General features: G+C 44.1%; 1 protein-coding gene, 1 long non-coding RNA gene and 1 other non-coding gene across 4 annotated transcripts; 2 read left to right on the top strand and 1 right to left on the bottom strand.

Moving 5' to 3' along the window:
• Nucleotides 1–7: 7 nt before the first annotated feature.
• On the top strand, nucleotides 8–3,151 carry LOC123167935 (uncharacterized). The gene is made up of 3 exons (XR_006484146.1): nucleotides 8–2,028; nucleotides 2,606–2,666; nucleotides 2,939–3,151. It is a non-coding gene; the product is annotated as an uncharacterized lncRNA (long non-coding RNA).
• Nucleotides 3,152–45,273: 42,122 nt separating this feature from the next.
• Nucleotides 45,274–53,486, top strand: LOC123170495 (probable transcriptional regulator SLK2). Of its 2 annotated transcripts, none has more exons than XM_044588356.1 (10): nucleotides 45,274–45,429; nucleotides 46,983–47,799; nucleotides 47,880–48,005; nucleotides 48,473–48,626; nucleotides 49,328–49,542; nucleotides 49,688–49,756; nucleotides 51,324–51,424; nucleotides 51,567–51,660; nucleotides 51,811–51,880; nucleotides 52,152–53,486. In XM_044588356.1, exons 2-10 carry the CDS (start codon nucleotides 47,086–47,088, stop codon nucleotides 53,216–53,218), a joined length of 2,610 nt encoding a protein of 869 aa, XP_044444291.1. In that variant the 5' UTR covers nucleotides 45,274–45,429; nucleotides 46,983–47,085; the 3' UTR covers nucleotides 53,219–53,486. The 2 variants fall into 2 exon arrangements, with proteins under 2 accessions (XP_044444291.1, XP_044444292.1); XM_044588357.1 differs by having other exon boundaries at nucleotides 45,275–45,429; nucleotides 48,473–48,521.
• A 466-nt stretch (nucleotides 53,487–53,952) lies between these two features.
• LOC123171611 (U1 spliceosomal RNA) lies at nucleotides 53,953–54,113 on the bottom strand. Its single transcript, XR_006485320.1, has one exon. It is a non-coding gene; the product is annotated as a U1 spliceosomal RNA (small nuclear RNA).
• Nucleotides 54,114–66,067: the final 11,954 nt, after the last annotated feature.

Genomic DNA, 66,067 nt, shown 5'->3' with positions numbered 1-66,067 from the left:
ACCCTCGCGCCGCCAGCAATGCCCGCCGATTCCGGCGATGTCCACCACCGCGCAGCACGCTCACAAGCTCTTCTCCGACCCATCCGGCCTCCAGTATGGCTGGATCCGCCGTTCCCGGCCTCTGGCGCATGCCCATGACCCCTAGCCCATGGCTAGGGTTTTGGCTGCGGCGTCGCGTCCGTCACCGGCGCGGCTCCAGCGGCTCCTCTCCGTCGTACATCGCGCCCCCTCGCGCCCTCTCCTCCTCCTAGATGGCGCCCCTTCGCTCGGTATGCTTGCACGCGTTTGTCTGGATGGTGGCGACCCTGACCCCATCTGCCGCGTGCGCCGAGGAAGGAGGAGGTCGTCATGAGGGAGTACACCGTCAACCTCCACAAGCGCCTCCATGGCTGGTATGCGACCTCCCAGCACTGTTACTTCTGCCCACTCCCGTTCCAGCTGCAAGATCCGACTTGGTTCACCACGCCGTCCTGCTGTATTCTCTCCAGCGGCTCCTCTCCGTTGTTTCTTTCTTCTAAAAAACTCATGCTATAATATTTCTCAATATTAATCCGTCCGGTATAACATTTATAGTCTAGTAGCAAATTAGGTTTATAGCCAGTAAACTGTCTAATGCTTTCTTGGTTTGATTAAAATTACAGTGACAATCAGGTAGCCCTAGTTTTAGTTGACGGTAGTTGGTATTGATGAATCTCAAGTGGCAACTATTCTGAGTTATTTTTAAAACTTATAACATGATCTTGGACCCATAATGGATGATCGATGCATAATTCTTCTATGCTGCATGATGTGTGTGTTTCTATTTTCTTGTATTATTAACTGATTCTCGTAATCACTACATATGTATCTCCATCTTTTATGTTCAGCAATAATCTGTGCGAAAAGGTTGATCTTCAAACTGGAAAAGTATCGTACTTATCTTAGCATGTCTCATGTTCGCAACATCTATGACCTCAGTTATTCATTCTGTACTGAATTTCATGCCTTGTTGCTTAACACTGTCATTTCTCTGGTTTTAGTTCTGCAGCTCATGGACGGGAAAATGTATAGTGAAGGCCTAACACTTCTGGGTGGTAGATTGCTATATTAACCTCAAATTTGTTTTTGAAGTCTTTGCATAACAATTGCTATGTTTAATATAATAGACCTATTTTCCTATGTGTTTTGATTCGACCATCTCCTGGTGTTCATGTGTCTTGATTCAGCTTGTACCTTAATAAGTATTTTCCTATGTGTTTTGATTCAACCATCTCCTGGTGTTCATGTATCTTGATTCAGCTTGTACCTTAATAACTATTTTCCCATTTGTTTTGATTCGACCATCTCCTGGTGTCATGTGTATTGACTCGGCTTGCACCTTAATAACTATTTAGCAATCACATAAGCCATGCAATATATTAATTTGTAGTTCTCTGCATCGTGTATATTGTTTGTTATTGATGCCATTGTTTTTGGCGTATATACTTGTTATTCTCGTTTGTAGGTAGATTTCAGAACTTACGACAAAATCGTATCTGCTATTCTGCTGTGCATTTTTGTATCTTTCCAGAACCAAAAGAGAAAAGTGATGCCTAATAAAAGGGAATGTTGAACTGGTTCAATCACTTCCAGAAGGCTGTTTGATATATCGGGAAAAGGGAGTTATCAACTTTATGTATTACAGGATGTCGCTTTAAGTTCTAGCATTTTTGTCTTTCTGTATTGTGGAAACATATTAACTTGTGTGGCATATTTCTCTAGTGATGTGAAGTGTATATACTAATGCAGTATTATTAGGTTTGTTCTGATTTCTTAAACGGTGTCTCAAAGTTCTCGATGTTTGCTATTTATAGTACTCATGCTGTATTTGGGGAATATTTCCTAGCTCAGGTGTCCACTGATCAGTGAGCAAGGTTGATGATGACAACTTCACGACTGAATCAGCCCCACTGGCATAATTAAAGAGAGCTGGAGACAAATGAACTTGGTGTATTAATTCTTCAGGACCTTCATCAACAGCAGCAGCCACTACTACATGCTCACACCACAGTATGTATTCAGTCATAACTACTTTATGGATACACTTGCCTGAACTGTTATGCGGACCATCGTTGGCTGCATAGCTCTCATGTTCATCTTTACTTCTAGCCTGGATGCATAGCTTTTATGTTCATCATAGCTCTTATGCTCTTGCATTACTGGTAGAGATCAAATTGTCATAGCCCATTATATAAGTTCTCTAGGTTTGATTGATTTGCTCTATCCAAATCAAAATATAATAATTAAAAAAATTAACTGCAATGTAACTTTGAAAATGTCTTCACCTTGAACATTTCTTTTAATTCTTGTTTTCTCTACCACTGAATGCTATTATTTGTAATATGCTTCCTCAATTCCAAATTAATTGAATCTGACCAAATCTATAGGAAGCTATATCAACATCTCCACCACAGAATTAGTTTCATTAGATTCATTGTAAAATATATTTTTGTAATAGAGTCCACTTGGCTGTTCTTGATAATATAGTATACCTATTAGGTTTATTCTCACAGGTAGATAGATGTATATATTTACATAAGAAAAATGACACATAATTAGTTTGTAACCATGGCAGTTTTCTTTCCAGTAATTTTGTAAAGGTACATGCAGCTGCATAACAAGGTTAAGCACTCAGCCCTCTGGCATGGGTAAGCTCCTATGCCCTCCAGAATGATTTGAATTATTTGGCACTAGGTTGCTCGTGATTAGCCATCGATGTTGTGTTGCTGCAACGAAACACTATTGTTGATTATTGAAAGAAAAGCATTCCTAGCATAACTCTTAGGTATATAGGTTTACCTATACTTCATGAGTGACGTCCAAATCATGTGATTTTTTTTAATGTTTCAGATCATAATAATACTATTGCTGTTGTTGTAATTAACCTGCCATTTTGTAACAGAAGCATTTTGTTGTACAGGTTTCCTTGGTAGTGAGAGCTGCAAAGGAAGTTTGAGCTGTAGAGGTGAAGCTGATGATAAAGCGTGTGTGTACAATTTGTATATTTGTTGATGTAATCTGGTTATTGAGAGCATTCGAACTAATGTTGGATGTGTTCTTTGGCAAATTTTTGAAGGCCTGTACTCGGTGAAGTAATTGAATAGAAATTTATGAAATGGTCCAAATTATGGGTCTGTTCAATGGAAGTCAGTTGTGTTGTGAATGTTTGATTAATTATCTGTTATTGGTCGTGATGCGGCTGGTTGGATGAATGGGTCTTATTAAAATAAATGCACTAAACCGCCACACTAAAAAAATGGGCTAATGGGCATGGCAGTATGCCACGTCAGATCTACAGTGGTGCCATGTAGATGCCATATGAGGTCCATATATTGGTACAGTCATGTAAATCCATGACGGACTAGTATGTCATGGAGTATCGGGCCTGTGGCGGGCCTGGGACTGATCGGTGACGGCCGGGAACTATCATGGTGGTGCAGTTGTCAAATTATGACGCGATATACATGATGTCATGGATCTCCCTCCTTGACGGTTTTGAACTGTTCCATGACAGACTGAATCCGTCATGGATTAACAAGATTCTTGTAGTGTTTGTTTGGTCCCGCTTCAATTAATTTCATGTACGCTATTTGGTTTCGTTACTTGTTAACTGTTTTGGCCCAACGGAGGAAGCCCACCTGGCGGCGCACTGTGGCCCAGGTCCGGAGAGGTAGCAAAAATTAAAATTGCAGATGGAAAGGTTCGATCTCATAACATGCCAACCGGCCACGCACAGTTTGTCCAAATGACTCAGCTAGCGATATGAGAGGATTTTTTTTCTCCCGTTGCAATGCACTGGCCTTTTGCTAGTCATAATTAATTGCTAGAAGATCCGGTCTTGCCTTTTCCTTGTATATAGTTTTGAGATGAACTATTTTATTTTTTTGGATGATTTTCACTTTATTTGTTTTTTTTGAAATCTTTCAAGATGTATTCTTCTTGTTTTTTTGCGGGGTAAAAAGGGAGTTCATGAATTATAGAGTTACACTCGAGAGGCAAAAGTTGCTCTATACAAGGGGGACTATGGTCTAGCTACACCAAATTAGTACACTCCGTGCGACTATAAGTTGCGGCTCATGAATGATTTAATCTCTACCGCAGATGCCCATACGCCGAACGATCTAGCCCATGGCATGATAAGGTCAATAAGACCTCTGAGAAATCCGACTGAACAATGATCGGAAGGGTTGTATGTCGGATGGCAAGAGCCATACCCTGCATTCCGTGGCGGAGGATAGAAAAAATTGAGACAAGGGGTCCGTAAAGCATAAAAAAATTGATGCAAAATCAAAGTAATCCGTACACACTAAAATGCACATAAGTCCTACTTTTACATAATCCTAAACATAAGAACCATATAAGAAACACACCTGAGCAACAAAGATGCGTGGTGGAGTATACTATGCACACTCATTACAGATTCATAAAGTAACCGGTACAAATGAGAAACCTGACGCACATGGCATCACACATGATAATATCTTTTGCTGCGTGTGATGGCGATTTGCAACTGAAGCAATGGAAAATAAATAGTGATACTTTCTGCAGGATCATGATCCAGGATTAAGATCATGTAAAATGCAGGAAATAACATAGTAGAGAGGTGGAACCCAACCACATCAAACTCATCAGCTAAGAGCAAACTGCAGCCCAGATCATCGTACCGTGTAGGGATTGCTGGATGTCGAGTCCCTTCAGCTTGACAACCGACTCCATGTGTCCCTTGAGAGCATCAAGTTCCCTCAGCCTATAGCAAACATGACTTCAAAATTAGGTTTTTTTCTTTAATTAGGCTCTCATGCAATATTCATTCAAACAACCAACTCATGTCTCTTGAATGGGCATAACACAAAATGATAGCACTCCAATATTTAATACTAATCAACACAAACACATAGCCATGCTGCAGGAACATGGAATCATGATTCCATCATGAACCCAAAATAAGCTAGACCAAGATAACACATAATAGATCAGTATCAATAATGTGACTATATATAACAATGAGCAAAGATAGATAGTATCATGCCAAAGGGACTATGCAATGGACAGATTATGAGAAAGAACAAGGCATACAAACAAGTACTTGCATTTTCGTATGGGTTGAAAAAGATAAAACATAGTAATTGTTCTTACAAGTAGGAAGCAACCAGGAAATAAGGGCCAATAAATCCTCTATGGTCATGCAACTAAAGTAACAAATATGTTATCACGTTATACACCCAGGGCAGTTTCATGACAAGACCCTAAATGTTTACCAAATCTCAATGAATATCATATACATATAGCACAAGGGAGTAAGCTATAGGAAAATGCAACAATGATTCCATCATGAACCCAGATAAGCTAGAAGAAGACCACACATAACAAAACTGTTACAGAAAAATATCACTAGAGATAGATAGTATCATGTGAAAAGGAATATAAGAACACTAAATACTATCAGAATCAGAGTAGCATGAATTTTGGTAGCACACGGAAATAATTTGCAGCACACGATGGTTCACCGCGACTTGCAAGCATATAGTTGCAAATCATGCTAAATGGGTAGCTGGGTACCAAAAAGGAAGTCTGTTATATATTTTATCAGCAAATGGATCATATTCCAATCATGAACAATATAAGTCAAACCTAGGATGCCTAATAGTAAGAGGTCTCACTCCTGGAGAACCACCACTAGAACAAGTTGAACATCAAACAACTAACAAAAATCTAAATAATTTTTAGACGCAAACAAATACATCCTCCGTCCCGAATTAGTTGTCTCATATTTGGCTAGATACGGATGTATCTATTTTCTAGATACATACGTAGTCAAATCTAAGTCAATTAATTTGGGATGGAGGGAGTAGCATATATAAGAAGCACAAAGGCCTAACCAGAAAATGGACCAATTTCAACAATGCCATCATCACAATCACATGATTGTGGTGGCCGATGAACCACAAGTATAGGGGATCAATTGTAGCTCTTTTCGACAAGTAAGAGTGTCGAACCCAATGAGGAGCAGAAGGAAATGACAAGTGGTTTTCAACAAGGTAATGTCTGCAAGTGCTGAAATTGTAAGTAGCAGAGTAGTTTGATAGCAAAATAATTTGTAACGAGCAAGTAACGATAATAGTAGCAAAAGTGCAGCAAGGTAGCCCAATCCTTTTGAGGCAAAGGACTGGCCAAAACGGTCTCTTATAATAGGCAAAGCGTTCTTGAGGGTACACGGGAATTTCATCTAGTCACTTTCATCATGTTGGTTCGATTCATGTTCGCTACTTTGATAATTTGATATGTGGGTGGACCGATGCTTAGGTGCTGTTCTTACTTGAACAAACCTCCTACGTATGATTAACCCACCCGCAAGCATCTGAAACTACGAGAAAAGTATTAAGAATAAATTCTAACCATAGCATTAAACTTTTGGATCCAATCGGTCCCTTATAAAATAGTGCACAAACTAGGGTTTAAGCTTATGTCACTCTCGCAACCCATCATCTAATTACTACTCCACAATGCATTCCCTTAGACCCAAATATGGTGAAGTGTCATGTATTCGACGTTCACATGACACCACTAAGGGAATCACAACATACATACTATCAAAATATCGAACACATATCAATTTCACATGATTTCTTGCAACATGATTTCTCCCGTGACCTCAAGAACAAAAGTAACTACTCACAAATGATAATCATGCTCAAGATCAGAGGGGTATTAAATAGCATATTGGATCTGAACATATAATCTTCCACCAAATAAACCATATAGTAATCAACTAGAAGATGTAATCAACACTACTAGTCACCCACAAGCACCAATCTATAGTTCCGGTAACAAGATTAAACACAAGAGATGAACTAGGGTTTGAGATGAGATGGTGCTGTTGAAGATGTTGATGGAGATTGCCCTCCCCAAGATGGGAGAGTTGTTGGTGATGATGATGACGATGATTTCCCCCTCCGGGAGGGAAGTTCCTCCGGCGGAATCTCTCCGCCGGAGGGCAAAAGTGCTCCTGCCCAAGTTCCATCTCGAGACGGCGGCGTTCCATCCCGAAAGTCATCTCCTTATTTTTTCTAGGTCAAAGTGACCTATATACCAGAAGATGGGCACCGGAGGTGGGCCTGGGTGAGCACAACCCACCAGGGCGTGCCTGGGCTCCCTGGCGTGCCCAGGTGGGTTGTGCCCACCTGGTGGGCCCCCTCTGGTACTTATTTGCTCCAATATTCTTCTTATATTCCATAAAAGTTTTCCGTGAAGTTTCAGCTTGTTTGGAGTTGTGCAGAATAGGTAGCCTGACGTAGCTTTTCCACGTGCAGATTTTCAGCCGCCGGAATTCCCCCTCTTTGGGTGTACCTTGCAAATTATGAGAGAAAAGGCATTAGAATTACTCCAAAAAGCATTATTATGCATAAAAACATCATAAATAATAATAGAAAAACATGATGCAAAATGAACGTATCAGTGGCCAGAAGACCACCATCACAATCAAAATGACAGAAAAACTAAACACTAAATAATTGGCTCGATGGCCGGCCCAATGGCCATCATCACGCTGCAGGGGATGTCGAGGTAGCAGCCACGGAGGACGTAGTCCAACGAAGTGTACTAGCCGAACATGAAGGTTATGACGCGGCCATAACCATCCCAATGGTGTCTGCACCAAAGCTGAAGGGGATACGTGGTGCCCATTCGGTGACCACCCTGAAACAGCAAAATATATTGGTTCTTTCTTATTACATCCACCCAAACCACTAGCAGCAAAAATAGAGACATGCTACTGTGTTGAAGAAGTAATCGTGTGCCAGAACAAGCTTGTGACTCAGCTATTGAGAACTAGATTAGAGCAGGGAGTGAGGTTGAGGATTTATAAACTGAAGAAGCAACATTTACGTCTGTCAGATAGTAATAATAATCCAGGGCAGAGCAATGAACATTTTTACAGAGTAAGTTGGCCAATTGTATTTATTCATTATTTATTAGAAAAATACATGATCAAAATGTTTAGAGCTAGTACAATTAAAAGTCTGAATAATTTATTTGCAAGGGCAAAAGTTAGTATAATTGATATGTTTCCAGTGAGATTATTAAATCGAGTTAAGGGGGGAATCAATTATTTATCATGACAGGAACATAGCAACACATATCTCACAATTTAATGGAGGAACATAATATTTCTTGGCCAGTTGACCAATATTACATGAAATACAAATGCTTCTGACATATAAGTATAATAACAACATTTTTAACTAGTGAATCAGATTGCAGTTATCTATCAAATTTACAGTTTAAGATTAGAAATTCGCAAGTTACAAATTGCAAGTTCTGCAATCCATATCTGAACTACAATCTACCAAGTGGATTCATGAAGGTAATACACACACCTAATCTGCATTCAAATTTATACATTAGGAACTGATGTGCATCAGTGGTCCTTCCAAATAAATATGTTTCAGTTTTCAAACGCCAAACAAATAGTGATGCATATGCATATGTCTGCATGTACAACTGCAAATGCTATACAACATGCCGTCATCGTCCTCCGAGCCATGGTAGCCAGACATCGAGGTTTACATGCCTGTATAAAAAAAAGAAATATCATTTTATACGATAACATGCTGTGCAACAGGCTAATAAAGGCAGAACATCTTTGTAAGTTGGAGACAAATTTCAAATTTGAATTGAAAATGATCATGATGGGCAGAACACATATCACATAAAAGTGTAAAGCGTAACCCTTTCATTGCAAAAGTAAACACCACAACAAATTGATGTGCTTCGAGTGATAGATACATGAACACCAGACGATTCACTCTGTAAAATTGATTTTGATGAGCAAACTATGATCCCCTAGAAGTATCACAGGATAAGTAACAGTAGCATGAACTTTGGTAGCGCACAGAAATGATTTGCAACACACGATGGGTCAATACGTTAGGGGTGACACCGAATCGGATTCAGATGGATAACCCTTATACCGTATCGTATTACACATATTTAGTTTTGGATCTGATAGTGGAACAAATGCGGATACAAATACGGGATTATGTGGATTCGGGCATGGTACGTACCGATACGATGTCGGATCGGAAACGGTTACTTACCTTTTTTGACGGAAAGACTATAAGGAAAGCCCCTACAGCATAATTGGTGCAACAAACCCAAAATGCAAGTACCATGCCTTGAACCTTGGTGGGTGGGAAGGTGTCAACCCCTTTCCACCACTAGGCTATGCCTTAGTCTATGTTATTTACCATATTCATATATGATAAATATATAAATGCCTTAAACTAAAAGATACATAAACAATGAGCAAATATTAATACCTATATACTTTACTAACACATAAATCACTAGATGATAACAAAATTAGACAAATAAATCACTAACAAGCGAATGTTTTGTCTCCTAAGCAAAGATAGCATTCACGCATTGCTAGTTGATACTTATAACTTCACCCATAAATCAGAATCAGAAATAAAAAGGTCAGATTATCTGGCTAGATAAACGGATTATCCTACTACGCCGTATATTAGTAATACCATATCCTATGGGAAACAATTAGAATCTGCCGATGGATCACGCGTAGACTTACGCCGCCGACGTGTTCGTCAGATCCGAATTTCATCAGATGGCGCACAACGTACATCTTAGATTCTTAGTGCAACACATTAGATGTTGCAAAACTCCCGATTGCAAAAGACTAGATGTTGCAAAATCCTAGAGTCTTCCGTCCAAATCAGTCCGGGAGCCGCGGCACCACCTCGCCCGATTCAATCCAGCCGTCGCCGCATCGTTCAACCAGTCGCTGGAGCTCCGCCGACGTCGAGCCCCGCGTTCACCACCGCACCCCATTCCCTTCCTCCCCCACCTTTCTTTATCCTCGTGTTCGCGGCCAACCATGAACGCCAGTCCCCCGCCATGGTCAGCTCCTCTTCTAATTGCTCCGCGTCGAGCCCGGACGCCCGCTGTTGTTGGTGACCCCTCGACCACCTCCTGCCTTCCTTCCTCCCTCTCTTGGTCTCCTCTCCTCCTTTTCTTGCCGGCCGCCAGTGGACGCGTGCGTTGCCACTGTGGCAATTTTTCTGCAACATCATCCGTGTTGTAGAAGTCCTTCCGCAACAACATCCATGTTGCAAAAATGTTAAGACGAAAAAAAAAATCTGCAGCATCATCTGTGTTGCAGAAGTCCTTTCGCAACAACACTCATATTGTAAAAAAGTTAAGACGAAAAAGTCATAATTCTGCAATAGACTGTTGCAAATGTTACCACAACATGAGGTCTATTGCAAAGGGTTCTGCAACACTGCCCTTGTTGCAATTCTGAGGAAAGGGTCGTGTAGCTGGATGACTTCGGATCAAAAAGTTGTCGAGGTGACGGATATTGTAAAAAGATCCGCCGGCCGACGCGTAGCGTCACCCATATCCTATCAACCGGACTCGGATTCGGATCAGATTATTGTCGCATGTAAAAAATCTGTTACCGTATCCTAAAATAATGGATTCGGAAACGGTTTCATACATAAATTATCCTAACCACTTTCACCCTTGCGGGGCGTGTTGTCATCCATGGGCTGCTAGTGCATATAGGTGCATGGTCAAACTTGGTAATTGTCAAATTTGCATAACCTGAAACTAGACACCAACAACTTGTGTCTAATTAGGTTTCGGTGGAACTTAAAAGTCTCATTTCATCAAGCTAGCAAGCCATAGGTGTAGTGTCGGAAGATGAAATGTAGTAGCATTCCACAAAAGGGTGTGCCTTGAAGAAGTCATGAACTTTTGCGTCACTTGGGGCGACCTTGTGTGACTGCTTCAGGGTCATCCTTTTAAGCATGGGGGCACATTTAAGTAGATGTTTCAGGACATCAAACTCGTGGTCGTCTCCTTCGTAGCCGTCGATTTCCACTTCTGTGAGCTCTGTCAAGGTGACAACTTCGCTTCTCCAGTTATTGGTAGGCGCGCAGTTGCAACACTCTCCGCATTCCTCTTCCTCCTATATAAGAATAATAACAATTAGCTAGTGTACAAACAAGAATGAATATATCTACAATAAGAAAATAATGAACAAGTACATATGTTCTAATAGTATGTATACATTCTTTTTTTGGCAGTGTGCTAATGCATTAACGTTGTAGTACATCACCCGGAATAAGAATAGCAAGCGCTAGCCCCCTCCATCAAAAAACCGAAAAAGAAAAGAATAACAAGCAAGAGAGAGAGAGAGAGAGAGAGAGAGAGAGAGAGACGCCTTAGGACTAATCACATTAAGCCGCGTTTTTGTTGTGTCAGCATGGAGGTCACCGTCGGCAACACAAATGTGATGCCATGTTAAAATAAAGAACATGAACCTATTAGGGTCTTGAGTCATGGTTATTGGGCTAAGAGCGTATGTTATTTTCTCTCACGTTGCAAGGAACGGGCTCTTTTGCTAGTAAGAATAACAAGCGCTAGCCCCCTTAAAAAAATAACAAGTACGGGAGGAGAATATGTACCGTGGGTATCGTCTCCGGGTCGAGTTTTGCAACCCTGAGCTTAAGCCTATGTACGGCAGTAGCAATCCGATGTATCTTAAGGAGAAAGAAGACTACTGCTCCATAGACATGGCCCAAAGTTGTGAGATGCAGCTCCAAGTCCAAGACAGATAAGTCCGCGGCAACCTCCATCCACAGATGTTGCTCTACTTGCCGCACATCTTGCGTCCATGAAGCCGAGGCACGAAAGTTGTTCTGCAAGCTCGAGCAAACAATTCCATCATATAAATTACACATGTTTTGCGTAGGTACGTCGTCTCTCTGCCGACATATAAATTCCATCAAACAAGCTCAGCATGTGAGACTGACATAGGAGGCCCTATGCAGAGCAGGGGAGGAGGAGTTGCCCTAACCTTGACAGCATCTAGGCGCAACACAGGAGGTCGTCGTCTCTCTGCCGCTGCCGGTGGAGCCGACAGCAAGCTCACCATGTCGAGTGTCCAGTAAGCACTTCTAGTTCTATCATCGTCGTCCTGTAACCAAATGTCCTTGTAGTAACGGCAGCGCCACGTTACACTTGCGGCCATGGGCGCCAGGACGGAGACTCTCAGGCGGAAGTCGGCAAGGGCGGACACGGTCAGGTGCTCGAGCATGGGTGTGGCGACGTCGATGCGGTTGACATATGCTTGGGTCTCCTCGATGACGAGCTCCCGCAGCGATGAGGAGCGGACCGTGATGTCGAGCGGGATGCGTGCGTTGCATGAGGAGCCTGGGCGGGAGAACCTGAGCGTGCGCAGGCGCAGGCAGCGGGCAACCAAGGCGGCGAGGCCGTCGGCGGTGCAGCCCGAGAGCACGAGCGTTGTGAGGGCGGGCAAAGATTCACCGGCGGACGGCGCGCGGAGGTTGATAGGGGACCAGGAGGTGAGCGAGATTGAGGTGGCGCGTTGGAAGCTCGGCAGCTCGACCTCCTCGAACATCGCGGCTGCGCCCCACGGGAGGCAGAGGACGAGCTTCTCCGGCGAGAGCCGCGCGGCTGCGCGCAGCAGCGAAGCGACGCTGACGCAGGGCGCCGACGCGCGGAGCGCCCATTCTCGCTTGGGGAGCTGGATGTCGACGAGGAACACCCCGTCGGTGGAGGCGGAGGAGACCGCATGGGCAAGCGCCGGTTCGACGGAGCGGAAGGCGACGTCACGGAACAGGAGCGCCGGGAGGCGTGTCCAGAGGCCGCGCCACCGGCGGGAGAGGACGCTGGCGCGCGCGGCCGTGCGCACGCAGCGCAGTCGGGCGAGGACCAGGAGGAGCAGATCGTCGGGAAGGGAGTACGGTCCGCTCCGCTGCCTGCACCAAAGACAGATCGCGCTCGTCGGCGGCGCCCCGATCGCGGCTTCATCGATTTCAGCTCTCTTTTGTACGTATCGATCTGGGGCAAGTATATATACTAGTACGGTATATCTTTTGGCAAGAAGCGGAGATAGACCTAACTTTTTCTTTTAGGGAAAGAGATATACCTAACCTTTTCTTTTCGAAAAGTTTAACGCCCACTGACAACTCACCCACACGCATGGATCCTCGTTCAACCAATTCTGCACGAATCTGACGCGTTCTAGCAGTTTTTGTGTCACGTAGGACTAAGCTGGGGTGTGGGCATTCATCCGGTCGCCCACAAGTCTTTTTTTCACCACACGGGGGGCTGGTGTGTGGGCGTTTAGCAATTCGCCCACACACCAGTTTCACGCACGCAGAGGGGGCTGGTGTGTGGGCGTTTGTCACTTCGCCCACACGCCCGTCTCCTAGCCCACACCCAAAGCTGGCAGTTGCCATGTGTTTCTGCAGGTACATGGCAACTGCCTCTAGCTTTGTTTGTAAGTAGATGGCAACTCTTTTTACCCGAGTTGCCATGTGTTTTTGCATGGTACATGGCAACTGCCCTAGCGTGCACGTAAGAAGATGACAACTCTTTCTTTTTACATGGCAACTGCCCTAGCATGCTTGTGAGCACATGGCAACTCTCTCTTTTACCCGAACATGTTTTTTTGCCATGCCTTTTTTAGTGCTACATGGCAACTGCCTAGTGTTTAGTGGGTGGCAACTCCTAAAGTTTTGAAATCATGGCAGCTGCAGTAGACCAGACCATACATGGCAACTGCAGTTGAGCAACCATGGCAACTGTAGTTGTCCGACATGGCAACCGAAGTTCAGCGACATGGCAACTGCAGTTAAGCAAACATGAACGAGGGTCTGAACCATGGCAACTGCGGGACGCGCGCTGACTGTACGCGGGGCGTGCGGGACCACAAGGTACGAGGCCTGACGTACGGGGCGTGTGGGCGTTATCTATTTCGCCCACACGCACGCATGTGAGAGGGATCGGGAGGAAAAAAAAGAGGTGTGTGCATTACTTTTTTTGCCCACACGTGGGTGTGTGGGCTGTTCCTCTTATATACCACACAAAATGTATGGGCAAACCCCCTAACGCCCACACATGTGGCACTTATCGGCGTCCTTTCTTTTTTGAGCACACCTAACTTTACCATGTTGGTCCAATAGTAACCTTGTATTGTTGGGAAAGAAGTCTCGTAAAGCTCTCTTTTTTCCTCCGAAACTTTCGATATATTCATCTCCAATCATAGATGTACATCGAACATAAGAAACAATAAAAATTACATCTAGATTCATAGACCACCTAGCGACGACTATAAGCACTGAAGCGAACCGAAGAAGCCCGCCGTCATCGCCCTCCCTCACCGGAGCCGGGCACAACTAGTTGTAATAAACAGTCGGGAAGTCGTCGTGCTAAGGCCCCATAGCACCAAGCACCAGAACAGCAACCACCGCCGATAAAGAGAATCTTATGTCAGAAGGACGCAACCTGAAGGCACATGAACAAAGACGAACAAAGACCGGGTCCGAGCGGATCCACCAAAGACAACCACCAACCAAACCCTGCGAGATCCGCACGAGACACACCTCCACTCATCATATAGTAATCTTTGCGTGTAGATGGTATCCGTATGTTTTTTCAAGATAATAGACACACGCACGCACTCACACAAACGCCCACGTTGCTAATCCACATAAGTGAGATGGAAAAGTGAGTTTGATCCCTGGTGGGGCCGAATTATTACGGTGTAGATCTACTGATAAAATCCTGGACGTTTTTTTTTCCCTCGGTTGTAATAAAATCTTAAAAGAAAATAACTCCCGTGTCAATCTATCACGGTTGTACCTTGCAAAAGAAAAAACTCTATCTCGCTTAAAAACAGAAGAAAAGAACAACTCCCGCGCCAACCTATCTAGAACTTGGTTAACAGAAAATATGAACGCTAACAAACCACGTTCTCCTGATTTTCTGCAGCTATACGCAGCGACATCCCAGAAAGCCCCCGATGCCGCCGCCGCCGTGATCAACTCATTCGTGACGCTGAGGGTGATCAGATAGGACTGCGCTTGGCCGCCAGTGTTGTCCATCGTCGTGTCTCGGTGCCTTCAGGTGCGCCCGGACATGCCGGCTGCTGCCGTTCAAGCAGGAGTAGCCCCATCGCCGCATCATAGGATGAGTGTGACGAGCAATTCCCATCGCAGATGGCGAGCTCAGGTTTATGTCAATATAATAATTATCATGCACGTAATGGATGCACATGCATATGTGTATAGTCTATAGCGGTGTTTGTTGGATGCGGGCGTCCGTACTTTGTACACGTACATGTCCCAGTAGTACTAAAGCCTGTAATCAATCCAATGATTCAGCGTGCGTGCGTTGTGTGTTGTCTCTCCAGAATTGATCTATCTATGGTTAATTAGCTAGCTAGCTATTGTGTATTTTTTGTATTTTTTTGCGGTTGGGCTTGCTATTGTGTATTGACGTATTGCTGATCGATTAATACAGATGGCGTTTGCTTGATAGTTGCGCAAGAGAAAGTTGTGTAGGAGATGTATTTGTGCCAACGTATTGAAAAGTACAACGTGCACATGGTAAATTCTCCTGGAAACTTGGTATGATTTTCAATCTTCCCACTTTCTGCGGTTATGTGTCTTTCAAGGGGAAAGGTAGATGTTTCACGAAACATATCGAATTGCAAAGTTACCAAAGCTGCACGATTTAATCAGAATGAGCAACAAGAGGAAGTAGCAAGTATGTAAATCCGCCTACTCTATATTGCATTTGTTCTGTTCAGATTGCACAAATCCATACATTTTGTATATATTTTTTATTCGTTTCTGCCGTGCAAACATTATTTACTACTATTGTTGTGTCATTACATTGATTGGTACAAAAAAATTGGGCTTTCCTGAAAAACATTGCTCCATTCTTGGGCAAGATGAAGAAGGGTAAATAAGAGCTGTCTATTTTGTTACGAAGGATCGGGAGCTGCTAAACATATTTCCAATATGGGATCAAAGACATCCAATGAACAAGGTAATGTTCTCATGTTGTCCTTCTATATATCTAAGCTCATTTTTAAGTTCAAATTAGGAAATAAAAAATAATCAAATTCAAAACTTATAACTTTATCTTAGGCTGTCTTTGCATTATAATATTCAGCAAGTGTATACATTATCTTAAATTCACCTACAGCCAATATTGTGAACAATAATGTATCAAAAAAGTGTATATGCATGGCTATATAACATCTTGAATTTGATAGGTAAACAACTGCAATATCGCTAGCCCGTGCAGATGCACGGGTTGACGACTAGTCCTCTTAATCATTCAACAATATAAATGTAAGCAAATAGTAATAGCCAAAACAAATCGTATTACATTAGATATTGAATATATACAAATAAATTTCTTCAGGATGTTTAGCTACATGTTACAACCTCGTGTCTCTGCTCACTGGTGCCTCGCCATTATTATCTATGACACGAGCCGATCCTTCCAACCCCTCGAGGATGTTGTACATGTTCTTTGGCATGTCTTTCTTTCTCATGTTGCCATCACACTCTTCATTAACGGTGTTTGGCTCACCAGTTACTCTGTCCTTTTGATCGTCCTTTGACATGGGGGGTGGGGGACTGAATGGCGAACACAAGCGAGGGAGGGGGTAGCAATGGACAGAGACCATGAGAGCAAGGACCACTTTGGCATGGAGAGCACACCACACCAACCACGCCGCCAAAAGCCATGACTACCCAAGTGTAGCAAGAACACCAACGGGAGCAACCGCATAGGAGGGGCGATAGGAATATCACAATGAAATCTCAAGTTGTCGAGGATCCATCGATCCATTCCCACAGACCACATATGAAAAATGACCGGTTGCCCTGTGACATCCACTGTCGCTACTACCGGGAAGGCGGGAAGGGGACCATAATCCCGTACCACTGGCTCAAAGGTGCCGCACCGCTAGAACAAGGCCGTGCACGCCGTCGCCGTGGAACAACATCCAACATGAATGAGGAGACACACCGAGCGCAACCCAACATGCCGACACCGGTGTCGCTCAAGACCCGACAACATCTAGAGCCCCTCCCCACATGACACCCAAAACCGAACCCCAAATTACCCGCAAATGAAGACTCCAAGGAGGGCACAATGCACAGTGTGCCACCACCGCCTAGTCTGATCAGATTTTGGGCTTTCACACGGGAGAGGGGACGGTCTAGAGAGAAGGGACCACGAACATGCCTCCACGGAGGAAAGACGACGGGGTATAGCTGCCATTGGGTCTTCTACATTACCAAGCACCCCAACTACACCAGATCCGATAGAAGAAGGGGCATGTATCTCCAAATTTGACGAGGAATAGAGACCTCCACGTCGCAGCCGCCTACCGCCTCCTACTACCCAACTAGCCGCTTTCTCGTGTACGCAAACTGCCACAAATATGATGTTCCTAACCAACCGGGGCCGCCACCCCATGATCTAAATCTTCCATGGGAGCCGAAGCAACGACAGACTCACCGCCACCGTCACCGGGGCCTGCACGAGCTTGCCTAGCGACCTCCTTGGATGGCGGTGAGGGGAAAGAACACTAGTAGAAAACAGGGCTTTGGTTCGGGCCTGGCCAGCCCATTAGTCCCGGTTCAGTCACGAAGCGGGACCCATGGGGGGCATACGTCCTGGTTCGTGAGCCCAGGGGGCCGGCCGGGGCCTCGTGGGCATTGGTCCCGGTTCGTCTGGACCCATTTGTCCCGGTTCCTAGCACGAACCGGGACCAATGGGCCTCGCTCCTGGCCCACATACATTTGTCCCGGTTCGTGGCTCGAACCGGGACAGAAGGGGTGGCTTTAGTCCCGGTTCCAGCCACGAACCGGGACAAATGAGTTGCCTATATATACCCCATCACCGCAGCAGAGCACTCCACAGTGCTCTATTTTTTCTGGCCGGCGAGGGGAGGGCATTTGGGTGCTCTAGCTCACCTCCTATGCACATGAGGTGTTCGATGAAATGCCCGAGCCACACTAGTTAAGCTTTCTCCTCTCAAAGCTCGACCTCCAAGCTCAATTTTCCCCGAGATTTGCATAGGTTTAGTGGTCCGTCACGTCCTGTCCCCGTCTTCACCGCCGTCGATCGCCCGCGCCGATCTCGTCGCCGGCACCACTGTGGTGAGCCTCTTGTTCTTATCTTCTTTCTGAAAGAAAAGAATTCTTACTTTAGATAGATCCTTGTCTAATTTTCTTACTTTTATTATTGCTTATCAATGAGAACTATGTATGTACTTTGGTTTTAATGTGATGACGTACTTCTATTAATTTGGTCACTTATCTATCCATGATATTCTGTAATGGTTTTTGACACACTTAATTATATATAATGCACGCAGATGAACCGCAATGGATGTATGGTGACAGACACACCTCCGAGTACGTTAAGGGCGTGCATAATTTTCTCGAAGTGGCCGAGTCAAACAAGCAGAATGGTTTTTTGTGTTGTCCATGCCCTATATGTGGGAATACGAAGTCTTACTCTGACCAAAAAATCCTTCACATCCACCTGCTTTATAAGGGTTTCATGCCACACTATAATGTTTGGACCAGGCACGGAGAAATAGGGGTTATGATGGAAGACAGCGAAGAAGAAGAGGACGATAACAACTATGTGCCCCCAGAATACGGTGATGCTGCAATGGGGGGAGCTGCTGAAGATCACGAGGAACCAGACGATATTGCGCCCGATGATGATCTCCGCCGGGTCATTTTTGATGCAAGGAGACAGTGCGAAAGTCAAAAGGAGAAGCTGAAGTTCGATCGCATGTTAGAGGATCACAAAAAAGGGTTGTACCCCAATTGCGAAGATGGCAACACAAAGCTCGGTACCGTACTGGAATTGCTGCCGTGAAAGGCAGAGAATGCTGTCTCTGACAAAGGATTTGAGAAGCTACTGAAAATATTGAAGAAGAAGCTTCCAAAGGATAACGAATTGCCCGACAGTACGTACGCAACAAAGAAGGTCGTATGCCCTCTAGGATTGGAGGTGCAGAAGATACATGCATGCCCTAATGACTGCATACGAGGATTTGAACGCATGCCCGGTATGCGGTGCATTACGGTATAAGATCAGACGAGATGACCCTGGTGGTGTTGTCGGCGAGCCCCCCAGGAAGAGGCTTCCTGCGAAGGTGATGTGGTATGCTCCTATAATACCACGGTTGAAATGTCTGTTCAGAAACTAAGAGCATGCCAAGTTGATGTGATGGCATAGAGAGGACCGTAAGAAAGACGGGAAGTTGAGAGCACCCGCTGACGGGTCGCAGTGGAGAAAAATCGAGAGAAAGTACTGGGCTGAGTTTGCAGGTGACCCAAGGAACGTATAGTTTGGTTTAAGCGCGGATGGCATTAATCCTTTCGGGGAGCAGAGCAGCAATCACAGCACCTGGCCCGTGACTCTATGTATGTATAACCATCCCCCTTGGATGTGCATGAAGCGGAAGTTCATTATGATGCCAGTTCTCATCCAAGGCCCTAAGCAACCCGGCAACGACATTGATGTGTACCTAAGGCCATTAGTTGAAGAACTTTTATAGCTGTGGAATGGAAACGGTGTACATGTGTGGAATGAGCACAAACAGGAGGAATATAACCTGCACGCGTTGCTGTTTGTAACCATCAACGATTGGCTCGCTCTCAGTAACCTTTCAGGACAGACAAACAAGGGATACCACGCATGCACGCACTGCTTAGCTGACACCGAAAGTATATACCTGGACAAATGCAAGAAGAATGTGTACCTGGGCCATCGTCGATTTCTTTTGACCAACCATCAATGTCGAAAGAAAGGCAAGCATTTCAAAGGCGAGGCAGATCACCGGAAGAAGCCCGCCATGCGTACCAGTGATCACGTACTTGCTATGGTCAATGATTTACACGTAATCTTTGGAAAGGGTCCTGGCGGACTATCTGTTCCGGATGACGCTGAGGGATGTGCACCCATGTGGAAGAAGAAATCTATATTTTGGGACCTACCCTAATGGAAAGACCTAGAGGTCCGCTCTTGAATCGACATGATGCACGTGACGAAGAACCTTTGCGTGAACCTGCTAGGCTTCTTGGGCGTGTATGGGAAGACAAAAGATACACCGGAGGCACGGGAGGACCTGCAACGTTTGCACGAAAAAGACGGCATGCCTTCAAAGCAGTATGAAGGTCCTGCCAGCTACGCTCTTACCAAAGCAGAGAAGGAAATCTTCTTTGAATGCCTGCTCAGTATGAAGGTCCCGACTGGCTTCTCGTCGAATATAAAGGGAATAATAAATATGCCAGAGAAAAAGTTTCAGAACCTAAAGTCTCATGACTGCCATGTGATTATGACGCAACTACTTCCAGTTGCATTGAGGGGGCTTCTACCGGAAAACGTCCAATTAGCCATTGTGAAGCTATGTGCATTCCTCAATGTAATCTCTCAGAAGGTGATCGATCCAGAAATCATACCAAGGCTAAGGAGTGATGTGGCGCAATGTCTTGTCAGTTTTGAGCTAGTGTTCCCACCATCCTTCTTCAATATCACGACGCACATCCTAGTTCATCTAGTCGACGAGATTGTCATTCTGGACCCTGTATTTCTACACAATATGTTCCCCTTTGAGAGAGGTTCATGGGAGTCCTAAAGAAATATGTCTGTAACCGCGCTAGGCCAGAAGGAAGCATCTCCATGGGCCATCAAACAGAGGATGTCATTGGATTTTGTGTTGACTTCATTCCTGGCCTTAATAAGATTGGTCTCCCTAAATCGCGGTATGAGGGGAGACTGACTGGAAAAGGCACGCTTGGAGGGGACTCAATAATATGCAGGGACGGGCATTCTTGGTCTGAAGCACACTACACAGTTCTACAGAACTCTACCTTGGTGACCCCGTATGTCGATGAACACAAGAACAGTCTGCGCTCCAAACACCCGGAGCAGTGTGACGACTGGATTACATGTGACACATCAGGACTTTCGGTAGTTGGTTGGAAACACGTCTCAGAGGTGACACCACTATTTGTGATGAGCTGTACTCGTTGTCCAGGGGACCATCTTCGAATGTATTGACTTACAAAGGATACGAGATAAATGGGAATACATTTTACACGATCGCCCAAGATGAAAAGAGCACCAACCAAAACAGCGGTGTCCGCTTTGATGCAGTAACCAATAGGGGAAAGGACACATATTATGGTTACATAGTGGATATATGGGAACTTGACTACGGACATGATTTTAAGGTCCCTTTGTTTAAGTGCAAATGGGTCAATCTGTCAGGAGGCGGGGTACAGGTAGACCCACAGTACGGAATGACAACAGTGGATCTGAACAATCTTGGGTACATAGACGAACCGTTCGTCCTAGCCAATGATGTGGCGCAGGTTTTCTATGTGAATGACATGTCTACCAAAACGAGAAAAAGATAAGATAAGGAAGCGAACACATCATACAATGAGCCAAAGCGCCACATAGTTCTTTCAGGAAAAAGAGACATCGCGGGAGTGGAGGGCAAGACAGACATGTCCGAAGATTATGAAAAGTTTCATGAAATTCCTCCCTTCAAAGTCAAGGCTGACCCAAGCACCCTGTTAAACGATGAAGATTATCCATGGTTACGGCGCAATAAGCAAAGGACAGAAGCAAAGAAAAAGTGAAGACTTTCTCTCCACGACTATTATGATGATGCCTTTGATCTAGAATATCCATGTAACAGACGAGTTTCCGTATGAAACCCTGATACTTCGAAAAAGATTGTCCGTTTTGTACACGAAGTGCATCCAGTTTTTGCCGTAACCCTCTCAACTTTTTAGCACATGCTATTTGGGAGAAATGATGATACCACGCCAACTTGCAACCTTTTCAGAGTTCATCTGTAGTGTTTTTCAATTTCAGAGTCATTTAGCTCAAAAAAATCAGTAAATGCATGAAAAATAACAAATGACGTCAGAAAGGGTTGAAAATTGATGATGTGGCTTTGAATGGTGCATTTTGAACACCCAAAGAGTCTGGAGTTCAAATAAGTTAAAAAAATGAAATCCCTTTGTAACAGATGAGTTTTCGTCTGAAACCCTGATACTTCGAAAGAGATTGTCCATTTTGTACACGAAGTGCATATAGTTTTTCCCGTAACCCTCTCAACCTTTATGAAACTCTAATAGCAAAAATAATAAAGTAAAATTTATGCAACTAAAATTATCAAAGTATTTTCTGTTCAAAACATTAAAAGCAAAAAGAACTTTCATAAAGAACTTTTTTTCTTAGAAACTTTAATAGCAAAAAGAATTATCATAAAGATTTCTTTTGTTAGAAACTAAAATAACAAAAAAAATTGAATATAATGATAAACCACAGTAATATTAAATAGCAGGAAAAGGAATCACTCCAAAATCTATTTTTATAGTAAAGTTAATCACAAACTAGTGATTCACACAAATTTCAAATAATTCAAATTTAAACTATTCAAATTGGAAAATTAATGGCACTAACAGAAAGTTTATAATTTTTGTAACCTAAAACCAAAAAGAATAACTGAAAAACTAGTAAGTATTTTGCTGTAAGTAGAAACAAAATAAAATAAATAAAACAAAAAAGAAAGCAAAAAACTGGAAAAAAAATAAAAAAAAAGTGCCACCTACTGGGCCACCACGGCCTGCGTACGACTACAAACCCGCTAGTGGGGCCAGGATATAGGCCCGCAGTAGGCCCAGTAGGCCCACGGGCACAAAGAGTGGATTTAGGCCCGTAAGCCTGTAGTAGAGAGGAGCTCGAAGTGGTCGGCTCGGCAGGGCTTATAAACCACTCCGAGCCCCTCTCGGCTAGCGTGGTGGAACTAAACATCGCACCGCAGCGCGCCAATTCCAGCACACGACCTTTGGTCCCGGTTGGCACCAACCGGGACTAATGGGTGGCATTGGTACCGGTTCTTAGAACCAACCGGGACCAATGCCCCCCCTTTGGTCCCGGTTGGTGGCACCAACCGGGACCAAAGGTCTCTGTTTACCAACCAGGACTAAAGGTTGCATTGGTCCCGGTTGGTGCCACGAACCGGGACCAATGCTTCATGTATATATAGAAAACACTTAGAAAATTTCACTTTTCATCTAGCAGTTGCCCCCGACGACGCGCACGCGGACCTCCTCGACGCCGAAAGGCTGCCGGACGCCGTCGCCGTCGCCCCCGCCCAGGAGCCCACGCCGACGCCGTCCGCCGCCCGCGCTGTTGCCGTCCGCCGCCCACGCCGTCGCCGTCGCCCGTGCCCCTGCCCCCGCACGCCGTACGTCGCCGTCGCCGGTGCCCCTATCCCCGCGCGCCCCCTCACGCCGTCGCCCGTGTCGCCGTCTCCCGCCCCCGCCGACGCCCTAGCCGCCCCCGCCGTCGCCCCTGCCGGCCAGCCCCGCTGTGAGCCGCCGCCGCCCCGGCTCTTTTTATTTTTATTTTTTTCATATATGTATTTTTTTCTTGTATATATCTAGTATTTTTTTCTATTTGAACATTTCTTTTAAAAAAACAAGCAATACTACTTTATTTGAACATTCTCTGATTTAGGTTAGTGCATTAGATGTTAGGTTACTGTGCATTTTAGATTAGTTGAATTAGATGTTTTTTAGTAAGTGTTTAATAGATTTAGTTAGAAAAATAATAGAACTAGCTAGTTAAACTAGTTTATTTTTAGTAAGTACTACTTTATTTTGTTTATAGTAGGTGCTTAGTACGTACCTGAACTAGTTGATTTAATAAAACTACTTTATTTTACTATAGGAGTAGTTTATTTTTAGTAAGTACTACTTTATTTTATTTATAGTAAGTGCTTAGTAGTTGAACTAGTTGATTTAATACAACTACTTTATTTTACTATAGAAGTAGTTTATTTTTAGTAATAAAATTAATAGAACTAGTTTATTTTTTTTAGTTAAAGCAATTATTCCCGCATCAGAAGACGAAGAGAACGCAAAAACAGAGAGAGACAGAGAGATAGATCCAATCTCGGAGGGGCTCTCGCCCCTCCCACGCCATGGAGGCCAAGGACCAGAGGGGAAACCCTTCTCCCATCTAGGGAGGAGGTCAAGGAAGAAGAAGACGAAGGGGCCCGTCTCCCCTTCTCTTCCGGTGGCGCCGGAGCGCCGCCGTGGCCATCATCATCACCGCAATCTTCACCAACAACTTCACCGCCATCATCACCAACTCTCCCCCCCCCTCTATGCAGCGGTGTAACCTCTCTCTTACCCGCTGTAATCTCTACTTAAACATGGTGCTCAACGCTATATATTATTTCCCAATGATGTATGGCTATCCTATGATGTTTGAGTAGATCCGTTTTGTCCTATGGGTTCATTGATGATCGTGATTGGTTTGAGTTGCATGTTTTATTATTGGTGCTGTCCTATGGTGCTCTCCGTGTCACGCAAGCGTGAGGGATTCCCGCTGTAGGGTGTTGCAATACGTTCATGATTCGCTTATAGTGGGTTGCGTGAGTGACTGAAACACAAACCCGAGTAAGGGGGTTGTTGCGTATGGGATAAAGAGGACTTGATGCTTTAATGCTATGGTTGGGTTTTACCTTAATGATATTTAGTAGTTGCGGATGCTTGCTAGAGTTCCAATCATAAGTGCATATGATCCAAGTAGAGAAAGTATGTTAGCTTATGCCTCTCCCTCAAATAAAATTGCAATAATGATTACCGGTCTAGTTATCGATTGCCTAGGGACAAATAACTTTCTCGTGACAACAAGCTCTTTACTAAAACTAATTTAGTTATGTCTTCATTTAAACAGCCCCTAGCTTTTATTTACGTGCTCTTTACTTTCTTGCAAACCTATCCGAAAACACCTACAAAGTACTTCTAGTTTCATACGTTTCCGGTAAAGCGAACGTCAACCATGCGTAGAGTTGTATCGGTGGTCGATAGAACTTGAGGGAATATTTGTTCTACCTTTAGCTCCTCGTTGGGTTCGACACTCTTGCTTATCAAAAGAGGCTATTGATCCCCTATACTTGTGGGTTATCAAGACCTTTTTCTGGCGCCGTTGCCGGGGAGCAATAGCGTGGGGTGAATATTCTCGTGTGTGCTTGTTTGCTTTATCACTAAGTAATTTTTATTTGTTGTTCTTAGTTGTTCTCTATCTTTAGTTATGGATATGGAACACGAGATACCAAAAAAATTAGGTGTACGTCCTACTCATGGAGATGGGGAACCTCCTAAAACCCTCGATGCTCGTTATGTGACAGAAATTATGTACTACTTTGATAATCCAGAGAAAACCCTATTCAATTTGGTAATGGGAGTAACGTTGGATCAACGTGAATACTTTAGGGATTATCGCTTGACACAAAAAGGGAAACTATTATGGGATCAAATTTATATATTGAAGTGGTATGCTCGGCAAGTATGCTTGAGTTATGATTATACTTGTTGCTCTAGGATGAAGGCTCCACACCTTCCCTTTTCATGCAAATTTAATGATAATGAAACCTTGGCTTCTTATGCTAGAGGTATATATGATTACTATGATGTGGAACAAATATAAGAATTTGTTGCTTTTAAGGGTGCTTATGAAATTGAATCTTTGTTTGAAAAGTATGAAGCTTTTGATGATGATGTTTATAGGCCTGAAAATTTAGCTATCCTAAAATATTGCTATGATAATTATGAATATAATTACTATATTAATGCACTTATTGAGAAAGTCTCCGCTGCCCAAGAAGAGACTAATATTTTGCAGGAATCTATGGAAGAAGAAGTTGATGAAACTGTGAGCTCATTGGATGAAAAAGATGAGGAGGAGAGCGAAGAACAAAAGGAGGAAGAGCGGATTGATCACCCATGCCCACCTTCTAATGAGAGTAACTCTTCAACCCATACATTGTTTAATTCCCCTTCGTGCTTACCGAAGGATGATTGCTATGATGACTATTATGATCCCGTTGATTCTCTTGAAATATCCCTTTTTGATGATGCTTGCTATGCTTGTGGCCAAGATGCCAATATGAATTATGCTTATGAAGATGAACTTGCTATATTTCCTTATGTTAAACATGAAATTGTTGCTATTGCACCCACACATGATAGTCCTATTATCTTTTTGAATTCTCCCAACTACACTATATCGGAGAAGTTTACCCTTATTAAGGATTATATTGATGGGTTGCCTTTTACTACTACACATGATGATTTCGATGAATATAATATGCATGTGCTTGCTGCTCCTACTTGCAATTATTATGAGAGAGGAACTATATCTCCACCTCTCTATGTTTCCCACATGATAAAATTGCAAGAAACTGTTTATACTATGCATTGGCCTTTACTATGTGTGCATGAATTGTTCTTTTATGACATGCCGATGCATAGGAAGAGAGTTAGACTCCGTCATTACATGATGCATGTTGCTTTGTGCTCACTACTAAATTACAAATCATTGTTAATTAAAATTGGCTTTGATATACCTTGGGATCCGGGCGGATCCATTACTTGAGCACTATATGCCTAGCTTAAAGGCTTTAAAGAAAGCGCTGCCAGGGAGACAACCCGGAAGTTTTAGAGAGTCATTTATTTCTGTTGAGTGCTTTCTTATAGTTTAAAAACATCAAAAATAAAGAGGGGAACCCAAAACTTTTCAAAAAGGAAAGTGAAAGTGAGAAAGACGAGCATTGTTGAAGTGGGAGAGCTCCTTGAACTTTGTTCATGCTCACGGCAACTTTGTGAATCTTGATTACAGAAACTTTTCAACAAAAATAATTATCCCCTCGTACAATTCCATTGTATTATAAAAATAATGTGCCAAGGTTTGCCTTTAGGATGTTTACAATGCTTGTTGGTTTGTACGGTGCAGGACAGAAACTTTGGCTATAGTGCACGAATTTTAATTTTTTTACTGGAACGTCAAATGATTCTGATTCTTTTTGCACTGTCTTGCTGTACAATTTTTTTATTTTTCCTAATTTTGGTAGAATTTTTCAAGTATCAGAAGTATGGTTAATGTTCAGATTGTTACAGACTGTTCTGTTTTAGACAGATTCTGTTTTTGATGCATACTCCCTCCATTCCTAAATACTTGTCTTTCTAGGCATTTCAAATGACTATCACATACGGATGTATGTAGACATATTTTAAAGTGTAGATCCACTCATTTTACTCCGTATGCAGTCACTTGTTGAAATGCCTAGAAAGACAAGTATTTAGGAACGGAGGGAGTAGTTTGCTTGTTTGGATGAAACTATCAATTTATATCAGTGGATTAAGCCATGAAAAAGCTATATTACAGTAGACACAATGCAAAAACAAAATATGAATTGGTTTGCAACAGTACTTAGAGTAGTGATTTGCTTTATTATACTAACGGATCTTACCGAGTTTTCTGTTGAAGTTTTGTGTGGATGAAGTGTTCGATGATCGAGGAGGTCTCGATGTGAGGAGAAGGAAGAGAGGCAAGAGCTCAAGCTTGGGGATGCCCAAGGCACCCCAAGTAAATATTCAAGGAGACTCAAGCATCTAAGCTTGGGGATTCCCCGGAAGGCATCCCCTCTTTCTTCAACAAGTATCGGTATGTTTTCGGATTCGTTTCATTCATGTGATATGTGCGATCTTGGAGCGTCTTCTGCCTTTAGTTTTCATTTTTATTTTATGCACCATTCTGGTATGAGATAGTCCTTGGTTGATTTATAGAATGCTCATTGCACTTCACTTATATCTTTTGAGTATGGCTTTATAGAATGCTTCATGTGCTTCACTTATATCATTTGAAGTTTGGATTGCCTGTTTCTCTTTACATAGACAACCGCCAGTTGTAGAATGCTCTTTTGCTTCACTTATATTTGTTAGAGCGTGAGCATATGTTTTGTAGAAAGATTTAAACTCTCTTGCTTCACTTATATCTATTTAGAGAGGTGACAGGAACTGGTCATTCACATGGTTAGTCATAAAATCCTACATAAAACTTTTAGATCGCTGAATATGATATGTTTGATTCCTTGCAATAGTTTTGCGATATAAAGATGGTGATATTAGAGTCATGCTAGTGGGTAGTTGTGGATTAGTAGAAATACTTGTGTTGAGGTTTGTGATTACCGTAGCATGCACGTATGGTGAACCGTTATGTGATGAAGTCGGAGCATGATTTATTTATTGATTGTCTTCCTTATGAGTGGCGGTCGGGGACGAGCGATGGTCTTTTCCTACCATTTATCCAAGGAGCATGCGCGTAGTACTTTGTTTCGATAACTAATAGGATTTTGCAATAAGTATGTGAGTTCTTTATGACTAATGTTGAGTCCATGGATTATACGCACTCTCACCCTTCCACCATTGCTAGCCTCTCTAGTACCGCGCAACTTTCGCCGGTACCATAAACCCACCATATACCTTCCTCAAAACAGCCACCATACCTATCTATCATGGCATTTCTATAGCCATTCTGAGATATATTGCCATGCAACTTCCATCATCATTATATACATGACTTGAGCATGTATTGTCATATTGCTTTGCATGATCGTAAGATAGCTAGCATGATGTTTTCATGGCTTGTCCGTTTTTTGATGTCATTGCTACGCTAGATCATTGCGCATCCCGGTACACCGCCGGAGGCATTCATATAGAGTCATATCTTTGTTCTAGTATCGAGTTGTAATATTGAGTTGTAAGTAAATAAAAGTGTGATGATCTCATTATTAGAGCATTGCCCTAGTGAGGAAAGGATGATGGAGACTATGATTCCCCCATAAGTCGGGATGAGACTCCGGACTTTACAAAAAATTAAAAGAGGCCAAAGAAGCCCAAATAAAAAAGCCAAAGAAGCCCACCAAAAAAAATAAAAAAATAAAAAAAATGAGAGAAAAAGAGAGAAGGGGCAATGTTACTATCATTTTACCACACTTGTGCTTCAGAGTAGCACCATGTTCTTCATATAGAGAGTCTCTTGAGTTATCACTTTCATATACTAGTGGGAATTTTCATTATAGAACTTGGCTTGCATATTCCAATGATGGGCTTCCTCAAATGCCCTAGGTCTTCATGAGCAAGCAAGTTGGATGCACACCCACTTAGTTTTCAGTCTGAGCTTTCATACACTTATAGCTCTTAGTGCATCCGTTGCATGGCAATCCCTACTCACTCAAATTGATATCTATTGATGGGCATCTCCATAGCCCGTTGATACGCCTAGTTGATGTGAGACTATCTTCTCCTTTTTGTATTCTCCACACAACCTCCACCATCATATTCTATTCCACCTATAGTGCTATGTCCATGGCTCACGCTCATGTATTGCGTGAAAGTTGAAAAGGTTTGAGAACGTCAAAAGTATGAAACAATTGCTTGGCTTGTCATCGGGGTTGTGCATGATTTGAATATTTTGTGTGGTGAAGACGGAGCATAGCCAGACTATATGATTTTGTAGGGATAACTTTCTTTGGCCATGTTATTTTGAAAAGACATGATTGCTTTATTAGTAGGCTTGAAGTATTATTGTTTTTATGTCAAATGATAGACTATTGCTTTGAATCACTCATGTCTTAATATTCATGCCATGATTAGACATATGATCAAGATTATGCTAGGTAGCATTCCACATCAAAAATTATCTTTTTTATCATTTACCTACTCGAGGACGAGCAGGAATTAAGCTTGGGGATGCTGATACGTCTCCGTCGTATCTATAATTTTTGATTGTTCCATGCCAATATTCTACAACTTCCATATACTTTTTGGCAACTTTTTATACTATTTTTGGGACTAACATATTGATCCAGTGCCCAGTGCCAGTTCCTGTCTGTTGCATGTTTTTGGTTTCGCAGAATATCCATATCAAACGGAATCCAAACGGGATAAAAACGGACGGAGAATTATTTTGGAATATTTGTGATTTTTGGGAAGAAAATCAACGCGAGACGGTGCCCGAGGTGGCCACGAGGGTGGGGCCCACGGCCACTACAGGCAGGCACGCCCCCCACCCTCATGGGCCACCCGTAAGGCGGTTGATGCTCTACTTTTACCGCAAGAAAGCTAATTTTTGGAAAAAGATCTGGGCGAAGGTTTCAACCCAATCGGAGTTACGGATCTTCATATATATACGAAACGGTGAAAGGGCAGCAGAAGAGAACGCAGAAACAGAGAGAGACAGAGAGATAGATCCAATCTCGGAGGGGCTCTCGCCCCTCCCACGCCATGGAGGCCAAGGACCAGAGGGGAAACCCTTCTCCCATCTAGGGAGGAGGTCAAGGAAGAACGAAGGGGCCTCCTCTCCCCTTCTCTTCCGGTGGCGCCGGAGCGCCGCGGTGGCCATCATCATCACCGCAATCTTCACCAACAACTTCACCGCCATCATCACCAACTCTCCCCCCCCCCTCTATGGAGCGGTGTAACCTCTCTCTTACCCGCTGTAATCTCTACTTAAACATGGTGCTCAACGCTATATATTATTTCCCAATGATGTATGGCTATCCTATGATGTTTGAGTAGATCTGTTTTGTCCTATGGGTTCATTGATGATCGTGATTGGTTTGAGTTGCATGTTTTATTATTGGTGCTGTCCTATGGTGCTCTCCGTGTCACGCAAGCGTGAGGGATTCCCGCTGTAGGGTGTTGCAATACGTTCATGATTCGCTTATAGTGGGTTGCGTGAGTGACTGAAACACAAACCCGAGTAAGGGGGTTGTTGCGCATGGGATAAAGAGGACTTGATGCTTTAATGCTATGGTTGGGTTTATGCCTCTCCCTCAAATAAAATTGCAATAATGATTACCGGTCTAGTTATCGATTGCCTAGGGACAAATAACTTTCTCATGACAACAAGCTCTTTACTAAAACTAATTTAGTTGTGTCTTCATTTAAACAACCCCTAGCTTTTATTTACGTGCTCTTTACTTTCTTGCAAACCTATCCGAAAACACCTACAAAGTACTTCTAATTTCATATTTGTTTTCGGTAAAGCGAACGTCAAGCGTGCGTAGAGTTGTATCGGTGATCGATAGAACTTGAGGGAATATTTGTTCTACCTTTAGCTCCTCGTTGGGTTCGACACTCTTACTTATCGAAAGAGGCTACAATTGATCCCCTATACTTGTGGGTTATCAATACCCGTCGGGCACTACGGTTCTAGCTGTATTAGCGATGCTATATGTATGATACTATTCGAGGTGTATTAGTGATAATATTCGACGATGTACGGACGCAAGAGATGATGTAGTTTTGCTTATTGAATGCATGCTAATTTGAATACTAATTTATTTTACGATTTGGTTTGGCTTATTGAATGCTCAAATTGGAAAACTACACCTGCTTTGAATGCTAAAATTGGAGAGCACTATGCAAGGCGTATGCATTTGATTAGTTGATAGCTTATATGGTTTTTGTTTTTGCAGAAATCTAGAAGCCCCCTCCATCATCCCCGCCGTCGTCCCCGTCACTGACCCCCCCTCCGACCTCGAGGTGGGACCAGCCAAATCTCCATGTCAATATGAGTCCTATAAGATATTTTGAAATGTGTTTGCTCATATTTTCAACCATTGAAATGTAATGGCCATAAAGTTTGAATGCTCATATGATGTAGATAAAAACATGTATATTTCCGTTCCGGCAAATTTCAGGCGCTCGATGTCCTTTTTTAGAAAGATAATTAAACAATATTTCGGGTTGAATTTAAGTCTGTCGAGTCTCCACCATATATGAGAGGACGAAGAATCCCGACTGTTGTCGTGGGGGTAGCTTCTCCTTCGTTCCCATGTGCTAGACAATTTGGTGTAATGCACTCGGGAACGAAAGGAGGAGCTACCATCACCGACGGTCGCAAATGTCAGAGAGGAATCAGTGAGGGAGAGTCTCCACCATATATATATGAGAGGACGAAGAATCCCGACTGTTGTCGTGGGGGTAGCTTCTCCTTCATTCCCGTGTGCTAGACAATTTGGTGTAATGCACTCGAGAACGAAAGGAGGAGCTACCATCACCGACGGTCGAATATATACACCACGTGAGCTGAGAGTTTTCAAGAAAACACTCGACAGACCGATAGTCAACCCGTGATGAATAATAATGATCTAATTTAGGTTTTTTAGTAAATGTATTTAATTGTACAAGTTTAATATTTGAATTATGAACATAGGAAATGTCGTACTCGGACGACGAAAGTCTCCCGGGGGAGTGCGACTGGTGCCACGACGACCGAGGTCTGTGCGACAGGCCTCACCTGGACGAAGATCGGCACTTCAGCATTAAGGTCGAGGAGACCTTCGATGTTGAAACGGTACGCAACAACGACAAGTGTTTTTTTTCGTAATTAAGCACGACTTCAACTATTTCAACGTGTAATTTTCATCTTTTACAATTCAACTAGCTTATTCCATGCCATGCAAGACGCTATATCTTGGAGAGGATGGATTTTGAAGACCATGAAAGTTTCGAAACAAAGAAAATTCACCTAAGGACTCATCATGGTATGGACTTTGAAGTAAATATGTATAATTCTGAGAGCGTAACCCATTTTGGTTGCCCAAATTGGGAAGCACTTTGCAAGATGTATGGTTTTTATGAGGATATGCCTGTCACCATGGATCTTGGTGAACCTGACATTGAGCAAAACAATATGGACATTTGGGTCCTTGTTGATACGCTTCCAATTCTACCGCTATGTGAGTTTCTCAAACATAGTTATTAGCTAATTTATATTGTTTATTTCAAAATAGTTGACAGCTTATTTTCATTGTTCAAACAATGTGCGGAAGATGGTAGACAAAACCCACTACAGCGATGGCTCTGAGTTAACTTATCAAGAGAAAAATCATCTGGTCGCATTTTGTACTGATCTTGAGAATTACAATATCTATTATAAAACTCCTCCACATTATGGTGAATACGTGACACTAGTGCACGTGTTGAACTACGGTAACATCCATGGAGATGTCATGGTAAGATTTTTTACTATTACGACATCTGTGCATCTTTTGCATAAATTATTTTGAAACTTAAGTACATTGCTAACTACGAAGTTATTACTATGTTTTTCAACAAAAAATCCCGAATGATTGTGTGCCTCATCTGATGTATCAGAATGGTCGCCTGGATGTTTTCAACATACGGCCAGGTCATCCTACGAATCTCACATGTTCATATCGGATTTCTAAAAGAAGTGGAGACATGAAAATCAAAGAATGGAAAAAATTTATGGACAGTCATAAGGAGGTTCTTGGAAGCAAAAGGAAGCGAAGCGCAAGAATTGGAGACAGGATGATCTCCATTCTCCATAATGGAGAGTCAGGGCCTATATTGTTTTATGCTATTTTACCTTAAAGAGGGTACTTAGGTCCTACCTAATTAATATTGATGATCATGTGCTAAGAACAATTATGTTGGGTTGGTTCGATGACTATGAGGATGATGATCGTATGACTTATTATTAATAACGAGTAGAAGTTGTATGATGATGATTAGTAGGACTTGTTATTATGATGATGCATGATGCGAGCATGAAGAGTTATTATATATCAGTGGGTGAAATGAACATGAATTGGATTGAAGTGAAGGCAACATGTGCTGCATGTCGAAAGTAGTACTAATCCAAACTTGATCAAGTTAGGATTAGTATTACTTTCGACGTGCACCACACATGTTGCCTTCACTTCAATGTAAGCCATGTTTAGGCATAGCAGTAGCGTTGGTAAAACAAGCACGGAGACAAGAGAGGGCACTTCTCTCTATTAGCTAGCTAACGCCCTAAATTAACCCCCCAAAACCCCCTAAACCACCCCTTTCAAAAAAAACCTCAGCTCCTGCCAGCTGCTGACGCGTGGATGACTTTTGGTCCCGGTTGGTGCTACCAACCGGGACCAAAGACCCTCCTGCCTGGGCTCGCCGCAGCGGCCACGTGGAGGCCCATCTGTCCCGGTTGGTGTAAGAACCAGGACTAAAGGTTTAGGGCTTTAGTACCGACCCTTTAGTCCCGGTTCCCCAACCGGGACAAATGGGCCTTACAAACCGGGACAAATGACCCTTTTTCTACTAGTGGAAGGGGAGAGAAGCCAGAGGTGCTCGGGAACCCTAGTCGCCACCTGAGTAGCTCTAGCAGATGACGCAAGGGGCTTTATTTTAGTTCAGTCACCACTCATGTCAACAGAGCTTCGTCGATGGCCTCCACTCCAACGGTTCTAAACTCCTGATGGAAAATTATATTCATGTGTCATTTGCAGGCAGACAGTTTTGAATTCAACCATGATCTGTTCAGAACATAGTGGAAAGAGCAACAACTCATACAAAATTAGTTAAAATTATAGATTTGCCAATACAATGAGTAGATGTTGTGCTAATCAATTATAAACACTCACATGAATATGGGACAAAGAGAGAGAGCATCAACACATCACTCCCAAAACAGCTAAACACCGGTAACGAGATGTAAGCAGATCATGGAAATCGGCTAAAACCACTCTCATACGAACATATAGCTAACACATGGTCACAAAACTCTCTAAATATATTCAGAAATCACAGCTAAACAACAGCAATGTCATGTGAACAGGCCGTGCAGATCAATTGCGGACATGCAATAGACTCAAGTGCAGAACAAAGCACAAGTGCACAACCAAAACATGTGATATGCTTCCCTCTAAAACTAGTATATTATTACAAAATGTGTGGTAACCAACCAATGATATGGCATTGCGTGCCTCTATCACATTACATGGTCGAATTAGGTCCCATTGACTCCTTGCCATCTCTGCACACTTCTTTGCCCTTCGAAAGGGAGGACGCAGGAGGCGAGAAGTGGCAGACACAACGAGGAGGTGATCGCCAACGATCGAGATGCGTCGAGTCAGATCTCTTCTTTCCCCCACGCGCCTCTTGATTCCCTTGTGTCTATGCCGTGGATGATCAAAGTTGCTGCCGTTTGCGAAAACCTAACTCTAGACACACATACAAGTGGGTGCAGAGTGTTCGGAGTGGTGTGTAGTCTTACAGTTTAGTCGAGTGGCTCTTTGAGAGGGTGTTATATATCTTTGCTCAATTGTGTGGCTATATCTTGTGGTGATGGAGGTAGATTGCTTAGAGGTGGTCAACCTCTAGGCGTCATGTCAGAAATCGCATTCAATTGCAGCACTTATTCTGCAAGAATTAGGGGGAAGATCCCTTAACTTGGCTTCGTTCTTGATACAACATGTAACGAGGTATTTTCTTTTTTTTTTCTTCTTCTCATCTTTGTGGTAAACTTGCTTGAAAGCCGGGAGTGACAGAGTGCTGGCTGTCTGAGATCCCACACTATAGTTGAAGTGCTTGCGAGCTGATTGTAATAGAACTATGATTCATCAATAAAATACATGATTAGATGCAAAATAAAAAAAGGTGTCACATGGAGCCGAACTAGGCAGGTGGGAGACAAGATAAACTAGTACTCCCTCCATTCAATAATGTAAGACCTTTTCACGTAGTATAAAACAGTGTCAAAAAAAACGGAAGGAGTACTTATTAGACAATTTTGCTAAATGATGTAACATCTGGGATGAAATATGAGGGAAAAACTGAAAATTACTTCTAGGATTCGAGCCATGAATGATTAAGGACGCCGATATCCACCACACGTGTGGTATATTTGACATGCGCCCACACACGGTGTGTGGTGTGAGCAGGAGGCAGCCCACACGGGCTGTGTAGGCGGACATTAGAATTGCCCACACGTGTGGGCGCGGCTACTTCGTGCCACACGCCCAACAAGTACTACTCATCTCCATCCCGCGCGTGTGGCACGAAGCAAAAATGCCCACACGTCCTGGCGCACCTACGTTAGGTACCCCGCGGGATGACGATTTAGTTGCCATCCTGGTTGGCAGATGTAGTTATCCGGGATGGCAAGTGTAGTTGTAAAAGCATGGCACTCTATCTGTTTTGGTTAACTATAGTTGCCATGTCTAATTTATGATAGTTGTCGTGTATAATCAAACCATAGTTGCCGTGTGTGATTAACTACTTGCCACATAGGGTCAAACAGTAATTGTCATGTGAGTTTATCTAGTTGTCACGTGTGGTCCAACCATAGTTGCCATGTATTGTTAATCACAGTTGTCATGTGTGTTTATCTAGTTGCCACGTACGTGCAACTGCAGTTGCCGTCTAGCAAAGAAGCACAGTTGCCATGTGTGTTTACCTAGTTGCCATGTTCGCCCACACGCGCATGAACTAGGTGGTGGCTGTGTGGGCAGAAACTTGTTCGCCCACACAGCGTAGCTGGCAAACAGCGTGGTGCGGGCGTGTGGGCAAACTCTCCAACGCCCACACACCAGCCCCGTCCTACGTGGCACACCAAATTCACCTTTTCGTGTCAAGATTCATGCAAAAGACAGTGAACGACGATCCAGGCATGTGGGCGAGTTGAGAAACGTCCATACGTGTGGGCGTTAGTATATCCGATGATTAAAGACATGTAAGACAGAGACGGTTCTGTTATTGTTCAGGGCGCGGATCGGTCAGAATGACGGTCAAGCGCTTCCGTTGCACGGCCGGAATCTGCTCCACCTGATCGGGCCCCATCTTGATCCTTTTTCCCACAGCACCGACCTCAACGTCTGTGCGTCTCTTAAGCGTTCCGACGGCTGGACCCCGTCGGCGTTCTTGATCCTGGCCTTGAGGCTCGCCACCGTGTCTCCGGCCGAGACCTCCAGCGCGATGCGGTTGGGGTGCTTGGGCTGGTTGGGTTTCGGGAGGACCACCAAGATCTGCATCTTCTTCAGCTCGTACAGCTTCCAATCCAGCCGTCGTGTATGAGATGTATTGTTCACCCAGATTCGGATATATATATATATATATATATATATATATATATATATATATAGAAGTCTTATAGAATCCTAACCTCTCACGGTTGTATACGTACGCGGCTATATATGGAGTACAATCCATGGCTAAACCGCTAAATAAACGCTGCTAAAAACACTTTCCCTTTTATTATGGGCGACGCTACGCGTCCGCCGGCCGATGTTTAGATTTTATCCGTCGCCTCGACTGCCATTGGATGGTTGAACTGATAGCCGCCAGATCTAGTGTCCGTACCCCGCATACCCACTCATTATTTCCCGCAACAAACGCTTTGTTGCGGAAACAATACTATTGCCCCCGACCCCGATAGAGTTGCGCCTCGCGCGGCGCCACCGGCAATCCGCCGCAAAATCAGCCCGCCGCCGGCGTGCAGGAACTAAATTGAAGTTTCTGCAACACAATGGTGCATCATGGTTGGATCTGACGCAAATCGAGCTCACCGAGGGGGGGGGGGCTGCTTCGAGAACAGCCGCAGCCTCTACTCCAGCATGACGGTGATGAGCTCCCACGATGGGCACTCCTTTAACGATTTCTGCAACTGAAGCTATGTTTCTGAAACATGCGTCGTGTTGCAATGCTTGGCCTCGTACGCTCTAACATCGTGTGCCCCTCCAATGCTTTCTGCAACCGGGGCTATGTTTCTGAAGCAAGACGCATGTTGCAGAAAAAAATTCGCTGTCGAATCATTTTTTTTCTGAAACAAGACCTGTGTTGCAGAAACTTTCTAAAATAAGACCCTGTTGCTGACAAAAAACTTCACCACTGAATCTTTTTTTTATTTCTGAAACAAGATCTTTGTTGCAGAAACCGCCGATCTCTTAATGGTACCTGCTTGAGTTGATGCCGGCGACCGCCCATCTCGAGCAAGTCGTCGTCGCCACCGTGGTGGATAAGGCCTGGTGGCCCAATGCCTTGCGCCACCGCGCCCGTCCGCCGGCTCCCAAATCCAGCCGCTCGCCCTCTAATCCAGAGGGGCCCCGAAACCCCCGTACTATTACCTAGTTGCAGGAATGATTGTCTTGAAACAACATGTGAGTTGCAGGAAAACAGATGTGACTTACAGATGAGCCCCCCTACTGTTACCCAGTTGCAGGAATGACTGTCTTGAAACAACAGGTGAGTTGCAGGAAAACAGACGCGGCTTCGACGGACGCGAGAACGTTGTCGACCGTCTGATGAACACACGATCAAACGGCCACGGAGCCAGCGGACGGTGCGCGTGATCGGCCGGTAGAAGGTAAGCTTTTTCCTTTTATTATCCTACTAGATTTGTTTTTGAGCAATCAACCACTTTATTAAGCACTAATAATGTCTCTAATACACATAATATCTAGAGTGGTAATAAGCCAAACATGGCGGCCCCTAGCTAGAGTAGTTGCCGCCTTCGCAAGATCATGAGCTTCGTGGTTTGCCCCCTTCCTTCATGGATGATTCAGTATAGTTTCTCCGCTTGGAATGAATCTCCTTGATGACCGCCAACATTCCCCTGAACTCACCCTTTAAATGATTCATCGTAGCAGCACAATTAGTAACAATGTACATACTCGAAATGTTCAGGTCTTCAGCTAGATAAAAGGCTTCACAGCAAGCATACGCTTCCAGAATCTCTAGATCGATGACCCCTTAGGATGTCACGGATGCACCAATATATCTACCTTGACCGTCTCCAAAAATAGCAGCGCAAGCGCCTCCATTCTCATGTCTGGATATGGCTGCGTCCACATTAATCTTGGGTAATCCATACGGGGCCATCAATCACTTTCTCCGCACTGAAACCTTTGGCGTTCCTCCATATCGATTCTTGCTCGGGATCATATCAAGATCCTCCATATATTTATTAATAAAATTCATTGTGGACAGAGGACTCTGGAATATTTGTTCATGCCTCGCCCACCATATAGCCCACATGGTTACCAGAACCTTAGCGAATTTCTTTTACTCCATAGAATCTTTACTAGATAGAGTAGACTAGACTGCCGATATTCATTAAAAAAACGAGAATGGGCCAAGAATTGATATGGAGGAACGTTTCTGTTGTTGGCCATCAGCTGGCTACACAAGTGCCACGGTGAGCCACTCCAGCTCCTCTCCTTCCCCTGCTCTACAATGCTCTGTTTCATGGGTTTCTCTACTGTTTGTGCTTAATTATATTAGCTCACTAGATAATTACCCGCGCGTTGCAGCGGGACATTTGCTCCAAAATACTTGTTGAAGAGGTGTGCACAAAACTGAAAAATAATATATAGCGACAAATAGTAATAAACAATTGTGTGAGCTATTCACCACAAATTTTCACACCTTGATTTCTAAAATGTTTATCCTAAAATTAAAGGTTAAATGAGATTTGACACTAATTAGTGCGTACATAGTAATAAGATTGTCCGAAGAAATACTTGAATTTTTGAAAAACATTATGAAAACTTGCCTAGCTAGCCTTTCTGAAAAACGAAACAAATCTGTGCAATCTGAAATCATTGCTCATCATCGGTCATGTTTCTTCATGTGTAATTATACTCAGCCACGGTGAGAAATACAATTTTCCTGCCTGCAAAAAGTTGTTATTGAGCAATATTGAAGATGAAGATGACTGAAAAGCTAAAAGCACTTAAGTGTAGCAATAGAAATATAGAATATGCAGGAACCAAGAATAAAAAAATAGACTCGCTGAACTTGAAAGTGCTATAACTGCTAGTGCTAGCGCTTGTGCCATCGTGGGATCAACTTGCGGGTCGCGCACATAGTTGAGGCTCTATGCAACCATTCTGGTGACGTTGAAGATGCTCCACCGAAGCAGTCCATGTCAACCGCCATGACATGCTGAGGCCAAGGCGGACTTCTGCACCTGCTCCTTCTTCCCCGCCCAAAAAGGATGCGAGCGAGACTAATCCACACCCGGTCCGATCACTCTGGTTACAACTGGAACCGATCTCCACAATTTCCCCAACAGCGGCCGAGCTAGTTTTGCCGGAACGTTGAGAGAGGAGGAGCAAAAAGGCAAAGCGGCACCACATCCGCCATCTCGGTCTCGACGGCCACCGGCAACGGAACCGCAACTCAAAAGAGCCCGGAGAGGCGTCAAAAGCGACGTGGACGGGCGGTGGTGCTCAGACCACACACGTGGAGATCGCCTCCTCGCCGCTGCACTCGCTCTATGGTATTGGTAGCGAAGGGAAAAGATTGATCCTTTTTATGGAGAGAGAGCTGGAAACGGAAAGCACGACATCTAACACCGCCATTCCTTTGAGCTTTGATAACAAAGAGTGTCCCTGCACTGTGACCTCTATGATTGCGAATAAGCTCTTATTCTCCCTCAGAGAGGTGACTTGTTTGGCGCAGTCGACTCCATACCTTTGGCTCAACTACGACCTATGTCTGATTCCTTGCTGAATAAGTTACGAGACTTAGTAGATAGGATGAATTGATGACTGTGCAATGCTTGGAATCGAGAAAATGTGGATTGATTATATCATGTTGTACTGTGATGTTTTTGATGACTTAAATCTTATATAATCTTGCTTCTTTTTATTGTCAATTATTGCCTATGGTTAAGGCAATGCATTGCCACTTCTGTCATAGTTATACATTCCTTGTTTTTTTAGTGTCCGGCTTCTGTGGCGTCTTCCGATGGTCCTGTCGCCGTGCAACGGTGGTGGCGATGTTTGGCATCGGCTACAAAATAGCCAAGGTGAGCTCCTCTCCTTTCAGCTCAGGATATGCTATGAGTTTGTGCCCGTCGAGCCAATGATCTAGTGCTTACCCACATGGACACATATCTCAATAGATTTTAGAATGCTCTGGAATCTAGAAATCGGCGTTACATTCAGACCTCTAACACCGCCATTCCTTTGAGCTTTGATAACAGAGAGTGTCGCTGCACTATGACTGCGAATAAGCTCTTATTCTCCCTTGGAGAGATGACTTGTTGTTTCGCTTGGTCGAGTTCATACCTTTGGCTCAACTACAACCTATGTCTGATTCCTTGCCGCGATTGAGCTTTCGAGAAGTTCTTGGCAATGGAGCAGAGAAGGAGAGCCTGGGTAAAATCGATTTACCACTTCCTTGTTATAGGTTAGTAAAAGGCCAAGGGTCTCCACGCCGCGCTGTAAAAATCGCCAGTTCCCAACATACCGTGTCATATATGCGAGCGAGGATTAAGGGATTGCGTTGATGATATCACTGGAACCTCGGAGCACGATCTCTTTATTGACAAGTCGTGCCAATAGAAACGTTCTCGAGTCGTGACATGCTCAGTAATAACTATTGACAAGACGACTCTGCTCCACCACAAGTGGTGGCGGTTCGGTTCTCGGCCATAAAGTTGTGAGGGCTCAGCCCACTCACCTGCCTACCCACGTGGCAGGCCTTCGCAGTTAAGCGAAAGAAGTCTTTGGACCAAGTAAAAATAAAACTACCTAAAGGAGGGCTTTGTTAAAGCAGGGACATCACACGCCGACCAGAGAAGATATGGCGGCTCCGAAACCTTGGATCTAGATGCTGACGGGTTGTAGGCACCAAGGTGAGGCAACACACGTCCCCGCCGCCACCGTCCGCCTTAAGGCCTCCTCCGAAGACGCCAAGGGAGGGAGTAGCAGAGACGAAGGCTAGGAGCGAGGACGCCTGCAACCTCCGGAGTGGTTATGTGTTTATAACCATGGGTGAACTGATTATGGGTATCTTTTGGTATTTATCTAAGTTAACTTGAATTGCACATTACCAACTGTTAGCTCGTTTAACCACCATCTTATTTTCTTCTCTAAAAAAGCAACGTAGCCACGCACATGGGCTTCCCAACGGGCGCGGCGCCGCACCTCCGCCTGCTAGTCTCCCTTTAATTGCCGGCACGTCCGCGTTTGGCTACTCGTATTAGGTATATGCGAAAGTGGTCATAATCGTTTTCACTTCCCGTAACGGCTCAGAGCTACCATGGAACATAAGCGGGTCCAGGGTTTTCCTCATGTAGCCAGAAACCTAGCCGCCGCCACAGGAGAGCCGCTCCTTCCCGCGCCGTCTTCCAGCGGCTCTCCTCCGTCGGCGACCTTTTGGTCGTCAGTGGTGAGGGGGGTCGCCGGATCCCGCGCGTGTGGATCGTTTATAGCTTTAGGTCTTAGGGCCCAAGAAGCTTAGGGTTTTGGATCGTTCGACGTCTTGGCTTCGGCGGCGATGCTGAATAAAGAAGCCCCGTATTCTTCTCCAGCGAGGCGATCGTCTCTATGGTCGGTGAAGGATCTGGGAACCAGTCTGTTCAAGCGGGGATGTCATGGCGGCGGCGGCATCCTTGTAGTGGACATGTGTCCTCGGGCTCCGCCGTTGCGACGGCGTCTGCTCCAACGTCGGCGCGAAGCTTGGGAGGTAGTCGAGGAGCGGATGCAGATTGTGGTCTGCATCAACGACATCTGGATTGGTTTCCTCCTACGACGTCTTAGTCATGTGGGGGTGCCAGATATGGAGTTCGATGGCGTGTCCGGGGTGTTGCCCCGGTCTGATTCGTTCAACGGCAATGGTTTCGCCTTTGGCGAGCCACCTTGGAGGTCCGCAAAGCTGCATATCAGCGATGTAGCCGCGTTGAGCTCGGGTGAGAAAGTGATTCGTCATTTTTATCTTTCAGTGGCTGCTATGGTGGTGCCGGAGGCAGGTGATGGGCGTTGGTGCCAAGCTCAGAGACGTTCTGCTATCTTTTCAGTTTTGTCATGTCGGTCTTTATGTGACTTGTACTTTAATCTTTATGATATGAATGAGACACATATTGCCATGCAAAAAAAATCGTTTTCACTTGAGAAAAAACTAGTTTTCCTTTGTGTGAGTAATAAAAAATAAAATGGACCGACGAGTCAACGACAACTGTCGTTATTGATTGAGGAAATAACCGCTGTACGTGTACGGGGACCAAGCTACTACAATAAACTTCCTGAAATCTTAAACGCGCAGCTGCGCTCGTTCGTCGTGGCTGGCGCACGCGCTACACGACAAGAAATTATATGCTCCTGTCTCCCGCCTTTCTCTCGCACGTGGTCCCAATACACAGCCCACAGAAAGGAATTAACGCACAGAAAAAGGAGCTGGTCCATCGTGTCTCAGTGCGCCCATCCATGTCGTGATTTCCCAACAAGATCCCATGTTGCATGCATTTAATTTGTGTTTTCAAAATTTCAAAAACCTATAACTTTTGAACCAATCATCGAAACTCAAATTTGTTTTCACGGCTAGGTTCCACGCGACGAGCTCTTCAAAACTAGATCCCATATGAGTATGTTTTGACTAACTTTTTTTATGAGTAACTTTGAGTGAAACGGAAGCAACTTTAGTACTATAGGAAAGCAACTTACTGCCAGTCTGCATAGGATGACTGTGTATCATCGAAAATCCCTTTGAAGTTAGCTAGCTTCACCTCTAAGTTTCCTACCATAACTAGTTTAGTTTTGCCTCTAGGCAACTTAGTTTTCGAGCTAGGCTAACATTTATCCTAGTTTGCGAATAGCTTAACATCATCCTTAGTTGCATAAAATACTTTTCGGTATGTTAAGCAACTTAGTTTCATAGATATGCAACATAGTAACACTTATGGGTAACTTTTCAATTTTATTGTAGGCAACTGAAAAAGTAATGCCAGGCAACTAAGCATCACTGTTAGGCAACTTCAGAGTGTTTGTAGGCAATTTAGGAAAACAATAATAAGCAAGGGCACAATTTTTGCATGCCATGACTAACGAGTAGCTTAACATCATCCTAAGTTGCCCATATATGGAAAGATTCATCTACTATAGTATGTTGATGTTTCATGAACTCGTCTGACAACCATATGAACCCAACGATGACATAACATGCATTAATTTCAGTACAAGGAAATTCCAAAAGGCTATAACTTTCAAACTGCGTGTTGAAATTATGATCCGTTTTCATCATTGGGTTCCTCGTGATGAACTCTTCAAAACTAGATCCCATATGAATATGTTTTGATGCTTTTTTAAAGCAACTTTGATGCTAGATGAGGCAACTCTAGTGCTAAACTGGAGCAACTTTAATGCTAGATGAAGTGCATTGTGTGTGTTAGTGATTCACTACTAGCCTACTAATAGTTGTGTGCAATAGTCTAATGGATGGTTATCATGGTTGTTAAGTTGCATACATCAAAACTAAGTTGTCGATAGTTTAGTTGCCTACGATACTATGAAAGTTGCTTACCGCAGAGTGGAAAGTTGTCTAACATGGCTTCTAAGTTGCCTGCCTCGGAAACCAGGTTGCCTGTATTGCTACGAAGTTGCCTACACACCCCAATTGCCTAAAATAGTATGAAAGTTGTCCATCAAGGGACCTAAGTTGCCTACAATGTTGAAAAGTTTTTCTGGGATATATGTTGTCTATCATGATTTCAAATTTCGAAACTATGTGGAGATGGATGGTGTGATAGCATTATTCTTTCCTTTTCTGGGGGAGTCTGTCGGCCAACGCTATCGAGCACGTGGGTGTTGACTGGTTGCATAAGTAGGGACATATGATAAGTTGCATAGGGGGTGATGAGAAGTTTCATAGGGGCGGATCAGACAGTTGCCCACAAGCCTACACAAGTTGTTCATAATTTTTGCATGAGTTGCCCATGAAAATTATTGAAATCTCCAGATATAATGATGAAAAACACGCATGAGTTGCTTGTTGAATGCATTGGAGTTGCACAAAAACACCCCAAAAGTTGCTAACATTTTTGTGTGATACTCGGGTTTCATAATGATCTTAAAATGCCAGTCATCTGAGCATCACCGATGGGTAACTTCATAGTGTTTTAGGCAACTTAGGAAAAACACAATGATAAGCAGCCTCATAATTGTAGGCAACTAATTTGCAAAGTTAGACAACTAAGCAGTAATGATAGGTAACTAATTATCAATAGCAGGTAACTGGACATCAATGGTAGGTCAATTTCATAGTATTGTAGGTAAGCGGGCATCACTGATAGGCAGCTGAATATCCATGGTAGGCAACTGAGCAACCATGGTATGCCAGTTGTGATAATTTTAGCATTTTTACACAAACCAACCTAATAGACAGTCCTTCCAGGCAAAAAAAAGAAGTTACTTTCCTGTAGCACTAAAGTTGTCTCTATCGTACCCAAAGTTGCCTCGAAGAAAAGATCGATGAAAGCTATCTATATGAGATCTAGTTTTGAAGAACTCGTCGCGAGAAATCCAGCTGTGAAAGCGAAATTAGATTTCAATACTTAAATCAAATGTTATAGGTTTTTAAATTTTTTGAACCTCCAAATAAATGCACATGGGACAAGATTCCTTTTTGATGAGCTACATCGGGCGCACCAGCAGGTCTTTCCATATTTGAAAGAGCGCTCGATCCCACCAACGGGCGCTCGCGCGCCTGCTAGCCACGCGCACGGGGACTTTAAAGGAGAAAAACTTACACCGCTCCTCTGACCCGCGCGCACGCCACCGCTCACCGGAAGGCGGGGCCCCGTCGGGGGAGCCCGCGTGTCGGCGCCACGCTCCACGTGCACGCGGCCCCCTCCGCCACGGCCGACACCTGGGCCGGGAGCCCAATCCTGCCGCGCCGCGCACGCGGCCCCGAGCCGAACCCCCACGCGCGAGCGATCCCGATCCGACGGCCGGGGCCGCTTCAAGGGCGGTCAAAGCGGGCCGGGTCCCGGTCGGTCGCCCACCCGTCCCGCAGACCCAGGCAAGGCGAGGAACGAACTGAAGCAGAGGAGGAGCGACTGGAGCAGCCCGGCCGTCGGCCGCCGGCGAAGGTGAGGTCCTTTCCCCGCTCTCCGGCCACCGCTCCAACGCCGCGAAATCTCTCCGCCCGCGCTCCTCCTCCCGCGGTGGTTCGTCCGCGCTCGGGCGTCCCGGGGGAGCTTCTTTTTTTTCCGTTTCTTGGGCCCGGGGAGAGGGGTCCCGGCTCCCCCCAATGCAGCTTCCGCCCGGCCACCGGGCGGATTTTGTTCGGGAGTCTACCGCCCTCTCTTTTTCCCTCTGTGGGGGCGGATTGCGTCCGCGCAGGGCGAGTAAGGCTAGGGTTTTACCCGCGGCGGCTCGGGGACGAAAGATTTGGGGATTTTTGTGCTCTGCTGGCCCCCTTAGCGCGGATGGTAGAGTTGGTAGAGGGGTCGAGGCTGTTTCTCGTTCATTATCTGTGGCTTATGCTGTGTGGCAGGAGAATCTTGTTCCAGCACTTTAGCCTGTTGGAGGGATCTGCCAATTGTGTGCTTCTAGTTCCATCTACTTCTTGTTCTCATATCCCCTCTTGTTTTTTTTAATAAATAGTAGTTTTTTATGTGCATTCCATCACGGTGTTAATTTTAGTTCCTAAGCTTGATGCCAATAAGCAAGGTTCTTCAAGGTGTTGGTGGTAGATTCTTATTCTAGCACTTTAGCTGTAGGAGGGATCTGTCTTTTGTGTGTGCATCTAGTTTCAGCTCCTGCTTGTTCTCATATCCCCTCTTTTTAAAAGAAATACTAGTTTTTTATGCGCATTATGCCAGAGTGTTGTCAGTTAGTGGTAGGTTGTAGTGTGAATGTTTGTGTTAAAATTTGTTTCCTTAGCTTGATTCGGAAGATAATAGTCTTGACAGTCGGTCACTAGTGCTTGGTGAAAGCTGATATAGACCAAAAAAGCAGAAGGATCACCTCCTGTGTTTGAAATGTCTAGCCTTGGAGGAGTTCACTAGTTGCAGAAGCTAAAAAAGCAGTAACTTTCCGTCGATGTCCACACAGATATTGCAGAATATTTTTGACACCTTTCATGGTTCCTTGTTAGTGATTTAAATTCCTAGTGATTCTCTTAATCAACATTTAAAAGAAATACATAATAAATTCTCCTTTCTATGCTGCGCAATAAAAATATGTCCTTCGAATTTCACATGATTCTCTGGCTAGGTAAATTTCTGTTCATTAGACTGACCCTGTGATGAACTTGATCCTCCTGTAGATGCTATTTACCAAATCGAATCTATTTGTTGTTCTTTTGTTTTGTGCGTTGCTGAGTTTCATTGTATCCGTGGGTTGGTTTGTAACTCAAATTTAAGAAGTTCATATTCTTCATCTTTGTTCTGCCTTGTTTTCTGTCTACTATTGTTCTTCTGAATTTTGACATTGGTTACATTATTACAGAATTCCTTTTGTAAGTTCAAATTAATGTATCTCACCTGTTAGCTCTGAGCAGCACTAGCATTTTTACGTCAGCTAGTTCGATATCTAATGGACGGAGAACACAAAGGCTGCTCTAGTGTTGAGATTTAGAATTTAGAATCAGGACATTGTTCCAAGTATTTACTGATAATCACACTTTTTAATTTTCCAGCTAGAATATCTGAATAACCTCAGTAGCATCCATCGAGTGGTGTTCTTTGCCAATAAGCAAGATTCTTCAAGGTGATGGTTGAATCGCAACACTGCTGATCTCCATGTCTGTGGCTCCACACTTCAATCTTGGACTTGTTCCCAGGGACATGAATGGTGGTATTCCAGTTAGTTCTGCAAATTCCTCTGGGCCAAGTATTGGTGTTAGCTCTTTGGTGACCGATGGCAACTCATCACTCTCTGGAGGTGCCCAGTTTCAGCATAGTACGAGCATGAATGCTGACTCATTCATGCGCCTTCCTTCCTCACCAATGTCATTTTCATCCAATAACATATCTGGCTCGTCCGTCATTGATGGGTCCACCATGCAGCAAAGTCCACCCCAAGAGCAGATGCAGAAACGGAGATCATCTAGTGCAACATCACAACCTGGAATTGAGGCTGATGGTGCATTTCATGGTCAGAAGAAGCCAAGGGTTGATATTAGGCAAGATGATATCCTGCAACAGCACTTGATTCAGCAGCTGCTCCAAGGTCAGAGTTCTCTTCATTTCCAGGGCCAACATAACCCACAGCTTCAAGCATTAATCCGGCAGCAGAAACTGGCACATATTCAGCAGCTACAGCAGCATCAGTTGTCGCAACAATTTCCTCAGATTCAGCAATCTCAAGTTGGCATACCTCGACAGCCGCAGTTGAGGCCGCCGCTAGCACAGCCTGGGATGCAACTACCTGGGCCTGTTAGGACTCCTGTCGAGAGCGGGCTTTGTTCTCGAAGGTTAATGCAGTATTTGTATCATAAGCGTCAGCGTCCAGAGGTGAGAGTCTCTTCATTATATACATTGATTAGAAGACGTGAGCCATTGAAATATCAGTTTACTCACATATTGTCTTGTAGAATAATCCCATAACATACTGGAGGAAGCTTATTGATGAATATTTTGCACCACGAGCAAGAGAAAGATGGTGTGTGTCATCATATGAAAAAAGAGGGAATTCTCCAATTGCTATTCCGACAGCTCAGGTTAGTTGAAAGTTTTCACCTGAAATTTCCGTCGAATACTTGAAAGTTGCCATGTCCAACATCACTTTCATATTGATGTTCAAAATAAAGTTATTTAACATCTTCTTAAGGCTCTGCTAGGATCATTGAACACTTTGATTATGAAGTATCTTTGATGGTAGTGAGGAACACCATACTTGTATTGTACTCCCTCCGTCCCAAAATAAGTGTCTCAACTTTGTACTATCTTGAGCTTGAGACACTTATTTTGGGACGGAGGGAGTAGCTGGCAATGGCTATTGTAATCTGTCATGCAATAATTAATATGATTGTAAAATATGTGCCATGTAACGAATCCATTGTAAGCTGATAAAGCTGATTCTTTGTCTAGTCTGCATATATGGTCAATAGCAAGGGTAGTTATCCTTCTATGGTAGATAAAATCTATGAAATCATCTATCACATGGTCATATTTCTCCTTGTTACAGGATACATGGCGTTGTGATATTTGTAATACACATACTGGGAAAGGATATGGTAATCCTTCTCCATGGCTGCTTCTGGAAGATGAATGCTGTTTTCTTATGGGATTATTCTGTAATAATCACCAAATTCAGTATTCTTGTAGTTCGTGCGAAAACAGTTAAGCATGATAACTTGTATAGGTTGTGTTACTCAAGCATGCTATAATTTTCTTTAGTTGTACATAACACCTTATCATAAGGAACTCTTGGAAAGATGGTAGTGTTGCAGTGTGTGGTTTTGGCTTTGCATTTCTTCTACAGCAACGTTTTGTTTATGTAATCCTGCACTTTGCTCCTCCTGTTTTTTGGTGTACACCTTAACATCTCCTTTTCGGGCTCTTTCTGTTTTGCTCCTTCAGTGTGTTACTCAGACTAGAAAACACACATGTGCATGTGCAATGCGCATTTACATATCTTATGTTTTGTATAGTATATAGTATATACTCACATATGAAAGAAAACCATATCTAAAATATAAGTCACCTAATTTTTTGGACTTATTCTGCCATAAACACCCCCAAAGCAAAAATAAGGATAGTAGGCTAAAAATTAAGTACTCCCTCTGATACAAAGTTGTACTAAGTCAGCAACAATTAATATGGATCAGAGGGAGTAATAATCTTCTTTTTGTTTGCAAAAAAATTTAGTAATCTGGAGGCCGTTAATAGTGTAAAAATATTTGTGGACGGTTCAAATCGGAAGTATACCAGCAGCCTAACTTGTACTTTAATTTGTACATATTTTAGTTCATTTTCTGTATTTATATCAAAATGTATCTCTTTGAGCTTACCCCTTTCATTTCTTATATCCATCTTACAGAGGCTACCTACGAAATACTTCCTAGACTCTGTCAAATTCGATTTGACCATGGTGTTGTAGATGAATATCTATTCCTTGACGTGCCCAATGAATTCCGGTTGCCCAATGGATTACTTCTCCTGGAGCATACCAAAGTTGTTCAGAAGAGCATCTATGATCATCTACATGTTACGCACGAGGGGCAACTGAGAATAATATTTACTCCGGAACTAAAGGTATGTTGCTAGATGTAGTAGCTTGCCCATGCCATGGCACCCATGTCTTGGGTGCCTTATTTTGTGGACTATTTGTGAGCATCTGGATGTTACAAATGAGGTACAAACAAGAACCATTCTTATCTGCTGATTGCTGCCTATGCAGATTATGTCTTGGGAGTTCTGTTCACGACGGCATGACGAGTATATCACTCGCAGGTTTCTAGCACCACAGGTATTAGACGCTCTTCCTGTTTTGCACATTTGGAAATCATCTGTTCTTTTCTTCGACATTTCTCTCTATATGTATTTTACTTATGTAGCAGTAGCAAATGTGTACCTAATTATAAATCTGAATCTGTGTGATAATCACACCCTCACATTCTCCTGCTGGACAAGTCTACAAATCACTTTTTTAAGAAAACGCAAAAGATTTTTGCGTTTCATTTCATTAAAGAGGAAGGGTTTGAGTTACAATCCTCCTAGGAGGCAATTAGCCAATTACAGAGCCAAAATATGAAATCAGTGGACGTCCCAGGTCTGGGGGATGACAGCCCCAAGTCCCAGCGCACTGCCGCAAGCCCAAAGGGCTGCCTCTTCCTTGATCTTCGTCACCAGGGCATGGACCGAGGGGCGGCCTCTATCAAAGGCACAGTTGTTTCGGTGCTTCCAAAGCATCCAGGAGAGCAGAGCCGCGGAGGCGAGACCTTTGTGCATTGGCTTGGGGGTAAGCTGCCGCGCGGAGTGCCACCAAGCGTTGAGTGGTGTCTCGCTGTCGGGGGGTGGGTGGCAGGGTATCCTTAGCCAGGCCAGTCTCGTACCATACCTGCTGAGAGAAGGGGCAGGCGAGGAGGTGGTGCTTGGTCGCAGAGGGGGCAAGGCGGTCCACGGCCCACACCAATCAAGGTGGGCCAGCAAGAACCTGTCGCGCGATTTACAAATCACTTGGACATGGAAAGTTCTGATGCTTTGGCAGTTGCTCTGGATGAATTCACGAAGGAAGTCGAACAGTAATGCTGCTCATAATCATATTGACCCGCACATTCCTTATTCTTTGTAGAATGAGCTGGTTTCTTCTCCTGAAATCCCATGTATTACTAGCAGCTTTTGTTTGCTTTGGTCTGCAGAATATGGTTTTTCATATGTGTAATATCGATCTTTATGGCCAAGATGAGTTTTTTGTGTGTGCCTTTTCTATGTTACAAGATACTGGTAATCTGGTATTGTTTCTTTTCTATGATTTTGTGCAAAACTATCGTACCATGGGTGGTATACCTCCATATTGCATTTTCTCATGTTAGCTTACTAAATAGTTACCATTATATATGTTGAGCTAATAGCGCCAGATTCTAATTAATGAAATGCTTGGTGATTGGAACGAGCCATGCCAGGTGTGTGTTTTCAACCAGCTGTCTAAGAGTACTGGTTCTTTGTTGGAGAACAGGCTGTGTAGATAAAAATTCGATATTTATTGACTACATGAAATTAGATATTATGTGTTATGGCTGCTGAATTTTGGAATCATTATTGGCAGAAGCTATTTCTTGTTTTGCTATGTTTTGAGGAACTTAAGTTGTTTAGCATAGTGAAACTGCTTTTCTTTTCATCATCTGCTGCTTCAAGGTGCAAAGTGTGGATACGACATTTTTGTTACTCTAAAAGCTTGTGTTTTGGTCAATTTCAGTCTTTTGATGTGTGGCTTCTGCTTTCCAGGCAATTATGCAAGACCAGTCTGCAAACTATAAATCTTTTAATTTTGGCACCTTTGTATATTTCTTACATACATGCTTCTATTTTATCAGGTTAATCATCTGCTGCAAATTGCCCAGAAGTATCAAGCTGCTGCCAATGAAAGTGGGCCTGCTGGGGTATCGACCAATGATGCACAAGCCATTTGCAACATGTTAGTAAACCTAGCATGCATTGCTACTTTATAATTCATTTGCTTCTTACAGTTCCTTTTGGCATTATAAATCACAGACATAAGAGCTAGCTTTCTGTTATATTCTAATCAATGTGAGGAATTTTTTTGGTTGTTCTCAAAGGTTTGCGTCAGCATCACAACAACTAGCGAAAAATCTAGACCACCACAGCTTAAATGAACATGGGCTTTCTAAAAGATACGTTCGGTGCTTGCAGGTAATCAGGGTCCCCTTTGTAGTATTTATCCATGTCTTCCCTCGATATTATCTGAAAATTACTTTGATCTTTTACTTAGTTATATTGGATGCTTCTTTCCCTTATATGATTCTGTCTACAGTGTGTTGATTGCTTCTGTGCTCTTCTCAGATATCAGAGGTGGTGAATAACATGAAGGACTTGATTGATTTCAGCCACAAGAACAAGCTTGGCCCTATAGGTATGACCATGCACATTCACCAATCAGCATCATCTTAAGTGTTCACCTGGGTGCTGAATTATATTTTTGTAAAACAGTTTCTTCATGACCAATGATTTGTCTGTAGTTTGCATCAGACTGTAGAACTAGGCATACTATTTGTGTTCACTTCTTTGAAAAACAGCCGATCTTTTTCCCTAGAAGATTCAGCAATGTTCTGATGCTCAGCTCTTCCTGTTTTGACCAAGTGATCTCTGGTGTAAATTGCTTAATGGTTTGCCTGTAACTGCAGAGAGCCTGAAGAACTATCCCAGACAAAACGGGCCAAAGCTTACAATGCAGAACATGCATGAGGCAAAGGGGGCCAACACAGAAATTAGCACCCATGGGAATAACGAGGCCCCAGGTGTCGGAACCGTTAGTAGCAGTCTGCAGAATGCCGTGGCACAAAATAACTACCAGAGTATGCTGAGAAGCTCAAGTGCAAACCAGGGTTTGCTTCAGCAGGAGGCGTCACAGAATGCCGCAGCACTAAACAATTACCAGAGTATGCTTAGAAGCTCAAGCGCAAACCAGGGTTTGCTTCAGCAGGAGGCGTCCCAGAATGCCGCAGCACTAAACAATTACCAGAACATGCTTAGAAGCTCAAGCGCAAACCAGCTTCAGCAGGAGGCATCGCAGAACGCTGCGGCGCTGAACAATTACCAGACCATGCTCAGGAGCTCGAGCGCGAACCAGAGCTTGCTTCAGCACGAGGCATCAAGTATGTTTAAAGGTCCTACAGGAATGCACAATGGCGTTCAGCTGGAAGTGTCCAGATCCTTCCGTGCGGGTCAGCTTGGGCAGTTCCAGCAGCATCCCATGTCGTTTCAGCAAGCCATGCCCCAGCATCAGCAGAACAGTTTCGGGGCTGGTGCGAGCACACAGTACCAGCAGCACCTTATCCAGCAGCTGCTGCAAGAAGCCAAGAGTAGCAACAGCCGTGTAATGGCGCAGCAGCAGCAGCAGCCTCCTAGCGTGTCGGGACCCGTGATCACCAACAACCCTGCTAGTGGAGACCAGGCACATCAGATGAATAACGGAGCCGTGAAGGGTGCCGCTCCAACGGGTACGACAGGGCCCAGCAATCTGATCAACAGTGGAGTCGGCATCGTCCAACGATGCAGCAGTTTCAAGTCAGTGAGCAGCAACCCGGCTGCCGGCGTGGCTGCTTCCGGCGGCAACCCAGCGAGTCCCAAGCCGGCGGAGTCCATGCATGAGGAGGACGAGCTCGACCATCTCATCAGCAGCGAACTCGCGGAGAGCGGGCTGTTCATGGGGGAGCAGCAGGGTGGCGGCGCGTACTCGTGGAACATGTGATGGGAGGGACCGTGAAATCTCTCAACCTAAAGTTTCTCTCTACTCCCTGAGTCGTGCTTGATGTAAAATCGCCGCAAGTTATTCGGAGTTTTTCTTCTTTTCTTTTGAGCTTTCGTGCTGCGCTGACTGGAACAGTTTCTGATGATCATGCACTGATTGAACCTTCAGTTGTGTGAGTGTGAGGGATCTGGCTGGGAAAGTTGTTGAGAGTAGTACACTGCAACCCAGTGTTATCAAGTAAGGAATGCCATGCTCTGTGTTGTTGTCATTGTGCTGCATTCTTACTGATTTTCTTCTGGCCCTCGGAAGAAAATATACTCTCTTCTTTCCTTATTGGGTTTCAGTTCGAATTGCCTCTTGTTTAAACTAATAATTTGTACACCATGAACGGATGCAAACTTAAAATTCTTGTTTCATCTTCCTAAATTGGAGCGATGAATGCAGAATTGGGTCCCTTTGGGAACTAAATTGGAACGATACAAAGAAGATTAGCATCGCGCTTGTGCAATGATGCAGAATCAGAGATAAATAGTGGTTGCGTTCAACCTTGGGATGCACATTGAAGATGGCGTGAATTCTCGCCTCGTAAGCATTGTCGCCCATCTGAATACCAGGTGTACTAGTTGGATTGGCTGCAAATTTTTTTATATCTCTTATTCTCTCAGAGGATTTCAAATCAAAATTTCAAAATCTTAGTGCAAAAAAAGAAAACCAAAATTTACATTTTCGATTTGGCAAGGGCCACGCTAAGGCGTATCCCAGGTACCACAAATTAAGACGTCCACCCTCCCATTTGGAGAGACGGTAGATCAACGCACTCACCAGATGCAATATGAGCCATTGATCTAGGCCACGATAGTTCTTGATCAGCCGTCAACCCCGTCCAGGTAAGTAAGTTGCAACGTCGCACCTAGCGGCCCGCTCTCCTCTAATCTTCGTGTGGCGTCGATGTGATACTAAACGGAGCATGAGCGCTGCTGGGACGTGGGCCTATCTCGTGTTGGATCTGTGACTACTAATGGGCTCTGGATGGCCAGGAACTTGAATGGCCGCTTGCTCTGCTGCCAGTGACACTCAAGAATTCGATCGGTGTTCATTTTTTCTTTTCTTTTTTTGCGATGCGGAATACGATCGGTGTTTGCATGGTGTATGAAACAGTTTCCGACGATGGACTGATGGAACCTTCAATCATGTGAGAGTGTGAGTGATCTGGCTTAGAAATTCCAGAGCAGTGCTGCCCATTGTTATGGCCCTCAGAAGAAGATACATTTTTTTTTCTTGTTAATTTTCAATCCAATCTCCTCGTTCTGACATTCCCTTGTTGATCGACCAGTGAAAAGATACTTCTCAAGCCACAACTCCATGATCGGCAGTTCTATAAGCTGGTAACTAATTATTAGTTCCTCACACCTCATTATTCGGTTGATAGGGAAAATAGATAAATATGTTGATCTCATTTATATCGAGACACATTCACATATGTGCAAAGACGGCATTTGAAGTTGAATCATGATATCAACTCAGACATAGCACCTATAACCGCTAGTTAACCAATCATGACCCCCAAGGATTTGGTTGGCAGAGGGGTATTTCAAGCCATCGTAATATTGAAAATTCATAGTCGTTTACAATGAACTAATAAAAATCAAATTGTCTATGGCACATGGTATTTAAAAACTAACGATTACAATTAATCTATCATGCTTGATCTTTGGATTATATATGGCTGGAATTAGTTGAGGCAACATCTTAGTTTGTTGCAACATCATAATTGTCGGAACATCATAGTGTGGATACAAACAAGTTAAAGTTTAGTTACCTAGACAACACCTTGATTCAGTGTTTGATTCCAAACATCAAACTATCTGAGCCTTTTACAAACATCTTGGCAGTCTTGTCTACCAAATGGCCCATAGCGGAATTTCGGAGATGTTCGGCTTGGCCCGGAAAAATGTCTACAAACCATGTCAATACCGGCTTGCCGAACGAGGCCTAAAGAGAAGTATGAAATGTTTAACCATGAAAAAACAAGCAATGTTGATTTGACGCCGAGAAAATAATTCAAGGACAACATTTATACCTCATACGATTTTGAATTGTTCTATTAGCTACACCTAACCTAAATAAATCTACTCTACAAATCTTTTTATAATATTGTTTTCGACTTGTACATTGTCAAAAAATCTTGATCTAGATATTTAAAGATACTAAAAACAGAGACACATACATATAAACAAACTATAGTGCATCTAACCGGCACACATTATTCCACCGTACTACTTTTGTATGTGTGTAGCTATAAGAGTTTCAAATATATATATATATATATATATATATATATATATATATATATATATATATATATATAATGATCAATTTTGAGTTGTAATATATCTATATATACATGTGCAAAATGTCGTCACATACATTGAAAAACTTGGCAAGCTTGTAAGGTTTATCAACGGTAAGGTTAATGATAGCCCATAGTATAAAATAAGTAAAAATATTTAATATAACACTCATCCGCCTTCAATTTCCTCTCTTGGGCCGTCAAATTTGACCTCCATTTCTCCTCCTCCAACATCTTTTTTGCTTTTGTCCGCCAAGCTTTCTTGGTCTCAGTCATGGCTGTTGAGTGCCCTATGTATATGCGTATATACTTGTGCTCTAATCTCCGTTCATCTAGTTTCTACTTGAACACCCACTTCCCGAAGATAACCTTGGCGTGACGCCGACGAAGAGCGAGCTGCCACATACGGTTACGTTGCAGGGTGTCGAACTCCTCATACATGGTCATGTTCATCACCGCCGCAGCAAACATATTGAGCTAGATATTCACTTTGTTTGAGAGCAGGTTGCTCTTGCTCATGCCCGAGTTGTTTATGTGCCACCAGCAGTTTGCTGAAATCATGACCAAGGGGTTGCCGACGTCGACTTTCAAGGAGTTCTATTACAGTCAGTGCGTCAGTGCCGACGCTTTAACTGTGCACCCGGGGGGTATTGCCCTATGTATATGCGTACATATATACTTGTACTCTAATCTCCACCCATCTTCTCTAGTATTATTAGGGTTTTAGTCTTGGTCATGACAGTCTCCCTATACATCTGTATATTGGCACTGGATGCCCGTGAATACATGTGTGTTAATCCTATCATATCTCTACAATGGCTAGAAACTCTTCTTTGTATGTGCCGCCCAATGCTTCTTTTTTCTTGCTCTCTTTGGCTACCATCTAGAATTTTGTTGGGATTTTCATCCTCCTCGTCATTATACTCAATGGGTATGCTTAACCTTGTTTCTCCAAATCCACTTCTTATTCTTGCAAAGTTTTTGTAGCAATGAATCAGTGTGAAAGGCCCATGACCAAACTTTTGTTCCATTGCACGAAAAGATCTAAAATGATAGGCCATACTCTGAGACTTGCACACCACTCGATGGTGCATGATTGACTTGATCAATACGACCGGACCATCGGTTGCATTGGCCTTGGATGGTACCCCAATGGTGCCCAAGAAAGCCTTAGGTGCGGTTTGATATGACGTCCACGGTATTGTTGTATAACTCGGCAATCCTACCCCAATATCGGTCCTTTGATTGATATATTCCACCTGATGCATCAAATGAGACCAAGCATGACACAAAGCTACATCTTCATCTTGGGAATAGTTGTGAGTTCTTGATCTTGATGCTGACTTCACAGTTGCTGGTGTGTCCTCCACCTACTTTTCAGCCACTTCCTCCTCGCCCACCTCCTCCCCCCACTTCGGGCTTGTAATCCTCCTCACAGTCTTCCTGTTGATCAAAGAATGAATCATAATTGAGATCTCCAACCCCAAGCATAAATGAGTCCTCCAAAGATGACAAGAATTCGGCTGTGTTCATCTTTGCACTAGGACAACAACAACAAGCTCGTCACCCTATGGCCTCAAACTATCACCAAACAATGCATCGGCCGGAATGGAAAGTCCATTTTTTTATCTTGATGGCATTTCATCCACCACTTGGTGCACACGCACCTTGGAGATGGCTGCAGCTGCCGGACGCAACGGAGCGGTAGCCGATGACGGGGTAAGAGGCACCGACCAAATTCGAGGAGGTTTTTGTTGCCCAACCTTTTTCTTGGGCTGGGCGGCACAACACACTAGTAGAAAAGAGGGCTTTGGTTCAGGCCGGGTCAGCCCATTAGTCCCGGTTCAGTCCAGAACCAGGACCCATGGGGGCACTGGTCCCGGTTCGTGAGGCCAGGGGCCTGCCGGGCCTCGTGGGGGCATTGGTCCCGATTCGTCTGACCCCTTTGGTCCCGGTTGGTGGGACGAACCGGGACCAATGGGCCTCGCTCCTGGCCCACCACCATTGGTCCCGGTTGGTGGCTTGAACCGGGACCACAGGCTGCCCTTTAGTCCCGGTCCATGCCACGAACCGGGACCAATGAGGTGCCTATATATACCCCTCGCCCGCGAGTAGAGCACTCCAGTGCTCTGTTTTTCTCTGGCCGGCGAGGGGAGGGCTTTGTGGTGCTCTAGCTCACCTCCTATGCACATGAGGTGTTCGATGAAATGCCCGAGCCACACTAGTTAAGCTTTTTCCTCTCGAAGCTCTGATGAACCGGCAATGGATGTACGGTGACAGACACACCTCCGAGTACATTAAGGGCGTGCATGATTTTCTCGAAGTGGCTGAGGCAAACAAGCAGAATGGTTTTATGTGTTGTCCATGCCCTAAATGTGGGAATATGAAGTCTTACTCTGACCGGAAAATCCTTCACACCCACCTGCTTCACAAGGGTTTCATGCCACACTATAATGTTTGGACGAGGCACGGAGAAATAGGGGTTATGATGGAAGACGGCGAAGAAGAAGAGGACGATGACAACTATGTGCCCCCTGAATACGGTGATGCTGCAACGGGGGAAGCTGCTGAAGATCAAGAGGAACCAGACGATGTGCCCAATGATGCTGCAACGGGGGAAGCTGCTGAATATCAAGAGGAACCAGACGATGTGCCCGATGATGATGATCTCCGCCGGGTCATTGTCGATGCAAGGACGCAATGCGAAAGTCAAAAGGAGAAGTTGAAGTTCGATCGCATGTTAGAGGATCACAAAAAAGGGTTGTACCCCAATTGCGAAGATGGCAACACAAAGCTCGGTACCGTACTGGAATTGCTGCAGTGGAAGGCAGAGAATGCTGTGCCTGACAAAGGATTTGAGAAGCTACTGAAAATATTGAAGAAGAAGCTTTCAAAGGATAACGAATTGTCCGACAGTACATACGCAGCAAAGAAGGTCGTATGCCCTCTAGGATTGGAGGTGCAGAAGATACATACATGCCCTTATGACTGCATCCTCTACCGCGGTGCGTACAAGGATCTGAACGCATGCCCGGTATGCGGTGCATTGCGGTATAAGATCAGACGAGATGACCCTGGTGATGTTGACGACGAGCCCCCCAGGAAGAGGGTTCCTGCGAAGGTGATGTGGTATGCTCCTATAATACCACGGTTGAAACGTCTGTTCAGAAACGAAGAGCATGCCAAGTTGATGCGATGGCACACTGAGGACCGTAAGAAAGATGGGAAGTTGAGAGCACCCGCTGACGGGTCGCAGTGGAGAAAAATCGAGAGAAAGTACTGGGCTGAGTTTGCAGGTGACCCAAGGAACGTATGGTTTGGTTTAAGCGCGGATGGCATTAATCCTTTCGGGGAGCAGAGCAGCAATCACAACACCTGGCCCGTGACTCTATGTATGTATAACCTTCCTCCTTGGATGTGCATGGAGCGGAAGTTCATTATGATGCCAGTTCTCATCCAAGGCCCTAAGCAACCCGGCAACGACATTGATGTGTACCTAAGGCCATTAGTTGAAGAACTTTTACAGCTGTGGAATGGAAACGGTGTACGTACGTGGGATGAGCACAAACAGGAGGAATTTAACCTGCACGCGTTGCTGTTTGTAACCATCAACGATTGGCCCGCTCTCAGTAACCTTTCGGGACAGACAAACAAGGGATACCACGCATGCATACACTGTTTAGATGACACTGAAAGTATATACCTGGACAAATGCAGGAAGAATGTGTACCTGGGCCATCATCGATTTCTTCCAACCAACCATCAATGTCGAAAGAAAGGCAAGCATTTCAAAGGCGAGGCAGATCACCGGAAGAAGCCCGCCATGCGTACCGGTGATCACGTACTTGCTATGGTCAATGATTTACACGTAATCTTTGAAAAAGGTCCCGGCGGACTAGCTGTTCCGAATGACGCTGAGGGACACACACCCATGTGGAAGAAGAAATCTATATTTTGGGACCTACCCTACTGGAAAGACCTAGAGGTCCTCTCTTCAATCGACGTGATGCATGTGACGAAGAACCTTTGCGTGAACCTGCTAGGCCTCTTGGGCGTGTATGGGAAGACAAAAGATACACCTGAGGCATGGGAGGACTTGCAACGCTTGCACGAAAAAGACGGCATGCCTCCGAAGCAGTATGAAGGTCCTGCCAGCTACGCTCTTACGAAAGAAGAGAAAGAAATTTTCTTTGAATGCCTGCTCAGTATGAAGGTCCCGACTGGCTTCTCGTCGAATATAAAGGGAATAATAAATATGCCAGAGAAAAAGTTCCAGAACCTAAAGTCTCATGACTGCCACGTGATTATGACGCAACTCCTTCCGGTTGCATTGAGGGGGCTTCTACCGAAAAACGTCCGATTAGCCATTGTGAAGCTATGTGCATTCCTCAATGCAATCTCTCGGAAGGTGATCGATCCAGAAATCATACCAAGGCTAAGGAGTGATATGGCGCAATGTCTTGTCAGTTTCGAGCTGGTGTTCCCACCATCCTTCTTCAATATCATGACGCACGTCCTAGTTCATCTAGTCGACGAGATTGTCATTCTGGGGCCCGTATTTCTACACAATATGTTCCCCTTTGAGAGGTTCATGGGACTCCTAAAGAAATATGTCTGTAACCGCGCTAGGCCAGAAGGAAGCATCTCCATGGGCCATCAAACAGAGGATGTCATTGGGTTTTGTGTTGACTTCATTCCTGGCCTTAAGAAGATAGGTCTCCCTAAATCGCGGTATGAGGGGAGACTGACTGGAAAAGGCACGCTAGGAGCGGACTCAATAATATGCAGGGACGGGCATTCTTGGTCTCAAGCACACTACACAGTTCTACAGAACTCTACCTTGGTGACCCCGTATGTCGATGAACACAAGAACAGTCTGCGCTCCAAACACCCGGAGCAGTGCAACGACTGGATTATATATGAACACATCAGGACTTTCATCAGTTGGTTGGAAACACGTCTCAGAGGTGACAACACTGTTTGTGATGAGCTGTACTCGTTGTCCAGGGGACCATCTTTGACTGTATTGACTTACAAAGGATACGAGATAAATGGGAATACATTTTACACGATCGCCCAAGATCAAAAGAGCACCAACCAAAACAGCGGTGTCCGCTTTGATGCAGCAACCGAGAGAGGAAAGGACACATATTATGGTTACATAGTGAACATATGGGAACTTGACTACGGACATGATTTTAAGGTCCCTTTGTTTAATTGCAAATGGGTCAATCTGTCAGGAGGCGGGGTACAGATAGACCCACAGTACGGAATGACAACAGTGGATCTGAAAAATCTTGGGTACACTGACGAACCGTTCGTCCTAGCCAATGATGTGGCACAGGTTATCTATGTGAAGGACATGTCTGCCAAACCGAGAAAAAGAAAAGATAAGAAAGCGAATACATCATACGATGAGCCAAAGCGCCACATAGTTCTTTCAGGAAAAAGGGACATCGTGGGAGTGGAGGGCAAGACAGACATGTCCGAAGATTATGAAAAGTTTCATGAAATTCCTCCCTTCAAAGTCAAGGCTGACCCAACCATCCTGATAAACGATGAAGATTATCCATGGTTACGGCGCAATAAGCAAATGACACAAGCGAAGAAAAAGTGAAGACTTTCTCCCGCAACTATTATGATGATACCATGCCAACTTTGTAACAGACGAGTATGATACCATTGTCCGTTTTGTACACGAAGTGCATCCAGTTTTTGCCGTAACCCTCTCAACTTTCTTGCACATGCTATGTGGATGAAATGATGATACCATGCCAACTTTCAACCTTTTCAGAGTTCATTTGAAATGCTTTTCAATTTCAGGGCCTTATAGCTCAAAATAATCAATAAATGCATGAAAAATAACAAATAAAGTCAGAAAGGGCAGAAAGAACCGGTACTAAAGGAATCAACTAAAAAGCTTTTATAAACCTCTAGTATTATTGAAACTAAAATTATATAGAATTTATGCAACTAAAATTATCAAAGTATTTTCTGTTCAAAACATTAAAAGCAAAAAGAATTTTCATAAAATAAATACAAAAAGCAAAAAAGAAAATAAAATAAATAAGTATAAACAAAATAAAATTTTATAAATAAGTAGAAATAAAATAAAATAAATAAGTAGAAACAAAATAAAATAAACTTTTATAAAATAAATAAGTAGAAACAAAATAAAATAAAATAAAATAAACTATAATAAAACAAAATAAATAAACCTTAATAAAATAAAATAAATAGCAACAGTAAGTATTTTATTGTAAGTGGAAACAAAATAAAAAAAATAAAGCAACAAAGAAAAAAACTGGAAAAAAATAAAAAAATGCCACCTCCTGGGCCACCACGGCTTGAATACGACTAGAAACCCAGCTAGTTGGGCCAGGATTCAGGCCCGCAGAAGGCCCAGCAGGCCCACAGGCAAAGCAGTGTCAAATTAGGCCCATAGGCCTGTAGTTCAGAGGAGTTCGAGAGAGAGGAGGCATCAGTGCTTATAAACAGGTAGTCGACGCTCTCAACTAGCGAGGTGGGACTAAACTCCCACCATCACGCCGCTGTGCAAGGCCATTGGTCCTGGTTGGTGGCACGAACCAGGACCAATGCCACCCTTTGGTCCCGGTTCGTGCCACCAACCGGGACCAATGCCCCCCCTTTAGTCCCGGTTGGTGCCACCAACCGGGACCAAAGGCCGCCGCTTCCCGCCCTTTGGGCTGCTGAAAAGAGGCCTTTGGTCCCGGTTGGTGTCACCAACCGGGTACCAATGGGTTTGCTATATAAGCCAACACTTGTGAAAATTTCATCAGTTCTTCGATCCCTCCGACGACGCCGCCAGGCTGCCCGAGCTCGCCGTGCCTCTGCCGCGCCCCCGACCACGCCGCCGTCGCCCCTGCCCCCCGACCACGCCGCGCGCCCTCGCCGTGCCTCTGCCGCGCCCCCGACCCGCCCCGTCGACGCCATCGCCCCTGCCCCGACCACGCCGCCGTCGCCCCTGCCCCCCGACCACGCCGTGCGCCCTCGCCGTGCCTCTGCCACGCCCCCGACCCGCCCCGTCGATGCCGTCGCCGCCCTCTGCCCCGTCGACGCCATCGCCCTTGCCCCGACCATGCCGCCGTCGCCCCTGCCCCGACCACGCCGCCGTCGCCGCCCTCTACACCGACGTCGGCGCCGTGCCTCTGCCCCTGCCCCGACCACGCCGCACCTCCCCTTGGTCAGGCCGGCGCCGCCCCTCCTGTCCTCTCCTCTGTTTTTTCACATATTTATGATTTTTTCCAGATTATATGTATATGTGTGAGTAATGTATGTGTGTATATCTGATTATATGTCCTTTTTAAAGATTTTTTGTTCATATATATGATGATTTGTTTTTTGCATTTTTTAAAAATGTATATATGTATGTATGTTCTCTGTGCATATAGAAGTTAGATTTTTAGTACATTTGGGTACATTTTAGGTTAGTTTTATCTATATATGTTCTCTGATTTAGTACATTTTAGGTTAGTTTCATTTTTAGAAAAGTTTTATATATTTAGGAAAAGAAGGAAGAGAAGGAAGAAGGAAGAAGAAGAAAAAGTTTTATATATGCAAAAGTTACATTTTTAGAAAAGTATTATGTATCTAGCTAGGAAGATATTGAAGAAGAAGAAAAAGAAGGAGAGGAAAAAGGAAAATAAGAAGAAGAAAAAAGAAGAAAAAGAAGAGGAGAAGAAGAAAAGAATAGAGGAGATATCTCCTCTATTCCTTTCTTCTTCTCCTCTTTCTTCTTCTCCTCTTTCTTCTTCTCCTCTTTTTTCTTCTTCTTTTTTTTCTTCAATCTTCTCCTCATTAACACAAATCTCATAGATGCAACTGAGGTTAAATATCATGCCGATAATACCAAGGCCAACTTGCTACGATCGTTGGTAATAAATGAAAACAAAGATATAATACTCTTTCCTTACAACTTCAAGTGAGTGTTACTGTCTTGTGCATATTCGGTTTCCCTTATTAGTCTAAGTTATAGTAATGTAATTGATGACTTATGTATGCGTGCGCAGCTTCCACTATATTCTCCTAAGAGATTAAGCTTGAGCAAGGAGTATTACCGTCTTAGACTCAAGACGAAAAGATCCCCAGGACTATGCGGACATGACTCAAATGCTCGAGAAGTAAGTTAAATCGATCATTATCCATCATATCAGCAACTTTGTTCATTTCCTGATATTAAGTAATTGTTTTCTTTGTCTGGCAGGGTTTGGAGAAAATTCACCAAAAAAGCTCCGGGACTGCCGAAGAAGCTGCAATTTAGACACCCGAAAGGAAGTACTATAGTAGCATGTTCCACGCATCTCCTAGTGATTCAAGCACTAATTTCATCAATACCATTTAGCATGCTTGCTTATCAGTTTGATTGACCTCTATTTCTTGTAAAGTGGTTATGGCAGGAAAAAGGGAGTGATTTCTGTGGATACTACGTTTGCGAGTCCATCCGCCACACGACCTGTGAGCGGGGCTACTCTGACGAACAATATGAAGTGCGTAAGCAATAATATTCATTATTTTATTTTATTACCATAATTTGTGTTGAGTTTCATTTATTCACATATATATGTATTGACCCCCTTCTTCAAATTAGATCTTTTGGATGCGGGATGAACTCCTAGCACCAGATCGTATGCGAGCAATTCAAGAGGAATTGGCGGCATTCTTCCTTAACCACGTGATCGTTGAAAACGGAGAATACTATGTGGACCCTGTGTTCATATATAATTAGGAGATTATATTGTAAGAGATAATTATTGTATATATGTAGCCGGTAGTGTCGGATATACGAGAACTTGTTGTTCGACCAATCTCTCGGAGAAGGAGAGGTGGTCGATATCACTTCTTTCTGTATGCATATGTTCATGACGATCTTCTGTTTCCTTCATTTGCTTACTAGCTAGCGTGTCTAGTCCTCTCTATACGTATATAGTACGTAGCGTCGACCAAGCACAGAGATAAGAGAGGACACTTCTCTCTATTAATTAGCTAGCTAACACAATATATGAAACACCTAAATTAACCCCCAAAACCCCAACCCCCCTTTCAAAAAAAAACCCCAGCCCCTGAAATGCTGACGCGTGGATGCCTATTGGTCCCGGTTAGTGCCACCAACCGGGACCAAAGGCCCTCCTGCCTGGGCTCGCCGCACCGGCCACGTGGAGGCCCATCTGTCCCGGTTCGTGTAAGAACCGGGCCTAAAGGGCTAGGGCATTAGTAACGACCCTTTAGTCCCGGTTCAACAACCGGGACAAAAGGCCCTTACCAACCGGGACAGATGACCCTTTTTCCACTAGTGACACGAGTCGTTTCCTGCGGCTTCACGTCAACGGCGGTGGCGGGGTGACGGAAAGATCTTCCCTCTCCACCCCGGCTGGAATCGGGGGTGTCGATGGTGGCTGCAGCGACTATGGTCAGAGGCGGCGACTTTGCATGGCGCCGAGCGAGTATATTTAGGAGACTTGGGCTCAGTTTTGCAGCTCAGAGGATAAATTATCCTTCTCTAACAGTTTGACAGTTTGACTAGGTCTGATTAGGCGCCTATTTCCCTCCTCTAATGCTTTTTAAGGGACCGGTTAGAGTTGCCCTTAGTTTTAGCAGAAGATAGAACAAAAGGAGAATCCATGACTTGAGACATTCTGACTAGCAACGGACGAACAAGCTCGAACGATATGATCCTGCAATAACGTTAGTTATGTATATGTCAGCTCAGTTAGTGTTTGCTATCAAAGATATTTTCTTTGCAAGAATTTCAGATAATCGTAAAACCCTGCTATTCAAGAGTAGCACTATAGCAATTTCCATAGCATATAAAGGCTTCTAAGAAATTCCAAAAGATATCACAAATCCAATGATGTAAAAGAAAAATCATTCTCAATCCAGTTAACATGATGGAAAGATAAATTCATTGCTCCAAGTAAATCATCGGTGGATAGAAGCTCAAGAATGTGCAAAACGCTGCCTCCGTGTGTAGAAAACATAACTGTGTCCGTACTCCGTTGGCAGTAGCAACAGAAATTGCCCATACATTTTCCACGTTTGCAATAACAAATCAATACATCTGGCACTAGGAAACACGATAACATGTGTTCACACGGCACAAACTTTTTCTTTACAGGCGAAGTAAATACAAATAAGAAAGTGAGAAACAAGGCAATGGCAGGGAACTAAGTTACAGTACAGCATCATTGCGGAGTGAGCGAGCAGCAAGCTTCAGTCAGCATCTTGCGACGGCTGGCCTCCTTCCGGTGTGTGATCTCGTCCATGAAAAGATAAAAAAACTGAATCCACCGCAGAAACTCTGCTGACGATAACCCTCTCTTTTCTCTCTTTCCACTAAATGGATTGTGGTGAACCTCCCCGAGTCGCCCCCTCCCGAGTCGCCCCCCGCGTGGGCGGCCGGGAGGCCCCCAGATCCCGTCGGCCGGCCCTCCCCCTCTCCTCCTCCTCCTCCCTCGCCGCCGCCCAAGGGCGCGGACTCGGGC

The sequence above is a fragment of the Triticum aestivum genome, chromosome 7D (assembly GCF_018294505.1).
Source record: "Triticum aestivum cultivar Chinese Spring chromosome 7D, IWGSC CS RefSeq v2.1, whole genome shotgun sequence".
NCBI lineage: Eukaryota > Viridiplantae > Streptophyta > Magnoliopsida > Poales > Poaceae > Triticum > Triticum aestivum.
The sequence above is the reverse complement of the archived record's forward strand: the minus strand, read 5'-3'. Positions and strand labels throughout refer to the sequence as shown.

Coding starts and splice junctions, on each gene's coding strand:
- LOC123170495 (XM_044588356.1), top strand. CDS start 47,086: ATGTCTGTGGCTCCACACTTCAATCTTGGACTTGTTCCCAGGGACATG. Junction 47,800..47,879: donor ATAAGCGTCAGCGTCCAGAG/GTGAGAGTCTCT, acceptor ATTGTCTTGTAG/AATAATCCCATAACATACTG. Junction 49,543..49,687: donor TATTTACTCCGGAACTAAAG/GTATGTTGCTAG, acceptor CTGCCTATGCAG/ATTATGTCTTGGGAGTTCTG.